Here is a 72,089-nt window from a genome sequence, read left to right as displayed (position 1 = left end):
GACTGGGTGGGACTAAAAAGTTCAATCAATCAATTCCAACTTTGCGAGATCTTTTTTTTCCTGCGAGAAGTTGAAATTGATTGATTGAACCTTTTTTTTTTGCACACAACGGAGGCCTAAAGCGAAAAGGTTTTATAAAACCTAGTTAAAGGCCTAGGACTGGGGCGACGGTGCAAGTGCCAACAGAGAGGGCTCTACGTGCCACCAGCGGCACGCGTGCCATAGGTTCGCCACCAAGGGTTTCCTACTTGAGCAGGGGTTGGACTAGAAGACCTCCAACATCCCTTCCAACTCTTATTCTGTTATCTATAATGAAATGACCTATTTACTGCAACTTGAGCGTATGTTGAGTGGTATTTCAGGCATTGTGATCGGGTTTGAATGGCAGCATCTTGGCTATCGAAGCTTCTTTTACTTGTTCTTTCTGGTGGGATTCCAGGGAGAATATACTAGGCATTGACTTGTAAACTAAAGAGAACTAGGTTCAGACATAACAAAAAAATTTCGTATTCCTCTTTGAGACTGCACAAGACAGAAAGGCAGAACTTACGTTAAATCACAATTTAATATTTTGTCCTTAGAGGGCCAATATTGGGTTAATTAACCTTTATTTTTAGTTTCTCAGTAGCATAGTTGTTTTTTTAATTTTGCACTCACTCAAAAAGGTTGCCAAACCATCTGTCATTTTGAACTGCTCCTGATGCTTAGCCTTTCTGTTCTGAGTACGCATGCGTAGCCACAGTGAGAGCCCTAGGAGGCAGATGAAAAAAACACATGAAATAATCACACAAACATTGTAATTTTTGTTCTTTCATCAGATACAAATATGTGATAGTGCCATCTGTACAGTGATGCCCCTCTCGCAAGGATGACATTACTTGTGGTTTCTTGCATAGGCCACTGTGAGCACATGATTTAGTAATTGTGTACAAATTAAAATGCTACTCAATTTCAACAAAAGGTTCTTTCATGTGTTTTGAAAAGCTTTATTCTCAGTTTCCTTCAGTGTCTCGTCACTTTGATATATTTTAGAAGTACGGTATTTCTTTTTCTAGAGAGTTTCACTCAAGGTGCAGATATAATTTTAAATGTGAAGAAAGTCAAGAAGCTTGCCCTGAAGAGGCTTAATGATGCTTAATTGATACGGAAACAGCACCTCTGCAAAGAGGCAAGGATTGTAGGGCTTTCACCAATCTTAACAATTGGCTTTCAGATTGAATAATAATAATAAAAAGGTAAAGGTTTCCTGTCCAGTCATATGTGACTCTAGGGGGGGGATGCTCATCTCCCTTTCCTAGCCAAGGGTGCCAGCATTGCCGAAGGCACTTTCATGGTCCTGTGGCTGGCATTACTATATGCTGAAGTGCACAAAATGCTGTTAATTTCCCACCAAAGTGATACATATTTATCTACTTGCTTTTACATGCTTTTGAATTGCTAGGTTGGCAGGAACTGGGGCAAGAACAGGAGCTCACCGCATCATGTGGTGCTTGGGTCTCGTACTGCTGACCTTCTAATCAACGTCCAGCATCTTAACCACTTAGGCCACCATGCCCCTTCAGTTTGAATACTAAACAGTAAATGGAATTGGTATGTCATTTTAGATCAACCTCTAGCAGCTATTTTGTGAATACTGACAATCTCCTGGGTAAGGATAAATCAGACTTGCTATTTATAGGATATACGTGCATCTAAATTCTAGTGCAATATTAATGAATTGTTTATATGTAAAATACTTCTGTCCCAACTTTTTATGTATAACTCAAGGCAGCAGTATAACTAATACTCCTTCCTTTTGTTTTCTTCACAATAGCAACCCTGCGTGGTAGGTTGACTGACTCAAAATCATTCTATTGATTTATAGCCTTCTGATTTTTAGGTCACCAACTTAAGCATTATACCAAACTGTTGATGCTCTTTATATGTACACATTGAAGTTTGCTAACTAATAACTAATGATTGCTAACTAATGTTTTCACAAATATGGCTATATTTTGTTCTTCCAAAGTCTGATTCTTTTTGTATTTACTCTTTTCATAATGATGTTGTCGTCAGTTGGAGGTAAATATGGAAGTTTATTATGGAGCATCATGATTTATGTCTATTAGCATCTTAAAATGCTAGTGATTGAAGACAATATTTATCTGCATATTTGGTTAAAGTGTTAATAATTTTTTTTATTATAGAAACAGGAGAGGCATTGCATTATAAATAGGTATATTTATCCAAAGGTACAAATATAATTGTTCTGTTAAGTAGATAGTATGGAAAAGATAAAGATAAAGGTTTCCCCTGTCCAGTTGTGTCCAACTCTAGGGGACGATGCTCATCTCCGATTCACAGCCAAAGAGCCAGCATTGTCCGAAGACATTTAAGTGGTCATGTGGCCAGCATGGCTATATGTCAAAGGCGAATGGAACGATGTTACCTTCCAACCAAAATGGTACTTATTTATCTACTTTCATATGCATGCTTTCAAACTGCTAGGTGGCAGCAGCTAAGGCAAGTAACGGGAGCTCATCCTGTTGTGCAGTGCTCAGATCTTAAATCCAGACTGTCAGTTTTCCAGCTGACAAGCTCAGTTTCTTTAACCAGTGAGCCATTGCACGCACGCACACACACACACACACAATATGGAAAATAAAGCCAACACATATTAAGGGTACTAGACTGGGACTCCTGGTCTAAACCAAAGAATTTATTCATTGAATACTAGGATAATATTGACCAATGCTTCCCTGAAATATCTGTGAGATATAGCCTTTGACTTTTTCCAATTGGACTTTTAATTGACTTATAGTCAATTATCAAATAACTATTGTATGCATCAAATTACTGTGATAGTCATGGAGGCATTGGAAATAAAATTGTGCTTCCACACTAGATTTTTCAATATCTGTTTGGCAAAAAAATGTTTGTCTCTTAGCAATTTTCCTAAAGCTGTGCCTAAACAAATACTACTCTGCTACAAATGGCATAGCTCTTAGGGGGGAAATGGATAGCTGCAAAAAAGTCAAGAACTACCTATATGGTTGTAATTATTACTCTTACTATATAAGCCTCTAATATATATTCTATAGTGTAATAAAAAGATTACAAAAATATAGAATTTAAAGAGCACTATTAAAAATACAGTTGACTGTGTGCAAGTTTCATTCATGCTCATTATTGTATATGATTGTATAATTTGTTGAAATATGGTTTATTGATATTTATGATATTATTTATATTTTGCTAAATTATTTATTTAATTTTAACTTTGTAAGCTTCTTAGATTTGCCAGTTAAAGCAACATAAAAGCAGTTTAAAATAATAAAAAATAAATAAATTGTCCTGAAGCTCTTTGAATAAAACATGGGCAGTCTTCCCTTTTATAGGTATTATTCAAGAATATTGAATTCAAGAATTATTGACATTTAAAAGTATATAATTTAGGTTATTAATTCAAAGCTTATTTTGTTCAGAACACATCAGATTTTTTCAGAAATCAAGTAGGTTTAATGTTAAGTAGTATATTTTAGTTTTTATGCTAATGGAGTTTCAGTGAACATACTGGACTTAAACACACTGAAAATCTAACCTAGTCTAGTTATAAAATAATGGTACAACTATTTGATGTACAGAACAAGAACTTTGGCAACTGTTAACTTTGGGTCAATCTGCCTCTCTCAACCTGATCCACCTCACAGGGTTGTTGTGGGAGAAATAGAAGGAGGAAGATATGTTGGCTATGTCCACCACTTGAATTATTTGTAAAAATAATGAAACCGGGATAAAAAACAAACAAACAATATATGAAATTAACAGTTAAAAATGCTGCTGTCTTTTATGTGTGAATCTATTTTATGCCTAATACATACATACATGTAGTCTAGTTAAATGGCAACAACGCCCATTTTTACTTGGAATAAGTAAAGTACTAGCTCTAAATGGGGTTGCTTTTAAAATATCAAATATTGCATTTGGAAGCCATCTCAATACTAGTTAAATTAGATCAAACAAAACTAGAATATAAAAATAAATGCTTACATTTGTACCCTCTATATTGCCCAGGGACCATAATTTCTCTTGAAGAACGCAGCGATTTTGCATATCCAAGCAAAACACAATTTACCATTACCCTGAGTAATATCATATCTTCAATATTGCAAAGTATGTCAGCATTTTGGGAAAAGTCGGTGATGTTATATCTGTAAATTCTATACCATAATCTATTCAGATTCTTACATATTTCTATGGATGAATGACTATGCTGGTTCTATTGTTAATGTTGGCACACCCAGTTTATCAGGACCTCACCCAGACTGTCAAACAGCAAGAGGCCCTTTCACCTCTAATATAAGAGTAATGAGATGAATCACTGTCATCAGCTCCAGGTTGATTAAACTAAATTATTTAAGAAGTGAACTTTAATCTGATAGATCATAAAACTAGCAGCTCATTATTTTAAACTCTATCAGATTCATGCATATTTTCTTACACCAAACATTACCTTGGATACTTATTTGCTATGTAATGACCTGTTGAATGTTTAGAAGTATTGGGGAGAAGGATGGATTGATTTCTCAGTTTAATGAATCTTTCTTTCCCTCCTTCTATAATTTTTAAAATCAGAATGGAATATGTTCTTTGGAAGGCCTAGACAATTTAGTATGTTTTAAATTGTTCTTCAGCAGATGGCCTGTGGTTTACCACTGGTTATCATTTCACCATAGCTGTATATCTCACCTTCATGTTACTTTTATCTCATTCTTCATTCCTTTATAATATTTGTTAATTTACAGCAAAATTGCTTCTAGAATTCAGTTATATGGATTGGCCTACCCAGACTAATGTTAATCTCCTTTGATAATGTTAGTAACTTAAATAGATCAGAAGAGTGCATTAGACATAATAGATCTGGATGTCGGCAAAGACTTTCAGGTTAGTCTCCTTAATAAAAATAATAAGATATCAGCTAGTCTGTACGATATTGAGTAGACTCAAAACTGACTGAATGACGGTGCATAAAGAGTGATTGTTAACGGCTTCAGTTTAGAGCAGGGGTAGTCAACCTTGGCTCTTTTATGACTTGTGGACTTCAACTCCCAGAATTCCTGAGCCAGCTAAGCTGGCTCAGGATTTCTGGGAATTGAAGTCCACGAGTCATAAAAGAGCCAAGGTTGACTACCCCTGGTTTAGAGGAAAGTTTTGTATGGGGTGCCATAAGACTCTGTTTGGGTGCTCTCAATTTTTTAATTATTTATTTATTAGATTTTTATCCTGTCTATTATTTTTATAATAGTAGTAAACACATTTAATACTCCTTTCTCCTCTATCCCCCAACCACAACAACCCTGTGAGGTAGATTCGGCTGAGAGAGACTGATGGGCCCAAAGTCACCCATCTGGCTTTTATACCTATAGCTGGACAACTACTCATGGTGTCCCAGTTTCTGGATTGCTACTTTAACCATTATATCAAACTGGCTCTTCTTTTACTTATTATCATCTTGGTCATGACCAAGTGGCCATCCATTTACTTAGATGAGGGAATTAAGGCGATGCTCATTAATTAGCATATGACACAACGCTGGAGATGGGTAGGTAGTTGGCTAATACTTCAGAGAAGAGAGGAAAATATTTACAGTAAAAAGATGAAATTTGACAAGGAATAATATAATATTCTAAAATTGATCAGGAAGAAAATGGCTACCATGAGGTCAAGAGATTTGGAAGCCTGGGGCTAGAAGGTATAGTTAAAGTTTTCAGTTATATTGAGCTCATAGCAGTCTTCAAATATGTGAAGGACAGAGAACACACAGAAGAGGGTCCAGCCTTTTTTTCCCCCAGAAGAGAGGAGAAGAGAATGGATTAAAACAATAAGGGAATAGGTTCAGCATAGATGCCAGGAGGATCAGTCTGCTTCACTGATCCTTCACTTTAAACAGAAACTGGCTTCTCATCTATGAGACATTGCTGAGATTCCTTTCAACCCTATTGTTGTATGCAGTCAAACACTTTTTACTGTATTCATTTTATAAATATACTATAGGCCACCCATAGCAGCAGCTGCTAATGAGAACTTGTGGTCAAATAGTTGGATGTTTTACCAGAAAGTGAAGGGGGCAGGGAATTGATAGTCACAGCTTATGGATAATGGTTTATACTTCAAAATGTGGTTAGAAACCCCACAATCCCAGATTTGTAGTCTTTGAGGAGCCTCATTATAGACCTCCAGTTTCTTTAGTTATGCAGAGATACTATATTACACATTACTGAAATCTTTCCATTTGGTTTTGCTTTCTGATGAAAGCATAACCTTAAAAGTAGTCCTTGACTTAAGACAGCAGTTGGGGGTGGAATTTCTGTCACTAAGGGATGTAATCATAATGCACAACCACATTGCTTAGTGACAGCAATTCTGTAGTCCCAATTGCAGTCTTTAATTGAATGCCATGGTTGTTAGGTGACAACCAAAGTAAGTGGGGAAGCCAGCAGGAAACTGAAAATCCCAGACCAGCAGGCATGTAAGTGTCTGCTACCAGGTGGGGGAGGGAGGGAAACAGTGTGTGAGGATCAGGGAGGTTGTGAGGATGTGCACAAGAGGCATTTGTCGGAGAGCATACGTAAGGGTGTGAGGGAGATGTGGTGAAAGTCAAGGAGGATGCATGAGTGTGTGTGATTGGCCAGCACAAATGCAGAGAAGGTAGGGGAATGTGTGAGGGCGAGGGAGACACCCCAGTGACCTGTGACCTTTCTGCAAGCTTCCCTATTAACTTTCTGGAAAGCTGTAAATGGCAATGACAGATCACAGGGTGCTACAACCAGTCATGTTAATTGATTGCCCATACCCAGATCTTGATTGTCGGGGTGCTGGGACAGCTGGAATTGGACAGAAGGATTGGTTATAATCAGTGTTTTTTTGAAAAAAAAAAAAAAAAAAGAGGTGCCGGAACACACACGTCATACAACCCGCCTTGCCTACCCTACAGGTTCCATCCAAAAAAGGTGCCGGAACTCCGTTCTGGGTGTTCTATGAGAAAAAAAGCCCTGGTTATAATCACCAGTCGTAGTTTTGAACAATCACTGAATAAATGGTCATACGTGAAAGACTATTTATACAAATATTTGTACAATATTTTTGCTCTTCTTTTTACAAATCAATCTTTTTGACCTCTTTATTTTGTACCTTTCTTTCAAATGAGATTTTCTTGGAATCAGATTTCCAGTATCTATTGACATATGTATTGTGAGTTCTGCCATGATCCCCTAAAATGATAAATAAATTGTAATGACAGTATTCATCATGATTTTGTTGGGTTTAGAGTTGAGCAAAAAATTAATATGCCACTTTTAATAAATTTTAATTTATATGTCAGAATAAAGATGCAGTAAACTTTCATAATTTCATAAAATAAAAAATTATATTTATTTCCTTTTCATAGCAAATAAATGATAAAACCACTAAAGCCATTTTTAAGGAGAAGAAAAAGTATGCTTACTTTTGTATAACTTATAAAACTTAGATTTATCTATTTTTGACAAGCCTCTCTTATATTTTGGATCAATAGTTGCTAATTGGTCTCAACAACTATAAAACATCCTTACTTAGTTCTTTCTTGTCCATGCAAATAGAAGAGAATTCTGATGATAATTGTAGCTTTGGGGTATATACCATGATTCCTCCCCCCACTTCCTAGTTTGAGAACTCCTGGATATATTCTGTACTTAGCCTTTTCCGTTGTTTTTCTCCAATGCAGTCAGTATAATAAATAGGAACTTTTCACAGTTCAAGTAAGATTGATATTATGTGAATTCTAATTCATTTCTGGAGGAAGGCTAGGTAATAATTTGCCCGTAGTAAAATCTTGCATACTGATTACTGAATTCTTGCAGTTCTGTGTAAGATTTGAAACTTGCACACTTTCACTATTTTAACTTCTTAAAAATAGAGGTCTTGTTTTTAATTTCTTTTGCCTGGTTGCTGAGCAATAAATTAGATGTCACTTTGGAATCTAGTTCAATTACAAATCGCCTGTGCTGGCTGGGTGATTCTTGAAATAGTTATTGCATTTATGTCTACTTAATATGCAAGTTATATGGTAGGTTCTCTATGTGCTGTATTGAATACAGCAAATAGGATATAGACTAGAATCATTACCATACAGGAAAGATGCTTTTGGTAAACAAGTATTTCCATTACTAGTTAGAATATACTTCTGTCATTTTAAAGCTAGTTTAAAGGTATGATTGTGCAATAACTCAAATAGTTTCTTTCTGTACTGAGTTCTCCAGCAATCAAACAAGTCCTGGCTCTACTTCTAAACTAACTTTGCACTGTACATTCCTCACTTGGATTTGCTGAAAGAGTGATGTGCCCCTGTGGAGCTGATTATATTTCCTGGACTGCATATTTTAAGTGGATCTTGGCAAATTTAAAACTTTCAGCCCAAGTCTCTACAATGTTTACTCAGAATCAAGTCCTCCTGAGTTCAGTGGGACTTATTCCCAAGTAAATGTACATCAGTGCAACATTTTTAGAACATACACATTTATTTTGGGAGGACATATTTATATTAACATTTGGAAATGTGATTAATCGACAAAAGCATTCTAGGTTTTTTGACCGAGTTTATAGTTACAATCTGATAATGTTTACTCCTTGGTCGTTTTTGCAGAAGTTTGATAAAGAACTTGTAAAGATAATATAATTCTGTGCACATTTTGAAGCCAAATGTAAAAATGATAATCCTTTTCTAATAAGTAATGAAAATGGATTTTGAGGGGTGTTGCCTGCTGTTTTAATGAGTTCCTGTTTTAAACGTAAGTGGTAATGAAATAATATTTTCAATAGGTATGATTTAGTCTTTGACTCTTTAATTTCTTAGGAAAGCTAGCTGTGGCATAGAAGTACCTTATTTGTTTGTTTTAATAAACAGTATTATTAAATCATATGAGGAAAGTTAATGTGGTTATAAAATGGGTGTGCAACCCAAGAGCTGCATTACAATCAGTAAGCTTTAGGTTTAACTATAGAAACCTTATAAAAGTTATTGCCAAACTGTAATTTTATTATGAGGCAGAAGGGGCAAATTATTAAATACAATGAAATGATCATATTCACTGTATTTAAATTAAATCAAAGGTGTTTATCTTGAGTCCATGAAATTTTGGGATTGTGGCTCTATTGTCAGCAGTCAAGTGTGGCTCTTGGGTCACAAAAGGCTGTTCACAATATTATAAAATCGGAAAAGGTACCATGGGCATCTTGAAAGGTCTATGACAATTCACCATAGCCAACTCACCATGGCCAACTTGCTGTGGGACAACTTGCCACAGCCAACTCACCACAGGACAACTCGTTACACGAATAACAAAGAAATGGTGGAACAGAATCATTAAAAAAAGGATGCAAAAGGAGGAACAGAATGAAATGTGAACGGCCAAAAATAAAATAATTTTTTTATTTATTTAAAATAATTAAATAGAATTCTTAAATTGTTCTGCAGTGAGTTGTCCCGCGGCAAGTTGGCCATGGTGAGTTGGCTGTAGCAAGTTGTCCCATTCCCCTTCTCTGTGGTTAACTGCTAGAAGGCTGAATGTCTGTGGAGATTCTCAATCATTCAGTCATAGTTGTCTCAAAAGTGCTTTTTCAAAAGGCAACTGGACTTTTTTTCCTTTGAGGAAGTAGAAGAAGAAAATGTTTCGCTTCTCATTCAAGAAAGAAGAATCCAAGAAAGCTTCTTGGGTAAGAAGCGAAACATCTTTTTCTTTCTCAAGGAGAAAACAGTTGCCTTTTGAAAAAGTACCTTTGAGATTGCTAGAAGGCTAATTTTTGTGTCAGAAAATTTTATTTTCCCTCTTCAGTTGCTTCAGTTCTTCATTTTTGCCCACACAAAAGTCCAGGTTCAGTATCCTAACGCTTTAGACTTATTATACAATTCTTCTTAATATCCAGATAATTACATTGCTCATCACAACAGCAACTGTGAAATTCAAAAGCAGTGAGGGCAAAACAATTTTGTGGGATAGTAAAATAATCTTCTCAACATATTGCCATAATTATAATTCATATATTGACTGCTGCCAAATGATCTTCAAAAGAAAGAAGATTCTGGAAAAGAGATTTTTCAGCAGAAAAGATAGAGGTTCCACTATCCCTGAATTGTTTGGTTTTTTTAATTATTATTTTTTGCTTTTGCCTCTTGATTGCAGCCAGTCAGTAATCCAACTTATAGATGCTTAAATATGTGTAGACATTTGTAGAAGGAATTCTCTTTTGATACTTTTAGTCTTCAACTGTATATACTGCATTGTATAGATTTAATTTTGCCAAAATATATTGAAGTTGGAACTGATTTTTGAATGGTTCTAGTTCGTTGATGGTAGCTTGGTAATTAGTAGATGTGGTGAACCACACCAGTGCTGCAATTCTTGAGCATACCTTATTTTCTTAACCACCACCACCCCATTCTAATTGTATGCAGTTCTTGTTAGTTTAGTGCTCACCTGTGGTTCAAATGTACTCTCTGAAATTATGTGTATAATATATTCAGCTTATTCATCTCATGTGTTATAATTATATTAAATAGGAAATGGGAAATATAGCTGAAGTAAGCATCTGTTTTAAGTAATCTTACTGCAAAATGCTGCTAATTGGAGAATAACTCAGTGATATTTCTATTCTTCTCTGAACCGCTATCAATGTGATAGAACATTACTGGATGTTATATCTATTCTAAATGTCCTTAGTCAGAGGAGGGGCAAGTCTGGCAATATATCCTAAATTATTATATAGATACAAGTATAATATAGCTGTAAAAATAGCTTTGGGAATTTTGGCACAGCCTTTGTCCCACAGATAAATACAGTGGCATATTATTCTGGAGAACAGTTTGTTTGAAGAAAAAACTAATTGCACAGAAAATGAGAAAATTTGCATTTTGAGTTTTCTTCCATAGTCTTAGACTAAAATGCTCATTAGTTTTTTCTTACCTATAATAATAGCAGTCTCCTTGTCTTCTAAAATTTCTCAGGTAATCCTTGCTTAACAATTGGTTGTTTTACAAATGTACAAAATTACAACAAACTCAAAAACGTTACTTACAACCCATCCTTGAAGTTATGACTTAATTGCATTTCGGGTGTTTGGCAACCAGCTCACATTTACAATCACTTTTAATGTCCCATGATTATATAACCATGATTTACAAATTTATTTTCTGGTTTCCAGCGTTTTTTTTACCTGTGGGGGGGAGCAGAGGATGGATTTGCTTAACAACTACATGATTTGCTTAATGACTATGTGACTCATTTTATGACTGTTGTAAAAACAGTCATAAAATCCAGTCCAGTCATATGACAGCAACAACCTATGACCAAAATTCAAAGCCCAATTGTGGTAATTAAGTGAGGACTACCTATGAAGATGTCAAATGATAATGTTTCTTCTTGTAAGAGGTTCAACCCTAGAGGGAGGGGACATCAACCGAGAACAATTTTAGAAAGTACATATGTCTGTTCTGAAAATAATACTCATTTGAAGTAATGCACATCTCGCATTTCTTTATGAAGATTGCAAGATGGAACTGCTTAAGAGACTCTTTTGGATATGGTTTTGCCTTTATGTACCCTGCTATTATTTAAAAAATGTGTTAGTCATTGCTACCTTTAAATAGTTATAGTGTTTTTTTGGAAACTGTAGGAGTCATGGTGGCATATGGAGTATACCAAGAGTTAAAGTGGATGGGGCTCCTTATTTATTTACAGATATTCCTCGACTTACAACAGTTCATTTAGTGACCGTTCAAAGTTACAACTGCGCTGGAAAAAGTAACTTATGACCATTTTTCACACTTACGACCTTTGTATCAGCCCTATAATCAGCATCTGATCAAAATTCAGATGCTTCGCAACTGGTTCAAACTTATGATTGTGGCTGTGTCCCAATTAGGTTACCTTTTGCAGCTTTTTGCCAAGCAAAATCAATAGGGAGGAGATTCACTTAACAACTGTGCTACTAATTTATCAATTGCAGTGATTCATTTAATAACTGGCAAGAAAGGTAATAAAATGGGGCAAAACTCACTTAACAAACATCTCATGGAACAACAGAAATTTTGGGCTCAGTTGTGGTCATAAGTCGAGGACTCCCTGTATTTATTTATTAAACTTATATGCTGCTTATCCTGTTAGCTGTGAACTAGGCAGTGGTGATCTAGGCCAGGACTTTTCAACTAGTGGTACGGGTACCACCTGTGGTACATTGGCACCTGACAGATGGTACGCGACCATCCTAGAAAAGTGGTAGCGGGGGAGGGGAATGAGTTGAACCGGTGGCAGCACCGCACAAGCCTGAGCGAGAGACGGCTGGAGCTGCAGGGCTGTCAGGGCTCAGCAGAAGCGCCAGGATCGAGGCTGTCAGGGCTCAGCGGAAGCGCCAGGATCAGAACCGCTTTCCAGCTGATCAGCACTGGGCTGGAGCTCGGCGCTGATCCTGGTGCTTCTGCTGAGCCCTGAAGAAGCACCAATCAGCTGGAATGTTGCAGCATCTCCAGGTCTTGTGATTTACAATCAGATGCTTGGCAACTGATTCATATTTATGACGGTCACAGTGTCCCAGGATCATGTGAAGTGACCAAAACCAGCTGCAACCACCCAGCAGACGGAGGGAATAAAAACCAAACACCCCCCCACCTCAGCCCCGCTGCCAATCCTCAACAGAAATGCTCACAACAATGAAAACCTCAGATAGGAGGAAGAGCGCGGCCGGGTGGGCAGGCAGATGTCTTGCTTGGCTGTGGCTTGGGGGGCACTTTTTTCAGTGCCATTGTAACTTCAAACAGTCACTTAGCGAACTGGTGTAAGTCGAGGACTACCTGTACTTTATCACTTTTTTCCTTTTGGGGGAGGGGTCATCAAGTTTTTGACACCTTGCTAGGCGACTGGTGGTACTCGGATGTTGCCATATCCTAAAAGTGGTACAATGGGTGAAAAGGTTGAAAAGCCCTGATCTAGGCAGCTTACAGTCAATAAAAGTAACGATATAAAACATTAAGCGTTGAAACAGTAAATAGTAAGTAGAATTGATTAAAAATTAACAAAGATATAAGGGAAGGGAGCAAGATGCACATGGGGAGGAAGTGGAGTCTTAGTCCATTAATCATTTAAAGAATGACATGCCGCCATTAGAGCCCCATCCTTTTGGATGTACCTTTGTTTATTTTTACTTATGGTTGTATGAAGTGACTAGATTCCATCTTTGTTCTCCTTTATATTGCTTTTTTAATGGTGTATTACTGTATATACTAATGAATTACAGGGTCATAAAAAGGGAGTGTTATTGCAAATCTCCATATCTAGAGATTTTTAAGATGTGGCTGGATAGCAACCTTTCAAAGAAGATTTGTTTTTTCCTGCACAATGCAAAGAGTTGGACTAGATGATCCTTGTGGTCCTTTCACAATGTACAATTTTGCGGTTTTATAATATATGCTTTCTAATGCTTTTTAAGGTGGTAGCTAATTTATTTATTTATTTATTTATTATTTAAATTTATATACCGCCCTATCAGGGAATGCCCTGAGTCCCGCCACTTGTCCGTTATTATTTTTAGTGTTATTTATAACTTATTTTTCGGACGAGATTTTATGGGGTATATTTTGGGGATCGTTTCGGGTTAGTTTTGATGCGGTCCGGCCGACGTACCTTATCTACCCAAAAGTTCCGACGGCAGAAGAGGCGCAGGTCCGTAGTTGTACGTAGGTCGGGAGGTAGGTCATTCCAGAGGGCAGGAGCTGCCACAGAGAAGGCTCTCCCCCTGGGGGTCGCCAGCCGGCATTGACTGGCCGACGGCACCCTAAGGAGGCCCTTTCTGTGGGAGCGGACTGGTCGAAGGGAGATATTTGGTAGGAGGCAGTCTTGCAAATACCTAGGTCCATTGCCATGGAGCGCTTTAAAAGTTGTTACTAACACCTTGAAGTGCACCCGGAAGGCCACTGGCAGCCAGTGCAGCTCGCGCAGGAGAGGTGTTACATGGGAGTATCTAGAGGCCCCCAAAATCCCCCGCACGGCCGCATTCTGAACTAGCTGACTTCTCTGTAGTTAATATCGAGGCTCAACTGTCTAATTGTTCTTATATTATAAATATATTTTATTAGTACTATTTTAGCATATATAATGCTTACTATTTTAGCCTATTTAATGTTGCAAGATGCTACATATTCTCTGAGGTCAATGCATATAGAAATAAAATAATTTGCATATGCTGAATTGGATCAAGAATTACTCATTCATATAATAGGCTCAATGAAATTTGACAGTAAGTTAGTTAGGTATGATTAATTCATGGGTCTTCTCTTGGTATTATTAAACCTATATCCAAATCCATGGCTTTCTCTGCTGAACTCTTGACTTTCATTAAGAAGGATAACCTGTTTCACCAGTACCTGTACCTCTTTTCTTTTTTTTACTGAAGTTGGAAACAACTAGTAATTTTTTTTCCTGTAGCAGATGAGATCTGTGATATTCAGATATGTTCAAGATTGTTTTCTCTGGGTTGAAAAGATAAATACCAAAATAGTAAAATCGTTGTCAACCTTTGTTGATAACAATTCAGGTAGAGAATGCAAACATAGCCTAGATATTTTAATGGAGGCAGTGACTTTTTGATCTTGCTCAAGGAGGATGTCTATCATTCCTGGGAGTCTTAAGGGACTGCAAAAACTACACTTATTAATGAAAGAGCCTCAAACTGTTCCTCTTGAGAGCTACAGATATCAGTGTTGTTTTATAGGTAGTATGCAGCAGTATTTGTCACATGTACATTCTTGGCTTGATTACATTGCTTATAGCAGTTGAAAAATAAAAGGAAAAATGAAACTTTCCAATAATTTTAATATTTCCATTGTCCTATTTAGGGGTGTATTTTTTGTGTACAAAACAATGGAAGAATAATTCCACCCTTACTAGTCTTCACTTTTGCTGAAATGCAAGATTGTATTGTGTCTCCATCTATTCCTCTCTTATTTTCTCTCAAAATTAAAAGGATTTAATCAGTATTAAACCATAAGCAACTTTTTCAGTGATACCATCCTGCTGCATCATTTTCAAAAATCAAGCCCAGCTTTATCATTTGCTTCCAGCTCTGTGGTATTACTACTGCATAAAGAACTTTAAATAGGAATGTAATTTATGGCCTTTATTTCTAAAGAAATACTTTAGGAAAGCTTCTCTTTGAAAGCACTTGTCATATTGGAAATGAAGTTAAATTTAAACAGGCAAAAGCAGACTGTTATAGATATCATTATCTCTCAATATTGCTTGATGCTGACAGTGTCAAAATAAATGCTCTTCATGAAAGTAGAAGTACCTATGGTTCACTTATGCCAGTGATGGCGAACCTTTTAGAGACCGAGTGCCCAAACTGCAACCCAAAACCCACTTATGCATCGTCGGGTGCCAGGTGGGTGTGGCCCATTGGGTGGGTGTGGCCCATTGAGTGGGCGTGGTCCATTGGGTGGGCGTGGCTGTGGTGGTAACAGCAGACTGGGTGGGACTAAAAAGTTCAATCAATCAATTCCAACTTTGCAAGATCTTTTTTTTTCCCCGCAAGAAGTTGAAATTGACTGATTGAACCTTTTTTTTTTTGTACACGCCAGCGGAGGCCTAAAGCGAAAAGGTTTTATAAAACCTAGCTGAAGGCCTAGGACTGAGGCGATGGCATGTGTGCCCACAGAGAGGGCTGTGAGTGCCGCCTCTGGCACCCATGCCATAGGTTCGCCACCACTGACTTATGCAAACATAATTGCCAAAGCAAAGCAGTGCTATTGCAAGAATTTGTAGAAACTAACACTGAAACCAGAAAGCTATTGTTTTTCTTCCAATATAGTTTCTTTGAGTGTACAAATTCCATTGCCTTTTTATGTGACATATCAAAGGCCATATTCCAAAAATGAATGCAACCAGAAACAATTTTCAGAGGTGTTTTGGGAGATTTATGATTGAAATGAATTCCTTTAGTACCAGCCAAGTTTAGGCACTTGTTTTATACCTAAAACTCCACAAATGCATGTAAAAGATGTTTAGTCCTGCCCACTTTGGGGTATTCTGGGAGATCACAAAAAGTATGCCATCTATAAAAGTCTCAATAAAATGTAGAGGCCAGTATAGGCTATACAAAAGTGGTTCTATGCTGAGCTTTTTTCTGATCTTTTTACAAACATTAAACAGAGAGTCCTCAACTTACAACAGTTCATTTAGTGATTGCTGAAAGTTACAATTGAAAAAAGTGACTTAAGATCTTTTTCCATTGCAGCATTCCCATGGTCACGTGATCAAAATTCAGACACTTAGCAATTGATTCATATTTATGGCAGTTGCTGTGTCCTGGGGTCATGTGATCACCTTTTACGACCTTCTGATAAGCAAAGTCAATGGGGAAGCCAGATTCACTTAATATCCATGTTACTAACTTAACAATTGCAGTGATTCACTTAACAATTGTGGCACGAAAGGGCATAAAATGGGACTAAATTCACTTAATAATTGTTTTGCTTGGCAACAGAAATTTTGGGCTCATTTGTGGTTGTAAGTCGAGGACTACCTGTATTCCTCAACCAAAGATAATTTTTTTCCCAAAGACAGTTCTCTGATCATGTGACCAGCATGACAATAAGCCAGAGGTGGATCGAATGCTGTTACCTTCCCACCAAAATGGTAACTATTTATCTGCTTGCATTTATATGCTTTTGAACTGGAGCAAGTAAAAGAAGCTCAGTCTGTCAATGATGGCAAGTTAAAACACAGGTCTATCAAAAAAGCAATCTACACTATCCAATTGCTCCATTACCAAAGGGGAGCTGTGTAAGACCATTATTCAGATGAGCACAAATTGCAGCAACCCAGAACACCATAAAAAGGAAATAGATCCCTTGTACAACATCTTCCAACAAAATAGATACTCACACAACTTTATCAAAAAGTGACTAATTATTCAATCCACTTCAGCACAGCCAACATAAGCTCTGAAATATAACACTGCCATACATCAAAAACATCTCAGAAACAACCAGGCAGAAGATTAGCACAGCACATCCAAGGACACCAACCTAATCAGACAATAAATAAGCTAAACATGAAACAAAAACCAGAAACACATCCTCAAGGTACCAACACCCAGATAAGAAGAGATTAATACCAGACTATTAAATAGAAAATAATAATAATAAGCAAGGAACTGCCAAGGAGAAAACCATCCCCATCAACACGAGTAGACCAAGTTACTGTATATAAACTAAGCAAGCCCTACACTCAGTACAACTAAAGATGTTACCTAGTCAGATAATGAAACATCTGCAAGCAAATAACCAAGCTCAGAGAGGACTCCTCAGTTCAACCCTGAGCTACACTACAGATATTCTTTTCTATTAATAGCAGGATGTTTTGTATAGAATTGCAGCCTTGATTTATATGTAGTTCTAATACATTTAGTTGCAAAGAAGATAGAGAGATCTCAGCTACACTGGAGTTTTTGATATCAAAATATTCAGGGATTCCCCCTTCTCTCTTTTCTGTCAGTGTAGAATATGACACTACCATTTTGCATTTTAAATGCCCTCTGCAGTTTGCTATATTGCTGATTTGGCAGCAGGGCGGGGGGGGGGGAGGAGGGAAAGACCTCTCTCCCGAGTCTCTTCACTGCATAGCTTGCAGATCTGAGTACTACACAGGCAAAAGCTGAGTCAGAGGAGAGATGCAGCCTTCGCTATAGGCAGTCATGGCCCAGTTCAAGATTTTAGACTGCATGATCAACCACAACTGGAATTTGATATGTAACCTCTATTGCTCTTGGAGTGGTCAGGTTTGTTCATTATATTTAGTAGTTTATAAAGCAGGAAAAACAGCATTATGCTGCAAAAAGAGGAAATTAAACTCTTTTTCCCCTTTCTTTTTCTGCACTCCATCTCCAATTCTTTATAGTATGCCATAATCTTTAGTAATTGATTGTGAGCTGGGTATTTAGTGTGCTTTCTGCCTTAGCTGATTTATTTTTAACTATTAAATTGGTTATTGAGAACTCTTTTCCTAAAGATAGATTGCAGTTTTTGGAAAAGGTAGCTCAGTTCAAGAATAAGATATATTAGGGAGAGGCAAATTTACAATGCATGCAAAGTTTGAAGTTCTAATTGTTATTATATTTTAGGGAAAGTTACCAATTGATTGCCAGTTCATTTACTTAATGTCCAGATTACCACAAATATATACTGCTCACAAAAATAAAGGGAACGCAAACTCCTTCAGTTCCATGTTAAAATGTTCCCTTTATTTTTGTGAGCAGTATATATTATAAGAATTTGTCATTGCATTGGAAAGAAATAAATAGTATATAACTTATTTATAATTTATACAATTAAATAAGAAACATAAAATAAGTTAAAATAAACAAGATAAGCTGCTTATACAAGGAAGGTCAGTTGAGATAGTACAGTTTGGATTTCTGCAACAGCAGTTGTTCTTATTCTGAAACTCTGAAGTCTGATGTTACTAAAGTTAACTTTGTTTTTGCTTCAGGGCAAATGATACATTTTTAGAAATAATTTTGAATTTTAAAATGTAGAACTGAACTTTAAGGAAGGAACAGATTGTGTGTTGGTGTATGCATAAGCACTGAAAGAACGGATGTTAAGGGCTGAAGGCTGGTAGTCTCTGCATTAAGGGTAAAAATTATTTTTGCCTGCCCCACATGAAAAGTATGAGAATAGATGGAAGACAAGCAATCTAAGCTGAATTCGGCAGAGCTGATGGGCTGCATTAAAGTGTAGCTTAAGTTACTGGCTAGAACGTTGCCCATGTTCTGCTAGGGATGTGGTACAAGGTTTTGGTTTTATAACCAACTTACAGCTCCAGACAGTATGATAAGCATTTATTTTCTAATCATCATTTATTTGCTAATTGTTGTCTCATGAAGCTTGAGTTAATTAATATTAACAGTTAGTTATACTTAAGAAGTCTCAGTGCAAAGCCATAAAAAGGTATTAGGCCTGTTTTACTTAGACATCTCTTGGGTTTGTGTGTGTGTGTGTGTGTGTGTGTGTGTGTGTGTGTGTGTGTAATCATTCTGTCCTTTTTCTTGAAAACATTGCTGCTTCCATTGTAGAAAGAGGGGGAGGGTATTCTTTTTCGTATAATGGTAGAGATCACTGTCCAAGTAGACATTCCATCCTCATTTGAGCATGGTGATCTTTTGTGTTGTGATGTAAATTCCCTTGAAGGGGGGGAGGGGAAAGCTACTCAAGGTGACCTTACAGTTTATTCACCTCAACTGTAGCCTATGAAGAGAGGCAGGCTCCAGTAGCAAGTAATGGGCAAGCTTTGCTCATTTGTGCAAAAATGGGCTGTATTCTGCCCGAGACAACTGACCAAAATACTCATAGACAGAAGTCCTCTGCTGGACCCAACAAAATGCCTGCCACTGTTGTTATCACCTTTTTTATCTTTCATAAATAGTTCTTTATATATGGATTCCCTTATATTACATTCTCAAAACTTAGTTGTATGGTTCTTATGGTTTGATGAAGATCTTGAACTGACTGTGCAAGTAAAACTGGGGAGTATAAAGATCAACATCATTAGGGAACCATTGATGGCCATTTTAAATTCCATAGCCACAAAATCACAGACTTCAGAGTAACCATTTTAATGAAAATGAATATGAGGGTCAGTTGAAGCATAAGATAGTGGAACTGAATTGATACTGTTCATCTCTCAATATTTTTATGCATGTTTTAGAGAAGCAGTTTTATCTTGCAGTTTCAATGAGTTGTGCTTACTATTGTACTATAGAACAATCTCCCCTGCCCTCAGTCTAAAACAGATATGCTAGATTAAATCTTTAGTATTTTGAACCAATTGCTACCTATACAGGGAAAAAGAAAAATGGCAATACACTTCTTGTAATAGAAGACAAACATGGTATCTGGAATATGAAAATAGTTACTTAGAAGAATAAATGATTAATTTCCACATTTTGACAACCAGTTCTAATATTTCCATTAGAGGGATATTAAGCTTCGCTCCTTTAGATCAATCTATACAAATGTATCTATAAGACGACCCATGACAATACTTATACATGATGGAACTACAATTTAGAAGACCTATACATGCCTGTCCTATCATATATTAAAAGAAGTATTTTATCTCTTAATTTTATTTTTATATAATTTGTCACATGTAACTGTTAGAGATGACATTTCCTCTGGATTTTAAAAACTGTAAATATATATTTCATACTTCAATTATAGATCAGTCTCTTTTCTATGCAAGCCAAATATTCTTCATGGGAACTAGCTTGGAAAGTCTTAGTGGTTTCTCAGTGTCTAACACCAGTTTCTTTTTATCCCTCCACTATGAATATGGTAACCATGTAAATGCATTAACCTCAAATCAAAAATGTTTTTTGGGATTGGGGCCCATAATTACTAGATAATGTTACTTTGTCACCATAATGACAAGTATTGCAAAGTAATCTATTGCATTGCTCCAACTTTGGAACATCTTTTAAAAGGATTCCATTCCAAGAATGCTGCTTCACAGGTTGCCAAATTTGATACCCTGTTCATTTTGTTGGGTTCTAAGGATCAATTGGGATTGTTGCTATGTACAGCTTCCCTACTGCATAGCAGCCTTCCTGCCTAAGTTGCTTGAACTCCATTTACAGGTCTTAAGGGTCTTCAAGTGGCAGCCTCTTTACGACTGGGATCAGAAGCAGCTCAGGAATTCATAGTCACCATGACAACCATGGGCGTATCCCATGTCATTAAGGACCCGAAACAGGACAGAGGTTGTACAGTTGATCTGGCTTTCTCATTGGATCTGAAAGTGGGAGAGCTTTTGGTGACCCGCTTGTCATGATCAGATCATGCACTGATTACCATTAAGTTTTCTGGCACCACTATTGTAGATCAGTGTACATTCACAACTGATGGATCTGGATAGGTTTTAGAGAGAGCTTGGAAAGTATCCTGCTGGTCTGCTGCACTGCCTGGCTGAAGCCTTGGTTACCACAAGATTTTGGATTGACTCACACCTGTTTTCTTGTGGATTCCGTCACTCTCTGCGGTTCACAGAAGAGATGAAGGAGATGAACTAGGAGAAGAGATGTATAGAATGCTCCTGGCATTTAACAAGGGACAAATATAGTTGAGCCTGGATTAGAGCTACTGTTAAGATTATCTAGTGGTGATAAGGGCAGTAAAACTACATTTTTTCTCCCTTATTGCATCTGCAGATAGCCTGTCCCATATTAGCCCTGTTTTGAAATGTGATGAAATATGAAATATGTTCTCTTGGGTAGAAAGGATTCATAGATACATTAAAATAGACTATATGTATATTTAAATGGATACTCAGTCAGCCTTGAAATCATACTGATTCTTGAGTAAGGGACTGGTTTGGACAAAGCTCAGCAGCACTTTTTCGTGCGGCTGCTGATAAAAACAAAATCGCCAACATGATCGCCAACATCCGATAACGGATATGGCACAAGAAGAAGAAGAAAAAGTAGTTGTTGATTATTAAACTTGTCCTTAAACTTGGAACTAAATTTTACCTCTCCTTCTACAAGGCAAACTCTAAAATCCTTGCTTCTTTGTGTGGGAGGGTGAGATATGAACAGTAGTTTTGTACTATAGTACAGTACACCTTGCCATAGTTTCCATTGCAGTTCAAGGTGTTTCCTTCCAAATGCCTGGGAATCTTGGAAGTATGCCATGAGGGAAATCCTTTGGCTCTATTACTAACTAGAAAAATGAATCAAGACTGCATATACTTCTATACAGAACCTTTGGTTAAGTTATCAGAATGCTAGGGTATAACTTTCCAAGTTAAATTAATTGGTTCAATATATAATCAAGTTGAATTAAACTAAAAATGTTCCCATGTTACTCTTGGGTATCTTCATTGGAACTATTTTCTGTACTTCAGAAAAATTGAAAAAAGATATGAGTTGGATCCAAATCAGACAACTTGCTTACTATTCAAGACATGAGGCTATGAAGGAATAGAGTAGCAAAGATACTTAGAAGGCTTGGCTATAACCTTACAAATGACAGGAAAGTATCTATTAAAATAGTGGATACTAGTAAACATTAATGATACGTTATACAAGTGTCTACAATTAATACGGATATAATTGTGGAAGACAGTGGGAATTTTATACAAATTACAAGACTACATCTAAAAAGCATATACTGTAGTGGTACTAAGTGCATCACTTTTGCTTAAGATTTTACAATTAAGAATAAAGGCATACAAGAGAGGAACATGCAAAATTAACAAATGGGTTTTGGAAAACACAAAGGAATATGAGATTGGATACTTAGTGTAAGGTGGGTAGGGAGAGAACAAAAGAACTTAAGGAGTTTTTTCTTTGCTTGATTGACTACAGTGAGATCTTGACAGTATAAGTCATGCTTGATTGACTACAGCGAGATCTTGACAATATAAGTCATGCTAGAATGTGAAACATCTTAAAATTAAGAGTTGGACCAGGACACTTGAGAAATCTTTACTATGAACAAAAAGCTAATGTAAGAATTTAGTTTTATGGTATAACGTGGTTTAGGATAAGGTAGAGAGAAGGATATATAATTTTCTTTTATCTGTTTCATTTATGTTATAAAATTATTATATTAGAAGAACTGATAGAATCGACATTGAAGTTTGATATATAACAAAACAACAGAATAACATAAGAGTCTTTTGCACAGGTCCACTTCCCTGAGTAAAATTGCTTCCAAAACCATAATGTACTACATGAAATTAAAGACATTAAACTGTTTGTTTTTTCTTGTCTCTTCCTAGGTATCCAAACATGAAGATGAAAAAGGGCAGTGTGAAACAGTGTCATTGTCAGAAGATGAAGAAACTTTGTCTTGGCCTGGACTCAAACTGATAGTTTTACGACGGTCACCATTAGGTTTTGGTTTTACCTTAAGACACTTTATTGTTTACCCCCCAGAATCTGCTATTCAGATTTCTTTAAAAGTGAGTGAAATGAATTATGAATAAAACCTTTTGTATTATAAAAGGGTTGTAATAAAAAAAATAGTGACTCTGGATTTTTCTGCATCTTTTACAGGATGAAGAGAATGGAAATAGACGTGGTATGTTTTCTCTTTGATACTTGTATTTAACTTTCTACTTTTTTGTGAATATTTAGAATATATGGATGAAATATTGGTAGTGTGTTATTTAAGTTATATGTGAAATTTGTAAATGTACATATGCTATGTAACATTTTCTGTCTACCAAATAGACTTCCAAATATTTTCCTCTTCCCCCTTGTAAAATTCAGTAGTAAAAGACAAGAAAAACAATCTGGACATCTACATAACCATCATGAATTGAAGAACTGGCAAACTTTATGTTTTCCTCTATCTTTTATTCAAAACTAATTTACATAACATTTTATGTTAATTTGTATGTAAAAATGCTAATTGGAAAGTTATACAGCTCATGAAAGAGATATACCCTAAAAATTATGTTTGCTGAATTCAGAGTAGTTAGCAGGCTGGAAAATACCCACAGTTCCGTAAGTTTGTCTTAAGGGATCTTCAACTTTGGCCCTTATCTCTAACTCTGACAAGTTTTAGTCGTGTTCAGTTGTAGATATTAAATATATTTTATAATCATTATGAAATTGGAAATTATTATCAGAGTGCTGGAATTGCATATTATATGCAAGTAGAGTTAAACATTTATACAGGCAGTCCCTGGGTTAAGAATGAGATCTGTTTTCAAGTCTGTCCTTAACTCAGATTTGTATGTAAGTTCTCCTTCCTCAAGCCAATGAATTGTTGAAGCCACACAATGTTTTCATGATCTGCTGAAAACAGGCTATATATTAAATATATATTTTAATATATTTATAATATTATAATACATGTACATACTTATATATTAATATATCTCTGTGTGTTTAATATATTATAAATATATTAAGTAATTCATGAAAACATTGCACAGCTTTAGCAGTTCATTGGCTTAAGAAAGAATGCTGTTCACCATTTTTACTAATAGGCAGCCTGTTCATAGATATAAGTTATCCATAAGTCAGATGGACTGCCTGAACCTTAATAGGATGTAGTAGGATACTACATATTTTTATTAAGCACAGATGTGAAAATTACAGGTTAGGATTTTTCTAAATAAGTCATCCAAACTTATACTAGACCAAGTTATCATATCATATCATATCATATCCGATAATGAGAATACAAAAGTTTGTTCAGTGTTGATTTGACAATAGGCTTGGTGACAATAGGCTCATCAATAGACTTTATGAAGAAATGTGTTCATATTTTTGTTCCTTTTTAAGGCATATACAGCAATGCCTTGGATAGAAAATGATACGAAATAATCAAAGATGTCTAGAGAAAATCTCTCCCTTTGTCTTACCAGGATCTTCTATTTGAATCCTTAGAATCATAAATGTGATAATAAATCCATATCGGTAAAATCAACAAAAGCACAAGGAAGCCAGTTTTAAATGATGACATAAATTAAAAACGATGACATACTAATACACATGGACAAATAATAACTTTTTAACTTAATATTAATTAAATTTGTATGCTGCCCACTCACAGGATTTCTTATGGTTTAGCACAGGGCTTTTCAACCTTTTCACCCATTGTACCACTTAGGATATGGCAACATCCTAGTATCACCAGTTGCCTAGCAAGGTGTCAAAAACTTGATTAAAAAAAAAAGGAAAAAAGTGATAAAGTACAGGTAGTCCTCGACTTACAACAGTTTGCTTAGTGACTGTTCGAAATTACAATGGCACTGAAAAAAGTGCCCCCCAAGCCACAGCCGAGCAAGACATCTGCCTGCCCGCCCGGCCACGCTCTTCCTCCTGTCCGAGGTTTTCATTGTTGTGAACATTTCTGTTGAGGATTGGCAGCGGGGGTGGGGTGGGGAGGTGTTTGTTTTTTATTCCCCCCGTCTGGTGGGTGGTTGCAGCAGGTTTTGGTCACTTCACATGAGCCTGGGACACTGTGACTGTCATAAATATGACTCAGTTGCCAAACATCTGAATGTAAATCACACGACCCTGGAGATGCTGCAACATTCCAGCTGATCGGCGCTTCTTCTGGGCTCAGCAAAAGTGCCAGGATCAGCGCTGAGCTCCAGCTGGAGCCTGGCGCTGATCCTGGTGCTTCCACTGAGCCCTGACAACCCCGAAGAAGCGCTGATCAGCTGGAAAGCGGCACTGATCCTGGCGCTTCCGCTCAGCCCTGACAGCCCTGCAGCTCCAGCCATCTCTCGCTCAGGCTTGTGCGGTGTTGCCACCGGTTCAGCTCATTCCCCTCCCCCGCTACCACTTTTCTAGGATGGTTGCGTACCACCTGCCAGGTGCCAATGTACCACAGGTGGCACCCGTACCACTGGTTGAAAAGCCCTGGTTTAGCACTTACAAAAACACAATAAAGCATTTAAAAAGAACACAGTAACCTAGATAAAATTCAAACCAATTTGTTTATCAAACTAACAGATCTGATCTAGGGCAAACATCTCTTAAGGGTGATTTAAAGGACCATTATCTTTTCCACATCTGTCTGTCTCTCTTGGTGAATAGCTAGGCCCTGTGCATGGATCTTAGGTATCTGGAAAAAATACAATTTCCAAGTTACCTGATATCATGAAAACATTGCAACAGATTCCTGGGAGAAAAGGAAAAGTTTCTCTTTTGCTCACAGCCTTAGCTGAGAAGAACTCAACTCTACTTTCTTTATTACCCCCCCCCCCCAACTAATTACTAGAGCTAGTGAGGATTATATTTGAAGCCAGGAAATTGTATCCTTGACAATATCTCTATGAAGAATGTAAAGCAGATGAAAGTAGAAACTAAGATAGGGAGGATATTGCTTTTTTGTGATTTTCAGTATTTGGGTCTGTCCCAGGTGGATGTATTAATAGTAAACTATGTTAGCATGTGCTACCTTAAAGGAGTCCTGTTATTATGCTTCTTGAGGGCAATAAATAGCAGCTTAGGTTTACATGTGCACAGGTGGAAAAAATGAAATTTAAATACTAGTTTTACAATTGTGAATTATGAAGTAAATATTGGCAACTGACAAAGATGGAAGCCTATGTGTTCAAGAGATTGAAAGGGACAAAATGGAGTAAATTAAAGAAGAGGGAGTTACCATTTAAGTAACTATAGAATTAAAATGAAGGGAAATGGATGGTAGTTTTAAGATAGCATGAATATTGATCAAGTCAATTTTTAATTGGCCATTGGATACATTAAAAAAATCTAGTCATTTAGCAGCGAGTATAGGTTCATGAAAGTCACCTTGACTTTCTACAAAGAAGCAATAGGGGTACAGCTAGTCAACTTATAAAGTTATGACAGAACCTCCAAAGTACTTATGACCCAGTTCTGAAGTTTTTATGGCTGCCCCCCCGCACACATATATGACCGCAATTACAATATTTTTGCGGAAAACTGGCTACTTCTAGTTTTTGGCAAAAATGCCCATAGCAAACAATGGGTTCACTTAACAATCATCATGGTTGCTTAACAAAAGCATTCTTAAAATCTGGTTGGTCATGTGATGATCTGCTTTACAACTGTCAACACTTACAACCATATTTGGCAGTCTCCATTCCACTCATCAGTTGAGGACTACGTTAATTATTTAGGTTCCTTCATTATTATGTTTTTATTCCTCCTTTATTCTAGTAGTTCAGAAAGAGAGTAAGTTGCTTATTTAGAACAACTTCTCCTATGCATGGAGTTCACTTTGTTGGACCATGTATTTATTTGATTTGATTTGTATCCAGTTGACTATCATCTCATAAAAGTGACATCCCTCCAGGACCTCCTTTAATAATAAAATGAATGAATAAATATAATAGTGGGGTTTGATTTTCTGGTTGTGGATGCCATCTGAGTTTTTAAATCTGTCTCTTTGTGAATAGCCCATCATCTTTATAAAATACATAATTATATGTTAAAACCATACATTTTCAGATAAATTAAAAATAAAGAAAACATGTAAAATAAAACTTACTGATTTCTCAATTATAGATGCATGCACAGTATGTCTCAATAAGTGTTTTATTAAAAACATTTTTAAGAATGAGTTAATTTATAAAACATAGAAAAGGCACCATAAAATTCTGTATTACGAGGGAATAAATAGCTCAGAATTCATGCTCAGTATGGCCATATAAAAGTAGCATAAGAAAGCTTCTGTTTTTACATTCTTATATAGTAGCTAAGATATAAGGTAGCCGATGTTATTTAAGCCCACTTGTCATAGTGGATATGATAGACTTATATTATTCTTTATAAGTGAAATTGCTGCTATGATGATGCTTTAATTATATGCACAGGAGCCACCTAGTGGCAAAGTTGGGTAAAAGTATGAAATTCTTGAATAAAACTTGAGAAGCAATTGCTTTGAAAGTAATAGATGGAGCTAACTTAGCAAATTATGCTTCACAGCCATCAATCATTGTTGATTGATTCCTTGATTACCAATCAGTGAGACATAAATGGTTATGATTCATTTCTGACATTGGCTTATCTAAGTGTAATGAACATGTTCTAGATCCAGAAATAGTTTCATGCATAAAAACAAGGACTTTTATGTAATTGTTTTCTTAGGGCCATTTAGACTGAACATAGGCTAGCAATAAATGAGGAAAATAATAAATAATTCTGTCAAGTCCATTCTGAAAAGTTAGCATTTTGTTCAATTGTAAAGCTAAAATATGTAATCCTGACTCACTGCAGCTGTTTTACTTTAATAAGAGCAGCCAATTTGGTGGAAGCCAAATTGCCCTACCCTTTTGCTGATAAAAATCTGACTGTTAACTCCAAAGGTGCAGTTTTCTGAAATGGAATCAGGTGTGATGGTTCTTTTTCTGAAAAATTACCTTCCTACATTTAAGGCTGTTAAAATTAGGAAGTTGTTGATATGCAGTACATCATTTACCCTATGTGAGTGCTTTTCTCCTAGATTGTGTGTCTAATTTTTCCTTTGAATCTAGGATGTAATGTATCACTATCATGAAAAGTAGTTAGTATTTGTCAAATTTTTACAACTTTTACAACTAACTAAGATATAATTTATCCTGAGGTAGTATGTTCCATAACTGAACTAGAAGTTGTGTGAAATGGGGTTTCCTTTTCTATAATTTGAAACTCATGTATTAGATGATGTGAAATTTTAGTGTAATGAGAGATGGGTCAAAGCTTTTCTGTATCTTTTTGCATACAAAAGATAATGTTCAGCTATTAGAATACTTCAATGTGTTTTATGATGAAATGCTTATTGGTTCTAGAATGCAGATATTATTTTCTCTTTTTATATCAATTATAACTATAAAAATCAAAATAGAGTACTTTCAGTCTTTATTATGAACTAACTCAGAGATCATGAGTTCTAGTTCCATCTTAGGCATGAAAGCCAACTGGGTGACCCAGGGCCAATCATTCTTTCAGCCTAACACAGCTCATAGGATTGTCTTTTTGGAGACAATGCCTTGTCTTTTTGCTCAGTGCCTTGAGTTGTTTATAAAAATTATAAAGACAGGATATAAAATAAATGAAACTATTGAGAACATTACTAGATAATTAAAATTCAACAGGATGATATAAAGGTATGTGGGTATATGATAAGTCTTACCTTATTTAAGTGGAGAATATGTATATATAGGTAGTCCTTGACATACAACCATTTATTTAGACAGTTGCAGTAACACCACAGTCATGTGGTCAAAATTCAGATGCTTGGCAACTGGTTCATAGTTATGACCTTTGCTATGTCCCAGGGTCATGTGATCACCTTTTGCAACCTTCTGACAAGCAAAGTCAATGGGAAGCCCGATTCACTTTACAACCATTTGCTAACTGAACAACTGCAACGATTCACTTAACAACTGTGGCAAGAAATGTCATTAAATGGGGCAAAACTCACTTAACAGCTGTCTCACTTAGCAACAGAAATTCTGGGCTCAATTGTGGTCATATGTTGAGGACTACTTGTACACATACATTCATTCAATTTCATTTCAGTCAAATAATATATTCTTTTTTTTCCTTTTTGAAAAGCATGTTAAATGAAGTAGAGAATATAATCTTTCTAAGATATTTTTATGCATTTATCATTGTGTTTTCTGTTACTTCTTCTACCCATTTGCTTTTTGATTTTGTGTAATGGTATCCATGGCAACTGCAATTTCAATTTCCTTATTTTCGTCTATCAGTGAATCCTTTTCAGGCTATGTGAGCTACTAAATCTCATTTTTGCTGCAGCTTGTAGTCACTTCATACTTATTTAGAAAATGCAGTGTAGCTATTCCTTTAAATCATTACAGTAAATTATTAAACATTTTTCAGTTCACTGTGGAGCACCCCAACATTCAATATTCTGAGAACCCTATTTTTTTTCAGAAGTCTTTTGAGATTTGCCTGTTTGCCTATACTAGAATCAGCAGATAGAAAAGTAATACATATGTAAGGCCAATATATCTCCATTGCTAATCATTTTATAAACTGAATTTTATTTAAAATAGATAAGTATTTGTCTTTTCACATTTTCATGGGCACCATTTTTGCCATCTCATACCATGGAGATAGAGTAAATCAGACATGTCAAACACAAGGCCTGGGGGCCGGATGCGGCCCGCGAAGTGGTTTCATGTGGCCCGCGAAGCCATCCTGGAAACAGTGAGGGAACGGCCCCCGCTGCCTTGGCCCTGGCCCAGGTCAGCCGGGAACCAATATACAATTTTGTGGTGGCCATCTATGCTGAAACGCATTCAGTCTTAGCTCCACAAGGCCGTCTGGAAACAGCGAGGAACCAGCCCCTGCTTTGTCAGCCCCGCCCCCTGGGTGCATGCTGGGGAGGTGTCACCCTTTGTGAGGAATGAAGAAATGGACCATGCCTTGGCACTTGGCCCGGTCCCACCCTCTTCTGCCAGAGACCCTCAGATCTGTTCCACTCCTGCCCAGGCCCCCACAGGCACCCTTGATGCGAACGATGTAGAGCTGGCCATGCCCACCCAGTAGGCGACACCCACTCCATCCACACCCACCCAGTAGGCCACACCACCCTGGCTGCCCCCCCGCCCCCCGAGGGCAACCGCAATGCTGATGCAGCCCTCAATGAAATTGAGTTTGACACCCCTGGTGTAAATAAAGTTTATTGAAATGAAAAAGAACTATTCTTCCTTTACTCTGTTACACTGAAAATAGGTTGAAAAATGAATAATTTCAATCAGCTTGAGTTAAAATTTTTGCAAATAATTTTACCAAAATGCACAATCAGTTTCATTCTTCTCTAGATATGAAATCCTTTTCTGATTTAATTTGGAGAACATATTTAGCAGTATAAATAGTATTTGATGAATTTTCTTCTGGATAAAAAATGTATCAAAAAGCTCAATCAGTTGTAGAATATGGAAGGAAAAAGCACTAACCATGTTTTAGGCTTATTTATTTATTACCATAATCTACATGCTGCTTATTTTCAAAAATTCTGTAGCATAAAGTGTTAATATAATAAGACTGTAAGCAAAAAATGAGTTAATAGAATAATTCACAGACTGGTGGGATCGTGTGACCTTACATTTCACCATTAGCCACAGCTGTGTCAGCCAGAGCCTGTTTGTTTCTTCTGAACCTTTAAAGTAAGCTGCTATTGCTTGTAAGGTGCGCAAAGGTTTGGACTGCAACAGGGTGGAATGGTGGTTAAGTAAAAACTCCTAAAGAATGGGTTCAGAATTTTCTGGCCATAGCACATGCATCAGTTTCTCTTGCTCAAGAGCTGAAGTAGACTTCATTGAACTAGCTCAAGGTTTGTATTTTAAAAGGACTTCTTTGGGGAGAGATTCATGGATTTAAGGGTATGAAAAGGGAGCTTTAATTTTGGTAAATGTTAGGGAAACCACTATAAATCCCCAAGTATTTGCAAAAAGTTCTCACAACTTTATAGATGTTGGAGAATATTCTAAAGGATGCAGAAAGAATGTTGGGATAATTTGTAACAATCTTCAGTTAAGACTGAAGAAGGTTGAAATTCTATGCAAATGTAGAGGAGAAATGTTAAGTGAGTTGATATATTAATATAATTAATGACATATAAAGAAAGAAATTCATTAAGTTTTTATTGCTAAATAATTCAGAACTACAAATAATGTTGGGAATTTAGTCTCACTTAAATGCCCTCATCTGAATCATATATAGCCACCATTTATTAAGTCTATTTTCTTTAGGTTGTTTTATTTTAACTGCCTCACACATATATTTATGGTAACTAATACAAATAACCTTATTATGTGTAGTATCTTTGCTTGCATTTTTCAATTTACATTTCAAAATTAAGTTTTGAGTAAACCTGCCCATTTATTTATCTAATTTGGTGATCATAAAACAGTAAAGCAGTAAAATTAGCAAAGAAGTTTACTTGCAGCCATGTTTCCAAATTGAATGCACTTTATGTTGTGTTAGATAGTGAAAGACTGAACTTTGCTTTTTTTTTACATTGGAAGACAGCAAATATAGGTGGAAATATGAATGAGTTTGCAAGTTTATTACTTCATTAAACATTTATCAGAAGTTATTCTCTGTTTTTGCTTCACTAGGTATTAACAGCAGAGATATCCTTTCCCTACATTGCATTTTTACTTTGTTTTATTTGTGCTTTAGTGATGTTCACAAGCAACAATTTTTCTTAATTAGTAAATAATTTATTTGTTGTAATAAAACTTAAATATAATTTTTCAAAAGAAAAATAGAGTCTTTTCTAGAAGGATCTAAATTCATCCATCACACATCACTATAAGATACAATTTGTATCTTCCAATTATAATGGGAATGTGTTAATTTCTGTCTTCTAGCTTTCCCATTCAGCTAGGTGTATTTCCATTGTTTTGTGCCTTGTTGAAAAGATTGCTGCCATTATTATTACTATTAGTAACAGTAATAATGGTCTATCTGGCCTGCAAATATCCAGCTGTTCAAGATTCTTATTTGTTTCTAGCTATACATATATTACTGAAAAGTGAACATCAAGAAACCAATCCACAAAGCTGTTATTTAAGCTGTTTCAGAAAATCTTCATAATTGCCATCTGACTCAGCTATTTAGGGGTCTACCACATATTACACAGTTTGTGAAAAGTGGATAAAAAGTTTATTACTAGATACTACAATAAAACTAATAATTCAAAACTTGAATAATCTCTACAAAATGCAAATAAATGCAACTATTAATTTTTCTGTAATGAAATGCTGATTTTTTACAAGGTTTTTCTATCTATAAAATATTTCATGGTCTCAATATTTATGTTCAACTTATCTTTTAGGGAAATCAAGAAAGAAGCCTGAGCCAGTGGATACCATATTTGTTAAACAAGTTAGAGAAGGAGGGCCTGCTTTTGAAGCTGGACTATCCACAGGTGTCTTTCACATCTCTGTATATAGTAAATCATATCTCTGAATTTGGCTGGTGTATAATTTTATAGATAACAATAGGCAAATTTAAACTTTATGCCAAAGTTCATTGTTTGGCAAATCAGTCCGGATAACTTTGACATTTTATATACATGAATACATTTTATATGTTTTACATGTGCATATAACACCACTAACAATTTAATGGTTATTTGACTATGGTGGAAATTCCTTCACCTCCATTAGCTCATTAAATTGACATTTACTGGAATGTCATGAATAGAATTATTTTATCAATGTTTGAATAATAAAAGAACACTTGGATAAGAGTGATATCTAGCTAATTCTTCTTAGGCAGTTTTAATAATTTATGGCTAGTTGGGGTTTTTTTGGTGGATTTTTAAAAGAGTTAATGAGTTTTGAAAGCCATAACCACTTCATATATTGCTAGAAAAAGGCAAGACGTTATTATGTATTTCCATATTGTGAGATCCATGTTGTGTACATGCCATGAGATCTGGAATAATAAATGAGTTCCACACTCGTAGATTTCATCCATGATAACATCCCTGGTATTTTTAGAATAATCCTAGTTATGATATCAAAGTTTCTCAGTCATCCATGTACAATTTTCTGGAAAGTGAGTCATGGCAACTGGAAGTCCAGTTGCTGTGACTCATCTCCTAATTAAAAGTGTTATAGTAGATGTAAAGAAGAAAATTAGAATTGTTTTTAATTCCCCCTTTTTTGTTAAAACATTTGTGTCAACTTTAAATCAAGAAGAGAATGACTTTGTTTCCTTTTTTATCTGTAGGTGACAGAATTATAAAAGTGAACAGAGAAAGTGTCATAGGAAAGACATTTTCTCAAGTAATATCTTTAATTCAGAACAGGTAAACCATTTATTTTTAAATATAATTTGAATTTTCATATAAAATATTTATTTTCATATAAAATATATCTTCAAAAAGTATTGATTGATTTATGAAATATGTTTTATTCTGTGATGATAAGATATGATGAACTATAATTAAACCTCAAAGTCAAATGGTTAACAAATGAAGGTGAATGGTTAAAAACATCTAGTTTTTCCTCTTGCAGTTTAAGCATTTCAATCTGGCTTTTATTGTTGATAACATTTACAGCAGGGCTTTTCAACCGGTGGTACGCGTAAGACCACCTGGCTGGTGGTACGCGGTGTCGCCTTCCTCCCCCCCGCGTCGCCTTTCTCCCCCCTCCTCCGCTCCTTCCCAGCTCACTTGTTTGTGGAAAACATGCTGTTTGGCGGCAGCCTGCACAAATCCTACCGAACATGCCCTGCAGGGGGCGCGCGAAGAGCGCAGGTGCAGAGCAAGGCCCCGCCCTCCCCAGGGACTCATTGTGCAGCAACCGGATTGACTTCTGCTGGTGCACGCAGGTCAGCGGGATCTGTATTGCCCTTCCCCTCCCTCTTCTTACTGACGTGCGCTAGGCAAAGCCAACAGAACGCGGGTGTGGAGGGAGAAATGCGCCCGCCTGACTCTCTCCCCCTCCCCACTGTTTCGCAGCATTTAACCCTTCCCCATTTCCACCATGGCCGGCCTGCCCGCCCGCCAAGTTGAAAAGCCCTGGCTTAAAGTCTGAAACAGCTAGGCTCTTGGCTGACTAATCGCCTTTCTCCCCCATCTTTTCTACAAACCGAGAATCATGGCTTAGTGGGGGCCTGGAGCGGGTCTTGGGATGCCCGTGCACCCCTTGGATCAGACAAGCGAGAGGGGCTGATCTCTTCCTGCTAGGGAAAGCTGGAGAAGCTAGGAGAAAGTCAATTATTAGAGGGGGGGAAGTCACTTCTTCATGTAAGCCGGTTCTAACGTACATGCCTGAAAACGGGAGGTGAACCAGCCACATTCCCGCCCTGCCTGTGCGCTCTCCTCTGCCTCTGCATGCACAGGCAGGGCCGTGATGTGTTGCTGCCTGTCAAAACCAGGTTGGGGTCTGGGCGGTGTAGCACAGGACGAAGGAACGAGGAAGGAAGGGGCAATGGGAGCTGCAGCGCTGCAGCCTTCCAGTCCCGTAAGCGTCCTTCGGCTGTGCTCCCGTAAGCGTCCTTCGGCTGTGCTCCAGGCCTCGCATTCATCAGCTGTTCGGCGGCCAAGAGACAGAGCCTTTCAGCTTCAGGCTGCTCCATCGGCCCTTGCCTCCCTGCCTCTGCCTCCCGCCCATCAGCTGTTCGGCAGCTAAGAGTAGGAGCCGCTCAGCTGTTGGTTGGGAGGCATCCACGCTGCCAGGTAGAACGGCGCTGGCTGCTGGTCTCCTTTGCCTCCCCGCATGTCGTCCTCGACCCCTCCCCCTGCCCGTTCATGTCGAGCCCACAGGGGCTTGAGAGGTAGAGAGGGAGGGAAGGAAGAAGGGAACAAAGGGGGAGGTGAAGGAAAGAAGGAAGGAAGGGAAATGGGAAAGAGGGAGGGAAGGAGGAAGGGACAAAGGGGGAGGTGAAGGAAAGAAGGAAGGAAGGGAAATGGGAGAGAGGGAGGGAAGGAGGGAAGGAGGAAGAGACAAAGGGGGAGGTGAAGGNAATGGGAAAGAGGGAGGGAAGGAGGAAGAGACAAAGGGGGAGGTGAAGGAAAGAAGGAAGGAAGGGAAATGGGAGAGAGGGAGGGAAGGAGGAAGAGACAAAGGGGGAGGTGAAGGAAAGAAGGAAGGAAGGAAGGGAAATGGGAAAGGGAGGGAAGGAGGAAGAGACAAAGGGAGAGGTGAAGGAAGGAAGGGACAATGGGAAAGAGGGAGGGAAGGCAGGCAGGCACCTGCCACAGTCGCATCCCCCTCCACCAGAGACCCACGGATCCCCCCCCACAGGCACCCTGCAACCTGAGTGATCAGCTGGCCATGCCCCCCCCCGCCATTGATCACATGACCCTGGGACACTGAACGTCATAAATATGAATCAGTTGCCAAGCATCCAAATGTAAATCACAAGACCCTGGGGATGCTGCAACAGTCATAAGTGTGAAAAAAGGTCATAATTCGCTTGTAATTTCAAACAGTCACTAAGCGAATTGTTGTAAGTCAAGGACTACCTGTACTTTCTCATTTTTTTTCCTGTTTTGGGGGGGGGTTCAAGTTTTTGATACCTTGTTTGCGAGTGGTGGTACTCGGATATTGCCTTATCTGAAAAGTAGTACAATGGGTGAAAAGGTTGAAAAGCCCTGATTTACAGGAATAAAAATAATTCTGAAGTGAATTTCACTGCATCTTACACCAGATTTATGTCACTTAATCCAGACATTCACTAGCCAAGTCCAATTTTCTTATGTTTGGTTTGCTAATGGACAATCACACTAGTTGGGTCAAAAGTCATTCTTCAGGAATATAGGTAGTCCTTGCTTATCAACCACAATTGGGACCAGGAATTCTGTCACTAAGCAACATAATTGTAAAGTGCAATGTCACCTGATCATGCCAACTTACAATAGCAATTGTGGCAGTTCTAATTGCCATCCCTAAATGAATCCTGTATAGGCACAGTATCCTGCAGTCACATGATTTGTGTCCCCCTGCTAACTTCCCCATTGACTTTGCTTGATGGAGGCCAGCAGTGAAGGTGATGATCATGTAACTCTTGAGATGCTGTGACTGTCATAATTATGAGCCAATTATCAAGTGCTCAAATTGCAGCCACGTGGCTACAGGAACACGGTGATGGCTGCAATTATAAGGATGTGTAAGTCCCCCTCATTAAGTGCCATCATAACTTTGAATAGCTGCTGAACAACTGCTCGATCACAAGAACTATCTACATGTTCATTCAGAAAATGCCTGGTAACCCATCAATGGACTCTTCTCCCTGGAAATACTGGCAGGCTTCATTATTAATTCCTTTCTGAATGGCCGGGCAAACTGTTTGGGAGATTGAATTCGGCCTGTTCTTTCCACCTCTATTTCTTGCAGGTCTGTTTAAACAAAAAAGAGCAGTTGACTGGGATTTGGTGTCCCCCAAACATGGTTAGATAGCTGGAATTAATTTAATCCTTTGTAAGTGTGGTACTATTTTGTGCTAAATATTAGCCCCTGGGATTTATTTATTAGGTCAGTTGATTCTTTTTTTTTTTTTAGCCCAATGACATGATTTCCTTTCCTGTTGGCCTAATTAAGCACGATGTGGGAACAGGGCCGGAGCCATTAATTTTCCAGATGTTGTTGATCCTCATTCCAATCAGCTCTATTAGAATTGCCAAAAATCTAGGTACTTGTGGCCTTCTGACAGTACTCAGAAGGCCACAAGCTCCTACCTCTTCTTTAGCACATCTTGTATTCCAAAAGAGAGATTGCAATTCTTATGGTAATGGAAAAATCAACATTCAGTGAAAACCATTTTTTGAATATTAAAAGTCTATATACAAGTATTTCAAACATTTATATTACGTATTCTTTTATAAGCTCCCAAATACATTTTGTAGTTTTACAATGCAAAAATACATATACTGTTTACTTTTGGAATAATATAAAGATTTTTTAAAAATATGTAAGTACATCTTGAATTTCTTATGTAATTTTGAGAATTTCATAAAATAATCAAACATGGATTAATAGAAGATACAGTATCAGGATTTAGATGTTTATTTGTAACTCCTTGAGGTGTGTTTTATTTTTTATTAAAGCAGTGGTTCTCAACCTGTGGATCGGGACCCCATTTGGGGTCGATTGACCATTTCACGGGGGTCGCCAAGCAAGGCTGTCCGCCATTTTTTTTTGTCCGCCATTTTTTTATCCGCCATTTTTTTCTCCTTTTCCGGCGGGTGCCTTACCTCCCTTGGGCTGGGCCAGCTGGTGGTCGGCCTGCTCCGTCTCTGCCACTTGCCAGCTACGCCTCAGCCGGCGCAGGGGGCAGAACCACGCATGCGCGGCACTCCCGGGCAGGGAAAGTCCTCGAATTACGACTGGTTGGGTAGTCCTCGACTTACGACCGGCTTAGTCCTCGACTTACGACCGGTTTAGTCCTCGACCCCGGTTGGGGTCGCGGTATTAAAAAGGTTGAGAACCACTGTATTAAAGCAAGTATGATTCTATTCCTCTAAGATGTCATTGTATTTTTCTTCAACCTCTTTTTACATCAATCAATTTAATGCAGCAGGTGTGAAACTAAAATTATGTGTTTAATCAGAATTTTACATAGGATTCTTTTAAAAAAAATAGACTAAATTTCTTTATGCTTGATCTGTCTTCCATTTGGTAGTTCATATTTTAATGTGAACATTTTTAAAGCATTCATAAATTATTAGTAGCATTAAGACAACAAATTATAACATTTCTATAAAGATTTGGCAACATAAACTATTAAAAATGCTAATGCAGTGAAATTTATTTGCACAAGTTTAACGCTAGAAAATTTTCTGCAAAAAGAACAGTTAGGAAATGTTATTTTAATGGCTTTCTTTAAAAATGATATTGGAAAGTTAAATTTTAGGCTGTATTGATACTAAGAAGGTGGCATCAATCAAATCAGTAACCAATGTATATATCCTGTTTTGTAATTTATGTTGGGACCGCTTATCATGATAGTCTAATCTGCAAAACTGCCAACTTTAGCTGAAATCCTAGTTCTTTTTTTACATTATATTCTTATGTTCCCTATGTCTGATCTGTATGTGGAATAATACTGCTTCTGGAGTTGATCAAATCCTTTGAAAGAGGGTCTTTGCAATGGGACAATACAAGCAAAGAAACTCTCTTTGAATCATTAAAAGAGTTATGTTTTCTTCCAGGATCACAAGGCTATTTTGTATGCAGCTTTTTCTACATTTATATATAGGTGCAGCTACTTAGCTTCTATTAAAAGGGATTTAAAAAAGGAATACTGATTCACATTTCCTTGGAAATTGTATTACTCCACATAGAGATAGTAGAAGAAACAACAGCACATTTTGCCCTTACCTAATGCCTCCATACAGGTAGTCCTTGACTTACAGCCATTTAGTGACCATTCGAGATGGCAACAGCACTGAAAAAAGTGACATAATAATAATAATAATAATAATAATAATAATAACAACAACAACAACAACAACAACAACAACAACAACTTTATTGTCACTTTGAAAGTACACCAATCGGCATACATCAAAATGAAATTTCGTTGCATACAGCTCTCAAAGGGTCACCACCTCCGATATACACTCCTTGTTCATGGCCAGCTCAAGTTGCAGAGTTTCCATTTTAGTCTCTAGGGAGCGAATGATGGCAAACAGGACAGATGGAAATGGAGCTCCATGTGGATTAGCCCTCAAATTAGCTTGTATTCCTGCACGGCAACCTCGCCTCCTTTCCTTTTTCTGATCTTGTCTCTTCCACCTTTTCCTTAAAGAGGCCTCACTCCTTTTCGCCCCGGGAGAACGCTGCCGTCGCTACCAACTTCTCCAAGATCCTCTCTCCCATCCTCTGGGCCTGCCAACAGCCTCATCCAGTTCCTTCGCTCCATAAGCCCCGGGACCTCTCCTCCTCTGCCTCCTTTGGAAACAGCCCTTATTTGCAATAGAATCCGTTGCTGGGCCAGCAGTCAGATCTTGCTGCCTGCAGAACAATTTCAAACAGCACCAACGACTGTTTTTCACACTTACAACTGTTGCAGCATCCCCATGGTCATGTGACCTAAATTTGGATGCTTGGCAACTGGTTCATATTTATGATGGTTGCAGTATCCCAGGGTCATTTGATCATCTTTTGTGACCTTCTGACAAATGAAATTAATGAGATAGCCAGATTCATTTAACAACAGTTTGACTAATTTAACAACTGTGGTGATTCACTTAACAACTGTGATGAGAAAGAAAGGTCATAAAATGGGGCAGAACTCATTTAGCAACAGAAATGTTGGGCTCAATTGTTATAAGTCAAGGACTACTTGTGTGGAAACTGCACAGTATGAACAGGAGATATCCTAAATCTGTGGTGGTGAACCTATGGTATGTGTGCCTCAGGTGGCACACAGAGCCCTTTCTGTGGGCACATGCGCCATCGCCCCAGTCCTAGGCCTTCAGCTGGGTTTTATAAAACCTTTTCGCTTTAGGCCTCCGCTGCCATGGGCAAAAAAAAAAAAAAAGGTTCAATCAATCAATCAATCAATTTCAACTTCTCTTGGGAAAAAAAAGATCTTGCAAAGTTGGAATTGATTGATTGAACGTTTTAGTCCCACCCACTCTGCTGTTACCATTGCAGCTACGGCCACCCAATGGGCCACGCCCACCCAAAGGGCCACACCCATCCAATGGGCCACACCCACCCAGCACCGACAATACATAAGTGGGTTTTGGGTTGCAGTTTGGGCACTCGATCTCTAAAAGGTTCGCCATCATTGTCCTAAATGATCTGTTTTATTTTATTTTAATTTATTTAATTTATTTTTCTAAGTGGCAGGAATACATTGATTTCATCATTTATTTTTGCATAATAAATTATCTGCATGTAGGTAATTTTGAAGATGAATGCAAGTGTTAGTGCTTTAAAAAGTATCAGTGACTCAGAGCAAATAGTGTTAAGAGAAATAAATATTTATATTCTGTGCTGGGTTTTTGTTATATTCTCTGCTGGATTTTTGAAAAAGAGTAACTATTAAAGTTATTAACATTCCTATTTTTATAGTTAGAAATGAAATTCGTTCTCACATTGTTAGTATATTAATTTATTTCCCTGATAATAAAGTTGTGTATTTATTTTTCCTCACAGTGATGATGATTTGGAACTTAGCGTTATGCCAAAAGATGAGGACATTCTTCAACTTGTAAGTTATACTTCTGATCTGAAATCTAAAATCAAAGTCTCCATAATATTCTTGCAAAAGGGATTCAAGTTTTTAATTAGCATATTAAAAGTAATGAAACTTTGAATAATACTATTTCTGTATTTATAAATTATCACCCACCTCTCTTATTTATTTTCTCAGTTTTAGTGGTATAAAAATAGGTAAACATGAACTACAGAAAAAATATTTTTTGTGTTTGTTATAGTTCATTTTAGTGAAATGAATATAAATTATGTTGTCTTCTTATGGAACAGATGCAGTCTACTCTTCTGAAATGTATCTTGGAGGTGGATAAGTCTATACCAACTCCAGTAGTAAACGCAGGTTTGGGTACAATCCCTATACAAACCCATCTAATAATAATTCAACTAGCGACTGAAGATCTTTTCTATGGATCCAGATAGAATACCCAAACCATGTTTCAAGGATCAGTTGCATGGCATGCTTCCTTGAGATTGAGTGATTCTTCTTTCAGATGTATCATCTCACTATATGGATTTGCCATCCAATTCCCAGTCCATTTAGATCTAAAGGCCAGGAAATTTTTCAAACAAAGTCACTACTGTGACTTCCCAAGATTATATTGCAGTACTTAAATATTTTAAGACTTTGTAGTGACTGGCTCAATACAAATCAACCTCCCAATTGGAAAAACATTTAAAATTTATTTGCCTCAATGCAGAGGTGGGATTCAGCCAGTTCACACCAGTTCGGCAGAACCGGTAGCTAATTTTTTGTTGCGCAGGCCCAGAATGGACTTCTGGAAGCAGCATCTATACAGAGAACCGGTTGTTCACATATTTGAATCCCACCACTGCCTCAGTGTCTTAAAAGAGCTCTTTCTAGCACTTGTTTCAAACCATGAGACTCCCTGATAAGGTATGGGAGTTCCATTTGAAGAAAAACTGTGTATTTGTGGAGCACCAGGCATTGAAGACAGTTTGACATTTTTTTTTTGAAGTAAATTATACTTTGCAGAAAGAGCTGCTTATTTAGATTTCATTTAAAAACTAAAAAATACAGGAGTACTCAGGAGAAACTGCCTTACCTTTTGCAGCACACAAACTTGCATATCATTAGCAAAAAAAAAACCGTATTCTTTATATCAAGAACCATTTCAAAGAGGACAGAATGTTTAAATCATTTTGGGATTAACTGCTGGGGTGCTGACTTATTGTGAACAAGTCCTATTGTTTCCTGTCTGTCTATTTGTTTATTAATATTAGTGTTATACTTTCTTATGGTCAAATGACTAAATCAATAAAGTTTCTATACTATTTTATAAATGTTATTAGCTTGAAAAGGATACTGAAAAATGTATATAGGTAGTCCTCGACTTATGACCACAATTGAGCCCAAAATTTCTGTTACTGAGCAAGATAGTTGTTAAGTGAGTTTTGTCTCATTTTACACCCTTTTTTGCCATAGTTGTTAAGTGAACCACTGCATTTTTTAAGTTAATGGTTGTTAAATGAATCTGGCTTCCCCACTGACTTTGCTTGGCAGAAAGTTGCAGAAGGGGATCACATGACCCCAGAACACTGCAAGCATCATAAATACATGTCAGTTGCTAAGCATCCAAATTTTGATCACGTGACCATGGGGATGCTGCAACAGTCATAAGTCACTTTTTTCAGTGCTGTTGTAACTTCAAATGGTCACTAAACAAATGGCTGTAAATCGAGGAATACATCTATAAGGTGAAAATAATCTGATAATCTTCAGAAAAATATAGAAACTTATTGAAGAAATTATTTTCCTCTTGAACTAAGTAAAACATGTTTGCCATTCTCTTTAATATGCAAAAAGTTTCAGATAGATTCTTTCACTTTTTTGACAGATAAATACTGACAGAATTTGAACATAAAATTTTACCTAAACTTAATGTAAACTGGGATTATGAATATACTTCTAATAGGAAAACCACTTCTATTTGCTTGGCTTCCATTCATCAGAAGTGATCTTAGGAATTTCCTTTGCTTCCTCTGCTTTTTGTTTTGTTCCATGACCCAGCAATGGAAAAAGAAAGGTGATGGTAGTCTTTAGATGTTGGTCTATTAGCTCTATGTTTGCTTTTGCCAGTAAACAAACAACCTACCAATCTAGTTACCTACAGCAGTGTATAAAACATAATACAATATCAGATTTTAACTATCGTTATAGTTAACACCTAGAAGTCCTCTGGCATAACATGGTTTTAACTAGTTTTGGGGCTGAAGCAGGGGTCTTTGTTCAAGCAGCATGCAGACTGATTTGTTTGAGGTAAAATCGATCCATGGGCCTCCATAAGAAAGGCCTAGAACACGGGTGTCAAACTCAATCACGTCACCTGATGTATCGTGACGTATTGCAATGTTTTTTGCCTTTGCGGAAACGGGGTGGGTGTGGCTTACGCGTGACACATCCGGCCTGCGGGCCATCAGTTTGACACCCCTGGCCTAGAAGAAGAGACTCTTGCTCTCATGAACCAAACATCCTTTTTGAGGAGAGTACATAGGAAACTGTTATGCCATCTGTTATTCTAAGTTTTGCAACAAGTATAAAGATTAAGGTGTTATCATGACCCAGACACTGAAAGCCTGATTTATAAAAAAATTCTTCCTCATTATCAAACATTGGAGCCAAATTGAAAATGATTTTTTGTCTTCCTCAATACAATATATGAAGGTTGCCAATTCAACAAAACCATCTTGCTTGTTAGAATACTTAGGATGAGCCAGAGAGCTTCAGGTCTGGTAAGTCTACAGAAAGGTTTTTAATGAGTACTTTCTGTGTACCCCTTAATTTGTTCTTCTTGCTCATGTCAACAATTCATCAGACAATGATGAAGTCTTTTTATAATGTAGGCTTTCAGAGTCAGGGTCATGCTAACATCCTGAGTCATCACTGTTTACAAAAATAATTCAAAGTAAAATAAAATTAGGGTGGTGGAATTATCCTTAAGTAATTTTGTACATAGGAGTCCAAAGCTTTTACCATCTTTTATTCTCCCTCAGGCTCAAAATAGGGTATGTTGTAATATTCATATTTATTTTTTTTGCTTTCTGATGGATTACTTCTATCAGAAAACTTTGCAGAAGTATGTGTTTTTAACTTTTTTTTCAATAAATTTTTATTTTATTCACAACGTTAAAATACAAGCCCCAAAAAGGGGGAGAAAAAGAACAGAGCTAAACAAGATATAGACATAGACATAGATAGATATAGAGATATAGCTATAGATACATGCATAGAAAAAGAAAAGGCTCAACTTATACATAAATAATCTACTTGAATGCTGATAAATATATTTCAAGAATAGTAATTTTTCCCCTTGCAAAACAGGCCTACAGTTTATGATTTTCTACAGTTCTATTTATCCAACCAATTTGACCTGTCCTCTATCTAAACTTTGCAAGCTTATGTGCTTTAACTTTCAAAAAAGGCAAAAATGTTCCTTTTTTATGCATTAAGGTAATCTATGTATGTATGTCCAGGCATGAACATTCCCAGTTAACTTTTTCAAAAAATATGTTTCTTTACATTCAGAAATCCAGTATGTGGTTTAAAATGATTGCTTCTATCATTTAAAGTGCTGATTTTAAACTCGCTCAAAACAAAATCTTATTAAAGTTGCAAAAAGAATGTAAAATATTTTGCTTCAAAATATGGGCTTCAAAATATAGTGATTGATGATTGATTGATTGATTGATTGATTGATTGATTGATTGATTTAACAAATGTATGCATTCACCCAACTCATACATAGTGACTCCAGGTGGCATACAACATTAACAATCCACAACTTAATCCTACACCCACTATATTTTCAATATATTAAAGTTTTAGGATTAACAGACATCAACAATCATTACAAGTAGTTCTTGAGGTATGACAATTGAGCTCAAAATTTCGGTTGCTAAGGGAGACAGTTGTTAAGTGAATTTTGAACTAGTTTACATCCATTCTTGCCACAGTTGTTAAGGGAATCTGGCTTTCCCATTGATTTTGCTTGTCAGAAGATCACAAAAGGTGATCACTTGATCCCAGGACACTGCAATCGTCAAAATATGAGTCAGTTGCTAAACGTTTGAATTTTGATCACGTGACCATGGGGATGCTGCAACATAAAAGTGAAAAACCATCATAGGTCACTTTTTTCAGTGCTGTTATAACTTCAAAAGGTCACTAAATGAACTGTTGTAAGTCGAGAACTACCTATATCTTTAGGATTGGTAAGCAGTCTGACTTGATGAAATTTGATAACATGTCCAATAGAGTTTGTGATTTCATGACATCTTTCTTTTATGATTGGTTGCATAGTCAGTTGTTTAGACTGGATTCGGCATTTTTGCCCACTTATTGAGTCTTCTCCATGGACCTGGGATAGATAAATATTTTCATTTAATAATATTAAATATATTATTGCAAGATATAAACTGTTCCAAGTAAAACTGACTTTTGTAATTGACTGATGACTATTTTGTCAATGCAGATTGTGTTCAAGTGGTGCTCCAGATGTTTTGGAATTGCACCCAAGATATCTTTTACTACTGGTAATAGCTTTGTTGTTGTTGTTATTTTGTTTTCTGTTTGTTTGTTTTTTTGCCAAGCCATTCTGTTTCTATTTGCAGGTCTTTGTATTTTGTGATTTTCTCCAGTTCTTTCTCTTCCGTTTTGCTGTCTCCAGGTACTGCCACATCCACTATCCAGACTTTTTTGTCTTTCTAATCAAGAAATGTTTCTGTGTGTGCATAATCTACAGTTAGATTAACAATCTAAGACTGGTGACAGTAATTCAAGCTTCTTTATTTTCTATTACTTTATGTGCTATATCGTCTCACCAAATCTTGCTTGCAACAAACAATATTTTTAGTAGCTATTCCAGGGGTCCCCAACCCCCGGTCAATGGACCAGTACCGGGCTGTGGCATGCCAGCAATTGGTCTGCACAAACAAGCAAAACCCCATCTGCGGGATGCAGGCAGCACACAAAACCACGCCCCCTCCAGTCCGCGGAAAAACCTCCACGGAATCGGTCCCTGGTATCCAAAAGGTTGGGGACCTCTGAGCTATTCCAATGCACCATTGTTGTTACTTTGTTATGTTGATACTTTGTAATCAGCCTGTGCAATCATGCAGCAGCTAATGATGTGATCCACTGTTTCTTCAGTTTCTTTGCAGAGAGGGACTTTTCTGTCAGTTGCTGCCATCTTAATTCTGGCTTTATAAGCACTTTTTCTTAAGGCCTGGTCTTATTCTGTGAGAATTAGCTGTCTCTTTCTTTAACTTTCCTGCTTTTAGCTATTGGCAGATCTGATTGTTATTTATTTTGCTTGTTGGTTTTTTAAGAACAGGCTATGTAATACTTTGAGCTACCATGTCTCTTTTCTGGCTTTATTTGGTTTCTGATATTCAGTAAGCCTTCATGGTGTCCTAGCTTCAGTGAATCTTTTTCATTATCCTTCAGATAATCTTCCAATGGCCTTTTTCCTTTAACTGTTTGGTATACTTGCAACACCCTAACCTATGTTCTGTGGACTGTCAACATTGCAATGTGGATGAAGGGGATGATTTGTTGTTTCTGGTCTTCCTATTCAAGGCTTCCAGTTGATAGCTTGAATCTAGTCCACTATTTCAGTTGAATAGCTAATGACTTGAATGCCCAGGTGTTAATCACCTATTTTGGACTTTAAGAGCTTTTTCACTTTTCTGATATATTCATTACAGGTAGTCCTCAACTTACAACAGTTTATTTAAGGACTGTTTGAAATTATAATGGCGCTGAAAAGAGTAGCTTATGACCAATTTTCACACTTACAACCATTGCAGCATCCCCTTGGTCAAGTGATCAAAATTCAGATGCTTGGTAACTGACACTTGTACTGTCCTGGGATCATGTGATCACCTTTTGCGACCTTCAGACAAGCAAAGTTAATGGGGAAGCCAAATTCATGTTACAAATTTAACAACTGTAGTGTTTCACTTAACATCTGTGGCAAGTGGAGGATTACCTGTATTAACCTTCTTCTTGTCTTCAGTGTGCTTGGTGCTGACAGCCTGAAGGATATATGTGGTGATCTTCTTCATCAGTACTTTTGATGTTATTTCCACAGGGCATCTTGATTCTGTTACTTTTCACTAATTTTTCCCTGTTGATGGTAAGGATAGCACATTTGTCCAGTCCAAACTCCATTGCAATACCTTGGCTGTATATTCAGACAGTTTGAGCATTATTGTTATTTAGAATTTTTTATCACACCTTTATTATTGTTATAAATAGCTAAAGGCAGCAAACATATCTAATACTCATTCCTCCTCCTATTTTCCCCCACAACTCTGTGAACCAGATTTCAAGTCATCCAGCTCACTTTCATTTCTAAGGCAGGATTAGAACTCACAGTCCTCTGGCTTTTTCTCTCTTGGTGCCTTAACCATTGAAGACTTACATAGAAATAAAAGCTAAACATGAAATTATATGAAGTAAAAGTAAAAAGGAGAAAAAATACAAAATAGGTGTGAAAGTGCAAGAAAAAGGAAAAATATACACATAAGTGACTTCTCTGCAACAGTTACTAACAAATATTTTCCATATTCAACCCTTTTTAATCAGCAAATCTATAAATACCAGTTATTTTTCAGTTTTAGTGAAAAATCCGCAAAAGGTTTCCAGTTTTGTTGTCTTACCTCTATCAATTTTGTCATTTCTGCAAATTCTATCATCTAAACATAAATATAAAGGCTGTATCTATACAAGGAGCTCTTACATATTTGATATCAACATTTACTTTGATTTATATATTTTTCTGTATATAATATTTTCTTTTGAAATTATAATGAATAATAATAATAATAATAATAATAATAATAATAATAATAATAATAATAATAATAATAATAATAATAATAATAATAATCTAAATTTCTTATGGCTGCCTGCTCCAAAAGGTCCTGATTTCCAAAAGATTTAGCTCCAGATGAATGTGACATCTTATATATTTTAAACATTTTGTGCTGTTTAATATTTCCCCTTTTTTGCTAATAGGAAATGAACCAGGAAATGGCTTGCAAATGATGATTATAATCAGCCTTACAGCTTTTTAAAAGCTTTTTTTCATTGCCTGCTTTTCAGAATTTTGCCAAGGTGCAGGTTTAAGAGTAAATGTTTGCACCTACATTAGACTAGTGAGGCACTGAAAGCATATTTCGGAATGTCACTCAATAATATATGTTTCCTTAGATTGCACCATTGCTTAATTTTTCAGATGCATTTTTCTAGTGTATCTGCTTTCCTGTTTTCTTCTCCTAATCTGAGAAACATACAAATGCAGAGTGTATATTTTCTGGTATAACTAATACATGCAAATATACCTTACGATTGAAACACGGCTAGTTCTTAATTTGGTAGGAACAGCAAAGATATACAAAATGAAAATGATCACATGGTGAGAGTGTTTTTTTAATGAGAAAATTATTCTGAAATCATCTTTCTAATGTCAGATGTAGAGTCAGCTGACGGCTTCTGGCTCTGTTCAGATTTATGAGAGGAAGGGGTGCACAGATATAAAATGCATAATAAAGCCCTTGTTTCGTCATCTGGAAGCAGGGATGGTAACAGCTCAGACGAGATGAAAGACTGTTATGTTGCTGTAGCAAAAGGGATGCCTTGTGGCACAAGCAGAGGGCTCCGTTTGCAGCATGAAAGATGCACTGAAGCAACGCAGCACAAACGTGTTTTTTTTTTCTTTCTGGAAAGCTAGGGAATAAATGCAGGAAGCAGGTATAAAAAACCTGAGACTGGCATGCTCACAAGAAGGCTGAAGTTATTGTGTGTGCTCCAGTAACCTTAGCCGTCTTGGTACCTTCGAGAGAAATCAGTATAGCTGTATTTTTAGCTTGCAGTGTATTCGGCATCAGTATGACAACATAATTCTATCTTTACATATATAGGCAGCTTTTACTATGTTTTCCTGTTTTGTGCCAGCTGCAGTTTTCAAAGGATATCAGAGCACTGGTAAGAGTGTACTGTAGCCATTTCTCTGATTTTTGTAAGGCATGTGTTTCTTCGTAAATTTGCAAGAAGCTGGATCTTTAAAGCCTGCAAGTTGCTAAAAGCAAGCTAGATCTGCTGGTTAGCTGAATCTCGATTGTAATAGCCATCCTGTTATCACTTTAATGTGTGCCTGTGTTAAAATTTTGAATTTTTTTTTAGAAAAAGCTTATAATACTTTGTTTGCATTTAATTATTGCTCGCAGTAAAATTTATCAAGCTATGTGTTTTAAACGGCTCACCTTTTCATCCTTAGCACTTGCTCTTGATCTAATGTTTATGATTGCATTTAGGCTTGTACAGCCTGTCTAATGCTAAGGCAGGGCATGTTGATTTCTCTGAATGAAGCATGTTATGGTTTGAGCAGGAAATGCTGTAATATAGTACCACACATAAGCTATGTTTGTTTATTTTAAAAGCATCAGGAAAGGATTTCTGCATTGTCCATTCTTAAATTTTTTATTACTATTTCAGAAAGTCATTGCAGAGTATAAAATAATACTGTTTGCAATTTCTGGGCAGAGTTTGAAAATATGCTATTGTTGATAGTTTTACAAATAATGTAATATAAAAGAAATAATGCAAAATTTAAAATGAATATTTCTTTAAGAATCATATTTTTAAAATGCAAGATGAAAATTATGTAGTATATAAGGAAATCTTGCCTTAAGACAGACTGTGTTTCACACTAAGAAGTGCTTGAAAATACTTACCAATAATGTACACTCATGACATATTTGAATTTAAAAAATGGCATTACTGTGAAGAATATGGAATTTATATAAGTAACATGTAAGTTTATTCAGAGGGACGGTGGGCGTTGGCTGGCAACAAAGACATTGCCACTGTCTAGTCATGTTAGATATAGGAATTGTGCCTTTTAGAAAAGCCAGTAGATCAAATGCAGAGGCTTCTTGCTGTTTCTATATGACAACAAACTAACAAATTTAACCTGTCGATATTTATAGAAACCTAGCCTGTAGATATAAAAAATATCAAGGGGGAAAACGAAATTTAAAAATGTCATGGCGGAAAAATACTTTATATTTACAATCTCTCTTTTTCTTTATCACTTGCAGCACTTGCTACAATTTGATATGTACACATCAGATACACACATAAACACATGCAGATGGAGAGAGAGGGAGGGAGGGAGGGGGAGAGAGAGAGGGAGGGATTGAGAGAGAGAGAGAGAGAGAGAGGGATAGAGAGAGAACATGCTTCTTTTTGGAGACTTTTCATGCATATTTTTATCCATGGAAAACAATAATAGAAAAATATTGACATTTCATGTTCCCTAAATAGACCCCTTAGTAGAGAGCACCTATTCCACTCTTTTTAAATAGGAAGTCCATTTCTGTCAAGGAATTTAACTTTACCGTACTCATGCCCCTGAAATAAGGTGATGGTTTTCCACTAAATACTTACAGTGATTTAATTTTCTGTGCACAGGCATATTCCCAGGATGCCTACCAGAAAGGCAATGAAGCCTACACTGGTGATGCTCTTTACATACCTGAGCCTCCACCAATAAGTTATCCTCGATTAACATATCCAGCTCCTGTCCTGGCATTACCTATGGAGAAAGCACCTCCTGACTTAACACTGGGAAAGCAATCAAATAGTAGAGCTGTACAGACATCATCAGCACAACTTGAAAAAGCCTGCAAAAAGGAAATACAAGTGCCTCCCTCTCCAAAAGATATTGCAAAATCTAACACAGCTGTCTGTGTTTGTAATGAGACCATAAGAACTGTTGTTGTGCCTTCTGAGAATGATGTAGACTTTTCATCACTTAGAACAAATCATACTAGTCCACCACAGCAGACAGGGGATATAAAATACAATATCAAGGAACAAAGTTCTGTAAAAGCAAAAATACGAACTACTTCACCTTCCTCTTCAATGTCCACTGCCGTTGTACTTCCTCAGACTCCACTTACAAGACCAACAGATTCCCCAGAAATAGCTAATGATTCTGGAAACTATGAAGGACATCCAGAAGGAGCTTCAGGTTGTAGTTCTCCTGCTCAGAGTCAAGATTCTCCTTCTGTTAATCACACCACTTCTCCAAGTGCCCATCGTAACATAGACTGGAAAACTTACAAAACCTATAAAGAATATATTGAAAACAAACGCTTTCCCAAATATGGTTTCAGAACCATACAAGAAAGGTTAGATAGTTTAAGAGCAGCATCTCCACATTCAATAGATTACTACATTGGCTCACAGGTACGCTGCAGAAGCACCTCTCATGATAGGACCTCACAGTCTGTATCTATTCGTCGAAGGAGTACATCCCAGGAAAGAGTTAAGGATACTGTATTAATCAAAAAGTGGCCAAGGAGTGCTTCACAAGATACTTTAACTTCACCAGTTATCAGCCCTCGAAGTCGTAGGGCACGCTCCTTCAACTATTTAGGTAAACAGGATGAAGGAGTGGAAAATGTTCACAGTGAGAAAATTCTTGCAGATTCAAGCAAGGCCAAAAAAATTACATATGAATGTACTGGACTTACTGATCAAAATGATCCTCAAGGTGTTTATGAAACTTCATGGCAACCTGCGTTTCAGATGTCCCTTCGTGATTCAAATTTTTCTGTGGCTCCTGGTGTCTGTCCTTCAGGTGGCAGACAAATAAAAAGCAAAGTCTTGGGACCCTTTGCTCAGTTCCACAAAATTTCAACAGATGTAAAATTGATGCAGCCTTCCAAGGATATGCCAAGCACTGGAGGTTCAAAGTCTACAACCACTTTTCAGGAAAGATCACCTCGCTCAATAACTAGAAGCACAAGAAATAGTTCTTTGAAGACCTGTGTACGTTATGCAGCAAAGCCATCATTTCCTTCTAATCAGAGTCTGGATAGTGCTACTACCACAGGCCAAAGAGAAATTAATTATGTGCACTATCATGGTTTGCCAATTCAACAATCCAGGATACATGCAGAAAGTCCACCAGATCACAAACTAGACATGGGCAAGTCTAATCTTTCCCCCAATTCCTATATAGCTTCTGCCAAATTTGTCCCACAAATGAATGAGTACTTAACTACCTCGGTTAATTTAGATGTCTCTGTCAGACAAAAGATTCAAAATTTTGAAATCGAAGCTATAAAGCAGCCTGAAGTTCAAGCAACAGATGTGGCAAATGAAGAAGAAGTTATCTTGCGGGAAAAGTCGTCTTCTGGCCATCAAACCCCACAGCTTTTGCGACATCAGTCCTATATTTTAGCTGTAAATGGTCAAGAACCTGCCTCTGAGACCACTTGTTGGTTACCCAATGATGCACGCCGAGAAGTTCATATAAGAAAAATAGAAGAAAGGAAAGTCTCTTGTTCCTGTCCATCTGATGATTCCTTGGCATCAATTCCGTTCATAGGTGAGCAAAACCATTTTTATTTCTCTGAATTTGATTCATATTTGGATTTTCCATTTAATCCTTTTGCATGAATACTATATAATAATAATAATAATAATAATAATAATAATAATAATAATAATAATAATAATAATAATAATAATAATAATAATAATAATAAAGTTGGAAGGGACCTTGGAGGTCATCTAGTCCGACCCCCTGCTCAGGCAGGAAACCCTATACCATTTCGGACAAATGGCTGTCCAGTCTCTTCTTAAAAACTTCCAGTGTTGGAACATTCACCACTTCTGGAGGCAGGTTGTTCCACTGGTTAATTGAATCTAATTGATAGTGTTGATCTATTCAAAAGCTTGATTATTTTGACAAATTTATTTTATTTAAAATATGGATAACCCTGTTATTAAAAGCTTTTCTGATGATACTGTATTGGTTCAGTTCAGTCTGTGTTCAATTCAACATTTGCCCAAACATTGTGTAAATGCAACTGTATTATATTTTGCCTATAATAACATAGTTGTTAATGAACAGATTCTTAAACTTTAAAGGAAGAAGAAATAATACTTTTACCATGTATAACAAATAATTGCAAGCAGTTCTCGTGTACAATGTATCCAAAAGTACCTTCAGAGCATCCCAACATGTATTCTGGATACTCCTGGAGGCCCTCCTAGTTTTCCCATATTGGACCAATTCTTGTCCTTTTTACTAAAATATATTAATTTGCTGTATACTTTTTGTAGATGAGCTGACCAGTCCTACTATTGACCTGGACATCACCCACATTCCAGCTTCTGCTGTTATTTCACCACCTCCTTCACGAGCAACGGCCACCACCAGTGCTGTTCCTTTGAGTTGTGCTGCTCTTGTTCCTTTTATTCGACGTCAACTGTCTTATGGCCATGGTTAGTGTAGTGTTTCAAGCTATTTTAGCTAAATTCAACAAAACTTGCTTATTTTTTAAAAGATGGGGGGTTTGCTTTTGCTTTGGTTACAGAATCAATTAGGACTAGTGTCCTAGATGATCAATTCCCTGCAAAAAATGAAAGGTCCAAATCTTATGATGAAGGACTTGATGACTATAAAGAAGGAAAAAGGTAAGAATACCCATAAAAATATAGATGTGCATCATTGGATGTCTTATTTAGGAAATTCTTTTAGAATGTCCACTAAAATATCTACCTTACATCTGTAGGGCCATAAAGCATGCACCGAGCTTAAAGGAAATTAAGGTCAGTTACTTTATTTTCAATATTTATCTGATGTGTAAATAACATTAGTATTGCACGACTAAGCATTAAGTTGCACCTAGGCATGTGAGAATATAGATTGCTTAAAGTATAATGATGGAATTTTTTTTTATTAATGCCCAAGCATCCACTTGGTGAACAGATGTTGCTGACTTTTGCCAATTAAAAAGATTACAGCATTTGATGAAAAAGTATTTTTCTGGCTACAGACAGGATGGCACACTCTGTAGTTAACTTCAGAATTGTTACCACTTTCTAGTGTATTAAAAGGAAGCCTACTGACTGAGATGTATGGCAGGCCTTTTCTGTAATTCATTGGGGCTTCTTTGAACTGCTGGCTGATTGGAATGTACTGTTCCACTAATGTTAGGTCCCTTTCCATGCCAGCTGTCTGTATTCCCACCTGACAGATGGAAGGGAAAGAAGAGGGAGACTTTGAATTATTACAGCATGCTGAGGCTGGTTTGATTATGTTTTCTTTAGATTGCAAAAAGCCAAGCATCTTCAGAAAATGCAGGATTCAGAAAAGCATCTGCTTCAGACGTCTTTGGCGACACCTCCAAAGAAGGATATCTTCATTTTCGGCAGCTAGTTACAGAAAAGGGGAAGGTACAGTTTTTTCAAACCACAGCTAACTGTAAAACCTGTCTTCTTATATATATTCAAATGTTTTTAGATGCAAACAGGTTTTTAATTTCCTATGAAAAATACTAGAATTATGTTTGTTTTTCTTTTGGCAGAAACTCAACTTTTCAAAATTTCCATTTAATCTGCATAGACCTGGTACAGTTGTTGCAATCTTCCTGTTCTTGAACAGTTAAAATAAACATTAAAAACAATTAAATGATTCTTTGCATGTCAAATGCTCTGCAGTTCCATTGCTTATCTTATTGATATTTTCACCATAAGATATTTTTTGGACTACTAACACAGATAAATTATTAGTAATTTTTTTTCTGTTTGGATGTAAAAATTCTCAGTGATATAAAAACAAGTTCTGTCTTATTTGTATTCCTTGATAATTTGCCATATTTGATTAGGAAGATATTCAATTGGCATTATGTCAATTAACCTATTAAAAAGATTATATCTGCTCAGAGTGCTTTAAAACAGCAGTCCCCAACCTTTTGGGCACAAGGGACAGTTCCATGGAGAAAGGTTTTTCTGCAGACCAGAGGGGGCATGGTCTTGTGCCCACAGAGGAGGCTTCGCTTGTTTGCGCAGCCCGGTTACTGGCATGCCACAGCCTGGTGCTGGTCCACAGATTAGGGGTTGGGGATCCCTGCTTTAAAGTACTCTCTAAGCAGTTTACAAATGTCAGCAAATTGCCCTCAACAATCTGGGTCCTCCTTTTACCAACCTCAGAAGGATGAAATGCTGAGTCAATCTTGAGCTGGTCAGAATGGAACTCCTAGCAGTGGGCAGGGTTTGCCTGCAATGCTGAATTCTAACCACTGCGCCACCACGGCTCCTTGCTTGGTAACAGTATTTTTAATTATTACCTGTTTATCAATTTTCTACACCACCCATCTCACCAAAGTAGGCAGTTTACAAATTTTAACATATAAAACACTATGCACACTCCCCTTGTTTTCTTAAATAAATATTATTCTGGATCCTATTTTCTAGAGAGTTGGTGGGAGCATCCGGCCATGGAAACAGATGTATGTCATTCTCAGAGGATGTTCATTATACTTATACAAGGATAAAAAAGAACCAACTATGCTTTCTGAGGAGGAACAGCCCATCAACATCAATGCTTGTTTAACAGACATTTCATATAGTGATACCAAGAAGAAACATGTGTTTCGGCTTACTACATCAGACTGCGAATACCTGTTTCAAGCTGAAAATAGAGATGACATGCTGGCATGGATTAAGGCTATACGAGAAAATAGCAGCTTAAATGATGAGGTTGTGTTCTTGTTAAAATTTTATTCTTCCTCCTTGTTGTATTTTGCAGAGATCCTGTTTTTCCAGACCCATTACGCAATTCCACGTGGTAACCCTGATATGCAATAAATACAAGTTAACGGTATTAAAAATCCATAATCTCACAGGCTTTTTATAAAGTTGCATGAGATTTCAATGTTCCTACCAGGGAAATAATACATCCAGTAAAATGTGAGAAAGTAATATTGGTAAGAGTGTCTATGAAGCAAAAAAGAATCATTACACCTTTGACATTTGGCCACACTATCCCAAGTAAATTATGGTTCAGCTAACCATAATTGGTTAGCTGAATTATAGCTCATTTAGGTTGACAGGATTTCAGACAAAGCAAATCTGGAAGAGCCAAAAGTAGTTTGTGCAACCCTCTTCCCCTTCTCTTCTGTGCCATACTCTGCTCACCGTTTTATGCCCTAGTCTACTCCAGCACCTTCCCCTTGATATCCCTTATTTACACTGAATTTTAATTCAATTATGCATACCTGCGGGGCATCTCCCTATCTTTCTTGTGTAGCCATTCCCTTGTGCTTTGCACACACTTGAGGGATGCCCTGCTCCTGTACCACAGCATACTGACAGCCTTCTTTTTCCTCTCTGTCCATCACTTCACTGTTTTCTACCTCATAGTACATGTGCTACAACTCATGAATCAGACATGTTTCCTCTGCCTCCATGCACAGATAAAGCACATACGCTTCACTTTGTGCAGAACATCTCTTACAACCTGAACTGTATATGGAATGTTCCATACTTGAAACAATTTTAGATAGCGATCATAATCAAGCTACTTTCGTAACATACACTTGAATATTTGCAAAATTACACTAAATTCAGTTGTGTCTAAGAGATCTTTGTTATCACTATGCATACAATAATCTCTTTTTATGAGGAGGGGAAGGAGGGTTGAGTATGCTAGATTTGTGTTCTCTTAATTTCATTTTTGTTAATGATGATAAGATGTTTCTCTGCCTATGGAGCTCTATATGCAATTTTGGATTCTGAGCTGCATGGAGAGCATCATTGTTCAAGTCAAATACAAATGTTTTTAAAATTGCATGTTTAGAATTCATGGTTATATGAACATCAAGAAAGTGCTACAGTTTTACATAATGCCATTACATTAGGTAGTTTAGTGACCAGTAGTCACTAGTTTGCAGTGACCAGTAGTAAGTAGTTTGCAGATGAATGAAGGCGAATATATGGGGCCCAGGGTAATGTTGCAGGATCCAATCTGGGTCAGTCACCGGCACCAGAAGAAGTTTTGTCTTCCCAGCTTTCGGATTCCTGCTGGAGTCCCCATCCTCAGGGAAGCTAGAGAGAAGTTTCCCGAGGATGGGGGCTCCAGCGTGAATCCAGGGGCTGAGAAGACAAAACTTCTTCTGGTCCCAGTGACTCACCCAGACTGGATCCTGCAATTTGCAGATGTTCCATTGTTAAAGTAAATTCAACATTGGGTGGTTAATATGTGCAACTCCTAACACAGAAAAGGCATTTGTTGTCTTCAAAAGATACAAAACTATCAATCCCAATAGCCTCAATTATATCTGAAAGGCCATCCTTGATTTGCCATGTATACTGCCCAATGTGTAATGTATAAAATGCTGCATCTTTTCTTGAAATGTTTCACTAATATGTATGCAGTCCAGTGTATGGTACTCTGTGTTTTAAAACTGATGAGATTTTCGCATTTCACTTTTATATTTGATCTTCCCCCTCCCCGTTTTGATGTATTTTCTTTATTTAAATTATAATTATCTTTCAATTTTCTTTTTATTAGTTTATAGTGTAAAATGCAAACATACAAAAGGAAATAATAGGAAAAATAGGGGAGAAGGGAAAAGTGTAGAAAAGAAGGGGAAAAGAAAGAAAAGGCATTGACTTCCGATTCCCTTTGGTGCAGTATTATTATATGCTATATAGTTTGTCCAGTCCTGAATATGGCTAGTTAAATTTTCATTTGTGGAGCTGTGCAAAGCAGAAATTTCAAAATAGTTATCTATTTATTTGCAGGACACAGGTGTCACAAGCAGGGATCTAATTAGCCGGAAGATTAAAGAATACAGCACAATTATGGGGTAAGCTACCACAGTACCATTTGAGAGCTCAGTTAGTCAGCTACATGGATTTCCTGCTTTTAAATATTTTTTTTTCAGTGCTTCTAGTGGCAAAACTGAGCCACTTTCAAAACCATCCCGACCGAGCCTAATTAAAAGACAGACATTCCTTGGCACTAAAACTGAGCAAAGAACTCAGAGTCCACATTCTCCTAAGGAGGAATCAGAAAAGAAATTCCTTACTAAAGGTATTGTATACTGAATATAAGAATACTATTACTTACTCTAGGTTTTCCTATTATACTGAAGGAGGCCTGATGGTGAGGACACTATGTGTCATGGGGTTTGGAGTTTCATTGATTCTTAGAAGTTCATTGAATAAACATTCTAAGCTATGATAAGTGATGATGAAACTCCTTTTTTGCTGGGAACTTTTGATTATTCCTTGTTTATAAGAAAACTCCAGATCGGAAACAATCTGGAAAACAGTGATTTGAAATGTATCCTCCCCCTCAGAATATGCATGCATGTGGGGTAGAATTGAAAAGGGAGTGGGAAAAGAGTGTGGGATGAAATAGACTGAAACAGAGGGGTTAGGGTTACCTATATAAAAAGGATAGAACCATTTCATTCTGTAGTTGTGATAATTCCATATAATTTTGGGAAAGAAAGTTGATAAATACAGAGTATCTTCTGTTTTGTTATGAAGTCACGAAGCTTTGGAGATATTTGCAATCTTCTGTCAAGGAAAGTGGAAATGGCAGTGGGATCGGTAGGAATAAAACCATCATTCTCTGATTACTATACTCAGAACTACAATTTTGTTTTTCATTGTAGCAGTTTTTGATGCAGCCTGTTTTAAAACAAGGTTGCTTATTTCCGTCTAATTGTTTTCTTATTTATATAAATGTAATAAATATAGCATGCTCTTTTGCTAAATATTTGAGTTAGGTCTCATAAGAATATTGCATTATTTCTTTAAAAATTACTAGCTTAATAGTTACTTGAAAGTCAGAAGAGATATTTAAGTATGGATACTAGGTTAATAAGGAATATATTCCCCACAAAAAAAATTTATATCTCAAAAGTAAATCTTAACACAGTTTAATTCAGATAAGAATCCATTCTTGAATTACAGTTCAACACATGGATTTGTACCACATTCAAAATGTGGGTTTCTGTCTGTGTAAAGTTTGTATTTTACAAGACTTCTAAATTAGAATATATTTAGTAGCATGGACAGAATTTTGTACAGTTCATAATTTCATTTTATGGTTTATAATGTGCTAACCATGCTTCTTAATATTTACACTTTGCTTAGAGCTTAATAGTGACTTTTCAAGCTTTTAAAATGACACTTATTTATTTATTCAATTTCTACAGCCACCCATCGCAACCAAGTGACTGAATAATGTATTCAGGCATTCAAAATCAAGTAATGATACATTGGAAAATTACATGAGATTTGTAAATCCCTTGTTTACTCATTTGTACTCTAGTCTTTTACCCTTTTCTTCTTTGTTTATATATTTTCTCTTATGGTATATGAGTGTATACACACACAAATATGTACATAGGCATGAGCGCATGCATATAAACATGCACACACACAACTATACATACAAATATCATTTTGCTGATTGTGTCAATATGCAAACTGTAAATTGTTTGATTTATGTACTGTTCATATAGATTGCAGATGCCACTAAATTTGATTCTGTTCAAAATTAATATAATGGCTAGACATCGATTGCTAAGGTTGTGGTGAACCTGTGGCCTGATTGTGGAGAAGCCGTAGTCTCTAGTCTGTTTCAAGATTTAAGTGTACTAAGTATCTTATATTCATCTATTATTTTGTTGGTTCATTTGGTCATTATATCCAGTTATATTCCATTAGCTTTCTGAAGGTTTTAAATGACTTGTTTTCTTTTTTGTTCTTCCTTGAAGAAAAAGATGAGACAAGCCCACCCAAAGATAAAGGTACATGGCGAAAAAACATTCCAAGCATCATGAAAAAAACATTCGAGAGGAAAGCATCTGCTGCTTGCACGTTTGGTGTCAAACTAGTTGATTGTCCCCCAGCAGAGAGCAATAAGGTATACTCATTTTTTTTAAAACAAAGTCATGCTTATTAATAATTTCTTTGAAAAATATTCTTTGAGAGACATAAATAGTAAACACAAACTTTCATTCCCTTTTGGACTTTTCAGTGTATTCCAAGAATTGTTGAAATATGCTGCAATTTAGTTGAAGAGAGAGGTCTTCAATATACTGGTATTTATAGGGTTCCAGGAAATAATGTTGCCATCTCAAATATGCAAGAAGAACTAAACAAAGGAATGACTGACATTGATCTTCAAGATGATGTGAGTTCTACCCTCTCTGTTCTAAATTCTCATAGTATTTCTTTTTAATGACAATGTTTTGTTTACTCAATTTTTAGAAATGGCGAGACCTGAATGTCATAAGTAGTTTATTGAAGTCCTTTCTCCGAAAGCTTCCAGAACCACTCTTTACTAATGGTAAGTTTTGATTCAAAGTAGAAAGGAAAAAGAAAACCATTGAATAAAACACATCAGTGATTATCTATGATAAGTTAAATTAGAAGACCGTTTTGTTAGAATTCAGTTAAACATTGTTCTCCTTAATTTTAGTATTGCTTAGATAGATCAGGATTCTTTGGCATTTCTCTTAAAAAGACACAGATGAGTTAGTTGCTCAGAGAGATATATATTATTGGCTTATATGTAGAAAACCCAGGTTTTATTCTACTTAGCCTATAAAATTGAAGCTGATACATAATGACCTATCTCTGCCTAAGACAGACATGTCACACCCGTGACGTCACGTGACGTATCGGAGCTTTTTTTGCCATTGCCGGCAATGGGGTGGGCACGGCTCTGGTATGATGAAACCGGCCCACGGGCCGGCAGTTTAACAACCCTGGCCTAAGACTATGAACAACCATTGCTAAATAGAATAAACAGTTCCAAGTTGTTGTAATTATCAGTTGTTGGATTTTTCATTATATTTCTTCAGGTAGTCTCATATACAGGTTGTAGCCAGCAATTCAAATACTGTACAGTCCTCCCAGTCACATATTAACCTGTAGGGTGCATCCATTTTCTGTCTCTATTAACAAGACAAACATGTCTTGAAGCCCTGGTGGACTGCGATATGTGGCTGGGGAACTGGGTGAGTCATAACTTATTCAGAAGTTAATTTGTTAGTACTCTACTTTTTTGCCTTCTTTTAGTGGCCTCATTTCTGTGAATTTGCTGCCAATGTGGTATAGTCATTGGGCTACTGGGTTTTTCTAGTTACTTATTTCAGCACGAAAAAAAAACATACCAAGGATAATTTCTCTATGACAAAATCAGAGGCACTTGCATGGATTATTAAAACAAATTGGCAACAACTAGATGAAATACATAGTAGAATATATAAACTTCAAATAAAAGCCGCTTTGTATATATTTGAAATGGCATTTTTTATAAATGCAAATCATACCATGTTTTTCTAATCCCATAGTATCAGTAGTTTTGTAAAGGCATATTTTCGAACTAAGTTCTTATACAGAGGATCCAGGCTATCCACACTGGTTGAAACAAAGTTAGAGTAAGCAAAACATTATGTTACTCTGGTGATGCAAGTCCATTTTTTTATGCTTAGTTGGTCCTCTTTCTCCTGCAGGGAGGTTGTAATGCAGGTCTTAAAATAAAATTATTTTCTTTATTTTTAGAGAGATATGCAACTTTCATAGATGCCAACAGAAAAGAAGATCCTGTCGAGCGACTAAAAACATTGAAAAGCCTGGTATGTTGCTTTTGATAGGGATTGACTCAGATGCAATTATATTTTGGGATTATTTTAAAATTTTATGTTGATATTATCCTTTTCAGATCCATGATTTACCTGAACACCATTATGAAACACTTAAATTTCTCTGTGCACATCTGAAAATTGTAGCAGAACATTCAGAAGAAAACAAGGTAACTGGCTTATCTGTACCAAGAATTTATATTTCTGATAACCAAATTCAGTGCTTGCTTCTAGGAGCTGTGGTAATAGAATTCTTTTTCTTGCTATAAGATATACTCCAGATTATTTGGAATGTCAATATTGTAGTCTGCATTTGCTTTCTCAGCTCATTGGCTCTGTGGCTGCTTTAGCATAATGAACATTTAGGAAAACCAATAGTATAAGTATGTACGAAAAAACAAATGAAGAAGCAAAGGACTGCAATTATCCTTGGGGAAAAAAGAATTCTTTCTTACTGAGTTGCTTTCACATAGAGACAAAGCAAACAAAAAATACACCTCATCTTACAGGTCAAAAAAATTTTTATTTTATTTTTTAAAGTTGTATACCTTGATCTGCAATTTTTGTGGAAAAATATTATTAGGTTTTGTGGGTTCCTGTTCTTTCCTCACATATTGGATGGACAGATAATGTATTTAGGTACACAGAACCCATAGCTGCTGCATTATATGGCTAGGAAGTTGTCCTGTAATTACAGTTTTATTTATTTATTTATTTATTTCATTTATACCCCGCCCTTCTCCCGGAGGACTCAGGAGATTTATTGGAGAAAAAAATGTGTACTATAGTCCATAGGCAAGTCACCTGCTCAGCATTTAATTAAAGCTTCATAACATGTTGAGAGATTCATGTACTACTTTAGTTTGAGGAGAGGAATGGATACAACCAGACTTCTCTTTCTAGACTCTTGCTTATGAACACTGAAGAATTATTAGATTCAGGAGCAGATTAAAAACAGCAAGATCCTGATCTGCTACATAAATCTGTTTCATACACTGATCAGCTTTTGCTTTGAATTTTCCTTCTAATGAGGATGCTCGGATTAATTTAGCAACATTGGCTACTACTAGATGCTTCTGCTTTTTAAGAAAGATATACATTTATGTAAGTACAATGATGTGCTATAAGTACAATTATTGACTTTATTCTTTAGATGGAACCAAGAAACCTGGCAATAGTATTTGGTCCAACACTTGTGAGGACATCTGAAGATAACATGACTAATATGGTTACTCATATGCCAGATCAATACAGAATTGTAGAAACACTTATCCAAAAAGTAAGTGAATTCATTTCATGTTGCTAGAGAGATTATTCAGACCAGCCTCGATTTTGATTTTTTTTCATAAAGTACTCCTTATCTCAATGTCCACATTTTAATTCTTTCATTTCTGGGGAGTTTTTCACTTCTTTTATTTTGAATTGTAGCATGACTGGTTTTTCGCAGAAGAAGATGCTGAACAACCCTTTGTAAGTACTAACCTTAACTAAATGGATTCTCCTCCTGTTTTAATTTAGAGCATACAAATGAATATATGATTTTCACCCCTCTCCAATGTGTTCTAACAATGTTCTTTGTTCACCACACCAAAACATACTATCCATGAAGTAATGAAAATAACATATAAAATGAAGTTACACATTTCTCTTCCAGGGTAGTTTTTTCTCCATTTAATATGCCAGCTTGTGTATTTTTCTTTCTTCTAAAATGTTATATAGGAAGATTGGTATTCTTTTCAGTTCTCAGATGACTAATTTTTCTAAATAATGTTTACTGACTGTGATTGGATGATGAAGAAATCTTTGTTTATTAACTATAGACAGCAGTTCAGGAAGCAAACACAGTAGAGTCTCAGCCAGTGCCAAGCATAGATCATTTACTCAGCAACATTGGAAGGATTGGAGTATATCCTGGAGATGTATCAGGTAACTCTTGCCTGGACAGCTTGTAGGTTAGAAAATTCTCTCTTCTGATGATTTATTATAATTGTCTCCTTTTTCTTTCTTTGCTAATAAACTCAATTTCTCCCTTTATCTTCATGATCTTGGGTCTATTATTTGAAGGTCAGCAGTGAGCTGAGCATGTTGCATGACGTAGGTTGGAATGCTTTCTCAGCAACCAATATAATTCTGAGACCATGAAAACGGCATGGTCACGAGTGTATCATTGACCATGGTTACCCATGTACTTTTTAACATGACATGGATAAGGTACCTACTAGTTTGTAAGTAGTTGAGGAAAAGGCAGAAAGTTTTAAATTCTACACACTGTTCTAATGATAGTATTTTTTTCAACTTAGGAAGGCAAATCAAGATTTTGAAATTCATTTTGCTCAACTAATAAGTATATTTTTCCAAACTATATTGCAACTAATTATTTGTTTATTATTAAATGTTTTTTCTTCTTTATGACTGCCACCTTATTATTCAGCTAAGTACTACTACTACAAACTGCCACCATACTGTTTCACTAAGTATGTTTTTATCCCAAATGTTATTACCTTGTCTCTAGTTTGTGTTTTAGTTTATAGAAAACTTTTTTCAGCATTTTATTGAAACAGTCCCTCTGTCCTGATGCTGAAATAGGAGAAGTGGGAGGAGTCTATCACACGGTGATGTCACTAGTGGACTCTGTGGTGTCACTGATGGACAACTGGAACTGTAGGAAGAAGGAGGACTGTTGCCCACATTGTAGCTGCCTTGTCTGCAGAAACCCCCGTTTCTTGTAAATGCAAAAGGACTAGTTGATCTGTACTGTAAATTTATCCTTTCAAGAGTATTTGAACAGATCAATGCTACTTTTTAAAAGTATTTCTGCTGTTTCTTGTTACTTCTGAAGCAGACCCTGAGGAGAAATAGCATGGTATGGTCCACTGGTTTTTTTTAGTCATTAGCCATGTGTCAAAAGGGGCATGGCATGGGGTTCAGCTCATTAATTCTCCAGTGGGGTCACTCTCCTAGCAAGTTGGAGAATGTATTTTAGTTACTCTGCTAGCCCCTCCGTACCCCCCTTTTAATTGTATAACCTCTGTTGTTTTATTTTGCCAAACAGTAAAATTATGGTGTCCATTTTTCATTTCATAATAACGCTTCTGTTTTTGAGATGAGTACAAAACTGATGGCTGTGGAAAAAAATCTTGATAATGATAAATTCTTAAATGTATAGCTCGGAGGAGCGCTGAAATGTTAACTGGGGCTTTTAAATACATAAAGCCCAATATAATTTGACAGCATACAAACAACTGCAAAAAAGAATTTTAGTAATTTTTTCAGAAAATAGTCTAAGGCACTAAAGATGTTTTAAATGTACATTTCATTTGCTGAAATGTACAGAATACAGTCCTGAAAAGGTCCCCCAGCTGCGGTTTTGCAGGGCTGTGCGCTTAGAGCATTAAATAAATATTAGTATTTCTGTTTTATTTAGAAGAAAGGGCTTTTTTGCCGTTTCTGTCATTGAGCTGATTCTGCCTCCAATTCACAGCATCCTTTCATGGCAGTGGCTTTCTGTGGTGCAGCTTGCATCTTTGTGAGCAATTACTATCCACTGTTCTGATTATTTAATTTTTCTGTTATCTGTTTGCTCTCACCTTTTGTTGTGCTTGTCTTCTTTCATACTTCAGCATTGTCTAGAGTAAAAACAAAACTTTGTGCCATTTTGACTGAAGTGCTGTGTTGATTTTTTTTTTCCTCCCCAATAGATTCAGCTACTGGTGACTCTGCAAAATCTAAGGTAAATCATTCATCTGTATTTTTACAGGAATGAGTCTATACATTACAATGTTGAAAGAGGGCTCACTGGCTTATTTATACTAGATCTCTCATGGGCTGTTGATAAAAATGTATTCAGACAGTAAAGGGCTTCTCTTTCTTGTATTAAACCCCTTGGAGCTTTGAATTGGGCTCTGATTTTTATACATGAATTAAAATGACTAACCCATTGTACTTCTTGGGCCTGGTTATTAAGGATAAGAATTATGTCACTCACTTTAATCTTGCTGTGTAAACGTAATATGCTTAATCTTATTTCATTAGCATGATTCATGATGCAACAATTAATTTTAAAGATAGATTGTGGGAAAGAAGTTAAGTTCAAATCCCCTGTTGTCCAGAAATGCTCTGAATGGAAGATTATGTGGATTTACACTTAAAAGGATACAATTGGTGGCATATAATGTAAGAGGCATTAGACAGATACTTGTGTTCTTGGTATATTATTTTATGAGTTTTTTAAAAATCAAGTCTGCACCAAGCCTGTATTTAAAATATAGAATATATTATAAAATATTTAAGCAGTACAGAATGAGTTTTGTTTAAAAAAAAGGAATGATAAAACAAAATTAATGTTAATTGGTCTGAGACATTCACAATTGCAAATCTTGATTAAAATAAAGTCAGTCAGTCAATCCTGATGTTAATTGATATTTGATAAATAATCAACTGCATTTTAAGAATATACTGGTAAGATTATTTTTAATTTGGCACTGTTTCAAAAAAAAGGTGCTACATTCATTTCATTTTACCTTAGGCCACTGTGCTTTTACAAATTATGAACGATTGCATTTAAAGAAAAAAACCTGTATATCACTGCAACTGAACTAGTATAGGTAAAGTAAAGAGAAAAGGTTTTGATAGCAATCTAGTTCTGGCTATGCAAGGCTGATCAGGTTCATAAAACCTTGTGTTTATAATGGCTGTGACTTCCTGCAGTGTCCTAAGCCACAAACTGAGAAACCATGGCCTATGTAATTGATATGCTACTGTATGGTGCTAGAGCAGATTTTTGCAGAACAACTCAGCAATGACAGGTAATAACATATAACTCAGTTTCATATATATATGAATTTGCTTTGGAAGATTTGTAAAGAAAATATTGTGAACCACAACTATGATTTCTTTCTTTTTTTAAATGATTGTAATGGGTTTCTTTCCATACAGGGTTCTTGGGGATCTGGAAATAATCAATATAGCAGAGAGCTGCTTAAATCCTCTATATTTGCCACAGCCAGTCGCAAGCGGAAAAAAGCAAAAGATAAACTGCAACCCAGCAGCTCTGAAGATGAGTGGGATAATGTTTTTTATATGAAGGAGCCTGCAGAGCACCGTTGCAATGATTCAGCAAAAGAGGACACATCTAAAACAGAGCTGGAGAAGGAGACTGCAGGGGAAATGCAGAGAACAGGATTTCCGAAAGAAAAGGAAGACTGTGTTAACAGTCCTTCTGCAACAAGCAAGGGTGAAATGTTGCTGAGGAAAGACAATGTGTCCTCTGAAGAACCCTCAACATCTTATATTCGGAAATATAAAAGATCCCCAAATCTCATCTCTTGGCAAAATACACAAAAAGATTACCATAAACTGCCTAATTTCCAGATTGCTTCTGTGTTGGAAGAAACTGTTTTGGACTCAGGCACTACCCTCAGCTGCACTTCACAAGCTTCTCTGCAAAAAATCTCCTGTAAAAGATTAGGAGGCCCTGAAAATAAACACAGTGAATTTTTAACAGCTGATGTTGGCTCCATCACTTCAGGTTACTCCACAACATCCTCCACGGCATATCTAACTGGTGTAGATTCCACAGGGCTATGTCCTGAAGTGCTTTACTCGGTGACAGAGAGTAAAGGAGAAGAGGCTGATGACGAAAGTAGTGAACTGATTAGTGAAGGTCGACCCGTGGAAACAGACAGCGAAAATGATTTTCCTGATTTTGCAGCAAGTTCTTCTGTGGATAGGCTGTTCAGGGAGAAGACTCAAGACATGGCAAAGAACATTAGGAGGAACTCTGAAGAAAGTGAAGTAAGTTGTTCAGGAGGAACTTCAACACCAAAGTTAGATAGTCGCAGACTTTTCAATTCATACAAACTTATTGAATGTGATACTCTATCTCGGAAAAAGTCGGCCAGGTACAAAACGGAGAGTGAAGGCTCAAGGGATGCAAAACATGAGGAGGACATAAAGAAAGGAAAGACAGACAGCAGCTTAACCACATCATCAAGAAGTGAACCTGTCAAACAGGAACCTACATGGAGACTCAAGATTCCAGACAGATTAAAACTACGTCTCAAATCATCTGCTGATGATATGCTTGGAACTGGCAATCAGAAGCCAAACTCTGCAGAGAGCTCCAAAAGAAAAAACATCAGGCGAAGACACACGTTAGGAGGACAGAGAGATTTTATGGAATTGAGTGTTCTGAATGCATGGAAAACTCAAGAGAAATGCCCAAGCATGGAGAAAGACACTTCAGCAGTAAACCGGTTGAAGGCAAAATCTCCATCCCAGTACCCAGAGTGGGTTGCACAAGAGCGTCTGCGGAGTAACACAGTGGACCTCAAAATAAATAAAACTGAAAGAGTGAATGTAAGCCAATTAGATGATTCCTCAAAAGCAGAATCCTCATTTTCTGCAGAGTTATCATCAGGAGGTGATAGTACCAGTTCTTCTGGTAGTTCTTCATCTGAGGCCTGGTACATAAAACCCATGGAGTACTCAGTACTCTAGACCATTTCAGTGGAGAAAGCTACCAAAATATGAACAAAGTCCATCAGCCTGGCTGTTGATGCTCACCCTCATAAGTTATCTGGGACCCTGGAGATTATGTTTCAATTCTGCTAGTCTCTTTGACACAGTTAAATAGCCACCACAATTCAGTAGCGTATTTTCTTTCCTCTTTTCCTCAGTTGTTCTGTATGCTTTTCCCCACCCTCCACAGTGTTAGTATGCACTATGCATAATGCAGCTACAATATTATTAGTTGGAAGAAAAAATAATTATTTTTATTTTAGTCATTAACAAGTGCCTCATCAAAAAAATATTTTTAAAGGTTCATTTGTTAAGGTGCCATAATAGTTGTTATATTTAGACATTTATGTTAAATGTAAAGAACAAATTGATGCATTTTATTGTAGAGACTGAAAGGGAGAATGTAAGCCAATTAGATGATTCCTCAAAAACAGAGTCCTCATTTCCTGCAGAGTTATTATCATCTGGAGCTAATATTACCAGTTCTTCTGATAGTTCTTCTGAACTCTGGTTCATAATACCCACAGAGTACTCAGATTTCTAAATCACTTCAGTGGGGAAAGCTACCAATATATGAACAAAGGCAACATCAGCCTGGCTGTTGGATGTTCACCCTCATAAGTTATCTGGGCCAGGAGGATATATCTTGATTTTACCAGTACCTTTGAGACAATTAAATGGTCACCACCACAATTCAGTAGCTCTCCTCTCCCCTTCCTTCCCCTCCCCTCTTGTTCTATGTTGCCCCCACACACAGTGTTAGTATGCACTATGCATTAATGCAACTACAACATTGTTAGTTGGAAGAAAAAAAATTATTTGAGTTTAGTCGTTAACAAGTGCCTCATCAAAAATTTTAAAAAATTAAAAAGGTCTCTTGGTTTGTTAAGGTGCCATAATAGTTGTTACATTTAGACATTTATGTTAAACATAAAGAACAAATTGCTGCATTTTACTGTTAAGACATTTCATTACATTTTTCAAAATTTAACATATATGGATACAGAGCTTCCATTTAGGCATTCCAGTTGGATTTTTGAGTTTTATATTCTTATTTTAATACAGTTTTTGAGTATTATGTGACTTGAATTTTTACTCTTTCTGTAAAATAAATAACTTAAGTATAAATACACTATGTGTGTATCTTTTCCTCAGACACCAGCTTTGATATAAATGTTGTAACATAGAAGTGTAGATAGTAGATCCTGGATATGTGGATAGAACTGGTTTACCAAGAATATAATTCTGCATGAAGATTTAATAAATCCAGATCTGTACATGCTTCTATGTATATCCACTTAAAACACTGGAAATAAATTGTTTTTGATTGTTCTTGTATGGACTGTCTTTCATTTAACAGAGACAATAAACATGTCAAATTTGTATCTTCATAATATTCATGACTACGTAAAGCATAAAATAAAAAGGGATAATTGAAAGCAGCAGTTATAGCATAGGGGTTTGCTATTTAAAAGGGGGTGAATTCATTGATTAGAATTTGCTTGCAAATTTTATTAATCAATGGGACAAATAATTTTGTAAGGATTATTTGATAACACACTTTAATTTTTATAAGCAGGCTGTAAGCAAACACTGTTCTTGGGCATACTAAAATCTTGTGTAAGCTTGATGGGAGTTTAGTTTGTTTCATTGCCAAAATAAGCTCCTTCATTTTACTTTATAAAAATAAAAAGTAAAATATTTTAGGAATTTTGGATAAAGTTACCATTCCTGGGAATTATTTCAAAGAAGATAGAATAGAATAATAACATAGTTGAAAGGGATCTTGGAAATCTTCTAGATCAACCCCCTGCTCGTGCAGGAGACACTATATCATTTCAGACAAATGGTTGTCCAGTCTCTTTTTGAAAGCCTTCAGTGATGGAGCATCCACAACTTCTGAAGGCAAAATATTCCATTGATCAATTACTCTCACCATTAGGAAATTTCTCCTTAGTTCTAGGTTGCCTCTCTCCTTGGTTAGTTTCCATCCATTGTTTCTTGTCTAGCCTTTGGTGCATCGGAAAATAGTTTGAATAGATATAACAGGTCTCCCTTGGCCCTGTGGATTTTGAGCTAATATACAGTTTTGCAAATATGAGCATGTTGCAAGCTGTGAGGTGATAATTTTCTGAGTCATAAATGGGACAGTTAACAGATGTAAATGAAATGTTCATTTAAGATAAAGGTTTGTACTTCAAAATAAAACATTTCCATTAAAAAAGTTTTATATTGCAAATAAATAGTTTACAGATAATAATAAAGCAAAGATCAAAAGAATTTAAATTTGGTTTGGATAGAAAATAATTGATACTTTAAACTCAATGTTCAGCATACAATATTGTTTCTAATTATGAAATGAACACCAGAAATGAATCTCCTGAATTCTAGCGAAATATCTTCTCATTCAGATTCCTCTATTTTGAAACCCGCATGAAATATTTGATCCAATAATAATTCCTTGTCCTGGTCTTCAAGCACCTCCTTTTCACTTCTATGTCCCTGAGCATGACTTCTGCAACATTTTTCTTTCAAAAAATAAATAAATGTCAAACAACTGGGAATGGCATCATCATGGATCCTTAGAGCCACATTTTTAATGCCTCAGACAAAAAAAATCTCAGCACTTACTCAGGCACAGCATAATTTTAATATATATATACTGCTAAAAAAAAAAGGGAACATTTTACCATGGAACTGAAGGGGTTTGTGTTCCCTTTATTTTTGTGAGCAGTATATATACAGTATAGTGGATCATTTACATAGAATGTTATCAGTTCCCTTATGAACATACATAACATGTGATGAGACTCTTAATTGTGTTTGAATATGACTTAGGGCAGAGGTATCAAACTCGCAATGTCACATGACGTGTCGCGACGTATTGTGACTTTTTTTCCCATTGTTGGCAATGGGGTAGGCGCAGTTTCAACATGACGCATCCGGCCCGTGGGCCGGCAGTTTGACACCCCTGACTTAAGGTATTGAAAAACCTGAAAAATAAGGACTGCTACAATTGTGTCAACACCATCCTGGTTCTTCCAGAGGCCAAAGAAAAGTATAGGTAGTTCTTGCTTAATGACCCTAATTGCGATTGGAATTCTGTCACTAAGCAATGCAGTGATTGGGCAAAATATCATATGACTGCGTTGCAATGGCTGTAACTTTGAGGACTGGGCATAAGTATCATTTGTTAAGTGCTATTATATTTTTGGTCATAGAACTTTAAGTGAGGACTACCTATATAATCACTGCCATTTCCACACTGTGTCCTGGCTTGAAACCTAACTGAAAGTTTCACATAATCTATTTCCTCCAATACCCTCTGCAGTTGCAATCTTAGCACCCTTCCCTAAGAAGAGAAGATTGGAAGGTGGATGAAAATTATTCAGCATTTTTTACATTTAACAACTGCAAATGATTTGCTTAACAGCCTTGGTTTAAAAAAAAAAAAGTAAAATTGGGTGTGATTCACTTAACAACTCTCTTGCTTAACAATGGAAGTTTGGGTCTCAGTTGTGGTCTAAGTTAAGAACTACTTGTATTGTGTAGAAAGGTTCTTCTACAGTTGGATGGAAAACAGACGGCTTTCATTTTTGTCTCCAAAGCAAAAGAAAAATCACTTATTTATGAATGGGAGGCAGAGTTCTTGAATTTCCCTTAATGACAGTACTAACTGCCTGGATGTAAAATCTCTCTCACACCAGTCAAGGTTGTGCATAAAACACTTCCATTTTAGCTTCACTTCTCCCACAGGCTACATTTTTTCCAGAGTCTTCCAATCTTTTCATCACTTTGTGATTGATCTCCAGTTTCCCGTTCCTCAGCATGGCTCTTAGTGTCTCCTGATTTTGCAGCTGTTACATAAAAGAAAGGCTTAATTTTTTTCCTGCTGAACATCCCTTCTATCTCAATACTGCTGACTGCTCAGAAGCTAGTTTGTAAAAACAATATTTCAGATGAAAATAAAAACTGCCTTACCAATATTTACACATTAAAGAAAGTGGAAAAGCAAAAACTAGCACCAATGATATTAATATAATAACAATACATCTAAATTCAGCAGAATATTGATTTAAAAGACTTATGGGTCTTTTAAAGGATTTTTAAAACATAGTTTGCTGAACTAACGGTGGATACAATATCTTTAGCTTTACATGCAAAACAACACAAAGTTTTGTAGCTATTACATTCTTGGGCAATAATTTTCTAAAACTCAGTATTAAGCACAGATACTAATGAACATCTGAAAATATATTATTTTCTAGCAATGCAAAGCAACTTATTTTCCTGAAGGCATAAATTGGCTGTTGGTTTTGATAGATCATTTATTCAATTAGTTTATGGTAATGAATATGAAAAAGCAATAAAAAAATGAGAAGCAAAATCCAAACAGAGAAGGCCAATTTAGAGAGGAGGGAGGAAGGAAGAAAAGCGTGATTGAGAGAAAGAAAAATAGACCAAGAGAGCATGTGTTATATTTTAGTATTCCCTAGAGATCAAAAGTTTCCCCTAGGAATAAAAAAAAACACCACAACATGGCAGCCAAAATTATATAATCAAGGCCCTGCCCCTTTTATGTGCATTGTGAGCTTTTATTCACTTCCTGGAATGACCCACCTAAGTTCTTTGCAGCTTCAGAACATAGTACTGCTGTCCAAGGTAAGCTCTGGCAGTCTGACGTTTTTAACAAGGAGAAATTTTGTTTTTATTTGATTTCCCTACTCTTCCCTATAGGCATAGTTCCCTACTCCCCTACTCTTCCCTATAGGCATAGTTAGGATAGTAATGCAGCAATAAAAAGAGAATTGCTGACATTGGTTTATTCATTTTCACCATTAAAGCTCCCAGGTTTCAACT

The 72,089-nt window shown here is 36.6% G+C and overlaps 1 protein-coding gene across 1 annotated transcript; it reads left to right on the top strand.

Moving 5' to 3' along the window:
• Positions 1 to 22,848: 22,848 nt before the first annotated feature.
• Positions 22,849 to 68,561, top strand: ARHGAP21 (Rho GTPase activating protein 21). Its single transcript, XM_015810639.2, is given in 25 exon segments — positions 22,849 to 23,027; positions 23,122 to 23,146; positions 32,369 to 32,461; positions 33,271 to 33,349; positions 40,155 to 40,209; positions 49,711 to 51,637; positions 52,378 to 52,539; positions 52,632 to 52,731; positions 52,830 to 52,866; positions 53,368 to 53,493; positions 54,514 to 54,798; positions 56,845 to 56,909; positions 56,988 to 57,136; positions 58,836 to 58,984; positions 59,099 to 59,254; positions 59,332 to 59,410; positions 60,631 to 60,704; positions 60,791 to 60,880; positions 61,864 to 61,989; positions 62,139 to 62,180; positions 62,531 to 62,636; positions 64,409 to 64,440; positions 65,646 to 67,178; positions 67,181 to 67,245; positions 67,247 to 68,561. Coding segments are annotated over 21 exon segments (5,409 nt in total). The 5' UTR covers positions 22,849 to 23,027; positions 23,122 to 23,146; positions 32,369 to 32,461; positions 33,271 to 33,349; positions 40,155 to 40,179; the 3' UTR covers positions 67,323 to 68,561.
• The last annotated feature ends 3,528 nt before the right edge of the window (positions 68,562 to 72,089 follow it).

The sequence above is a fragment of the Protobothrops mucrosquamatus genome, unplaced genomic scaffold (genome assembly GCF_001527695.2).
Source record: "Protobothrops mucrosquamatus isolate PMUCROS unplaced genomic scaffold, P.Mucros_1.0 scaffold13, whole genome shotgun sequence".
Classification (NCBI taxonomy): domain Eukaryota; kingdom Metazoa; phylum Chordata; class Lepidosauria; order Squamata; family Viperidae; genus Protobothrops; species Protobothrops mucrosquamatus.
The sequence above is the reverse complement of the archived record's forward strand: the minus strand, read 5'-3'. Positions and strand labels throughout refer to the sequence as shown.